The sequence below is a fragment of the Labeo rohita genome, chromosome 20 (assembly GCF_022985175.1).
Source record: "Labeo rohita strain BAU-BD-2019 chromosome 20, IGBB_LRoh.1.0, whole genome shotgun sequence".
Classification (NCBI taxonomy): Eukaryota; Metazoa; Chordata; class Actinopteri; order Cypriniformes; family Cyprinidae; genus Labeo; species Labeo rohita.
In genome coordinates, this window is record NC_066888.1 from 12,903,791 (window position 1) to 12,972,037 (window position 68,247).

The 68,247-nt window shown below is 36.4% G+C and overlaps 2 protein-coding genes across 2 annotated transcripts; one reads left to right on the top strand and one right to left on the bottom strand.

Annotated features, from left to right (window-relative positions):
- Positions 1 to 535: 535 nt before the first annotated feature.
- six1b (SIX homeobox 1b) lies at positions 536 to 2,598 on the top strand. Its single transcript, XM_051138465.1, has 2 exons — positions 536 to 1,370; positions 1,975 to 2,598. The coding sequence occupies exons 1-2, from the start codon at positions 811 to 813 to the stop codon at positions 2,267 to 2,269; spliced, it is 855 nt and encodes a 284-aa protein (XP_050994422.1). The 5' UTR covers positions 536 to 810; the 3' UTR covers positions 2,270 to 2,598.
- A 19,583-nt stretch (positions 2,599 to 22,181) lies between these two features.
- Positions 22,182 to 25,223, bottom strand: six6b (SIX homeobox 6b). Its single transcript, XM_051139085.1, has 2 exons — positions 23,774 to 25,223; positions 22,182 to 22,442 (listed from the first exon to the last, which is right to left on the bottom strand). The coding sequence occupies exons 1-2, from the start codon at positions 24,343 to 24,345 to the stop codon at positions 22,280 to 22,282; spliced, it is 735 nt and encodes a 244-aa protein (XP_050995042.1). The 5' UTR covers positions 24,346 to 25,223; the 3' UTR covers positions 22,182 to 22,279.
- Positions 25,224 to 68,247: the final 43,024 nt, after the last annotated feature.

The following is a 68,247-nucleotide window of genomic DNA, read 5'->3' on the forward strand; positions in this document are numbered from 1 at the left end:
TCTTGGTGCAGCTAACCAGCGCCATTTCAGAGATTTTGCCGGCCTTGCACGTTCGGTCGAACAGTTTGAAAAGCCGGGGGCGCTACTTATCTAGTGACTACCATAAGGTTATCTTACCAGCTTGAGAGGCTGATTGTTTTTAATGGAACTCCAAATATCTCTGCGCGCATCTAGACCTTGCGCACAGCGTGTGCCCTTGACAATGGCACAAGCTAAACAGAGTGAAAATAACTGCGTATGAGAATTGTCTACCTAATAATTAATTTGCAATTGAGGAAAGCCTTTTTAATAAATGAAGACAATGCAGTTCATTTGACATGTTTCACTTAGAAAACACCGTGCATTAAAATTATGTTAGAATAAAAAAAGAAGTGCCGCAGAAGCATGCAATGGCTTTGGGTGCAATAAGAGTGAACGCTGCCTTCAGACAGTTGCTATAATTGATTAGTATCGAGGTGCCCGGCTCCCTCAGGTAGAACTGGAGACGGGGGATCCAGTTTCAGACCACCGAGTCCCCGTGGGAGGAAATGGAAGCAGAGTTCTCTCCGCACTGCTGCTGGGGATAGGGCAGCCGGAGAGCCAATCAGCAGTCGCGCAGTGCTCTTTTAGCGCGACATGAGTCGATAGTGAGCAAACTGTCTCCAACAAACACCCAAAACTTCACGGCGCGCACAGAGGACATCTCCAAGCCCAAAAATCTTGCCGAGCGACCTAATCGCTCTCATTAAACGAAGGCAAACGGGGTGTCTCCCATTCCGCTGCCTTCACAGCATCTAGAGGAGAGCGGTTTGGTAGCGGGAGTCAGACGTCATGTCAATGTTGCCGTCTTTCGGGTTTACTCAGGAGCAAGTCGCGTGTGTGTGTGAGGTGCTGCAACAAGGGGGGAACCTTGAGCGTCTCGGCCGTTTTCTGTGGTCTCTTCCGGCTTGCGACCATCTGCACAAGAACGAGAGCGTCCTCAAAGCTAAGGCTGTCGTCGCCTTTCACCGTGGAAACTTCAGGGAACTTTATAAGATACTAGAGAGTCACCAGTTCTCTCCGCACAACCATCCGAAGCTGCAGCAGCTGTGGCTTAAGGCCCATTATATTGAGGCTGAGAAGCTGAGGGGGCGACCGCTGGGAGCGGTGGGGAAATATCGAGTGCGGAGGAAATTTCCTCTGCCACGCACAATATGGGACGGCGAGGAGACCAGCTACTGTTTTAAGGAGAAATCCCGCGGGGTGCTGCGGGAGTGGTACACGCACAACCCTTATCCATCTCCTCGGGAAAAGAGGGAGCTGGCCGAGGCCACAGGGCTGACCACCACACAAGTGAGCAACTGGTTTAAAAACAGACGGCAGAGGGATCGCGCAGCAGAGGCAAAAGAAAGGTAACCTCAGTCACCTGAAAACAAAATAGGCCTAAATAATGCGTTTCATAACAGTTAGTTCACAGCTGACGGCTGTTGCAGTGCTGATGATGCTGTTGTTGACACATTTATTTGGATTTCAAGTGCGCTGCTTTATTTTAGAAAAACCAAAATAGAGATCAACATCGTTTCACTGTAAAAACATGCAGTTGTTACCTTAAGGATTTTTTGTTTGTTTGTTTTATCTAAATTTTACAAACTATATTTTTTGGTGTAACCAATAAAATCAAATTGATTCCAGTATTTTTTATTATATTTGTTACCAGGTGAAGCACCTGATTTTTTTTACTTTATTATATTTACATTTTGTTTTTACATTTTTAATTAGTCAACAGTCAGAATGAAGGGAATTCAAGTGAAACCAGATTAAAAATGAAACACCAATATTTTCAGATCATTCAAATGAAAATTATTAGGCTACTTTTATTTCGATGGCCAATTTTTGAATCTGAATGTGTGAAAATCACGACCGTAATTAGAGTTACGAAAACTACGGTTTTATATTTTGCACAGCATATTTTATCCACAATGTAACGTTAACCCTGATCTCGTTATCTTTTGACAGAGAGAACAGCGAGAACAGCAACACAGGCGCTAACAAACAGAACCAGCTGTCACCGCTGGACGGCGGGAAGTCCCTCATGTCAAGCTCGGAGGACGAATTCTCGCCCCCGCAGAGTCCTGACCAGAACTCCGTGCTCCTGCTCCAGGGTAATATGAGCCACCCCGGCGCGTCCGCGTACTCCATGACCGGCCTCGGCGCCGCACAGTCGGTACACGGCATGCAAGGACACCCACATCAGCTTCAGGATTCATTACTGGGACCTTTAACTTCAAGCCTAGTGGACCTCGGTTCTTAAGTGATTACGACTGAGCTTTTATTTATTTTTGTTTATTTTGTACCAAATATAGACTGAGATCTGCCACTTTTACTGTATATATATATATAAGGGAAAATGAACAGTATAAATCTAAGTAAAAATCCTTAATTCTTCTCTGGTTTTCAGAGAAATACTCAGTGGTACGCTTTACCGTGGTAGACTATTACGGACTGACATTTGCCAAGTCGTTAAACTGGTCAGAAGACAAACCAAAAGCAGTTAATAAAACGATTCTTTTCTTCAAACTAATAAGACGTTCGTCTAGCATTTCATCATTCTGTTTTGCACCAATAAAATCCTAAACTGGATTAGTGGAAAACTCATATTTCTATTTATATATAATTTCGGGGTGGTAATTTTCGTCATAAATCTGTTTGACAAAGGTATGGTGAAAATATTTATGATGAAGCGTCAGGTCTTTGCATTATAATATAACCTGTAAATAATTCAAAATATAATAGGTTACACCATCACATTTAAATAAGAAAAACAGTTTTAATTAAAGGTGAAAATTCACTTCATGTATCAGTCGAAAATATCCTCGCTCATCATCTTAGACAACTGAAAATTATACACTCTTCAAAAGTACATACATTTCTTTAAAAACAACAACAACAACTAAATCCTATTGGCAATCATTGTATAATAAAACTACGTTTTTTTCCTCTCCTTTGTTCATCCCAGATCAAACCTAAATATTAAATCGAATATCAAACAATTCGTTTTTTAATTTGTTAGTTTGCGTAAAAATGACAAAGGACACAAACCAATAGAAATGATTAAATAACTAATAAAAAACGATTTAATAAAAGTATTCTACCAAAAATTACCTATTTCACGATGCTATTAATTTTAATTTTCTTATAACAGGGCGGCTAATTCATCCAGCTCATCTAATGCACCCATGTCACAAACGTCCTCTTAATAATGTGGGTCAACAAAAAGCGGGGAGTTGTTGATTTTCCTTTAGCCTCAGGAGGCGCGTGTTGCTTTTGTGGTCGCAGTGCATCGTTAGGTTTGTAGTGGGGTGTTTACTTTGCGCTCTCCCAATGTTTGTTCTGGTGGTTCTGGGCCAAAGAGAAGACGTACCAGCTGCGGGAGGCAAACTCACGTGGCTTCATTCATAACTTTCTTTTGAGCAAAAACGCAAACATGGGTTTTGCGGTCAGCAGACTGCATGTTGTTATCTCATAATGGTATTCAGACAACAACAGCATTAATAATAATAATAATAAAAAACAACAACAAAAGCAACATGTCCTCCACTGATTTTAACCCTTGCAGATTAACTACATAAGCCTAATTGACATTTAAAATGTGGTCAGATCATAGCAAAGACTTTACAAGGACCCCTGATCGTTAGGCCAGCTAAATGTTGAGTAACCCAGGCAGCCTCCCACCCATCTTCCACGCACGCATGTCAGGGTAATTGTTTTTAACAGAGAGTACCGAGGATTTCCGGTCGCTAATCGGAACCAGTTGCTTGCGCTAGGTTCGCATTGTAGAGCACTGGAGGCCCAGAACCGCCCATAGAGGGGAAACTTCAATTCTGCCCCTAGGGTACCAAAACGTGCAATTTTGACACTGAATGCAACATTTGTTGACAGCCGTGCGGGTAGCTTTTTTTTCGTTTATAATCTATATAATCTACATTGCCTTTAGCCTATTTTGTTTTAATGATTAGATAATCATATTAACGAATTACTCAGACTTTCTAAAATTAATATATTATTTCGTATATATATATATATATAGATAGATAGATAGATAGATAGATAGATAGATAGACAGATAAAGGTATTTCTAAAATTAATTAGTTATTGGTTTAGAGAAAATGGAATAATCGTATAAATACTTACAATCCAACCTTTTTTAATGTCAATTACGAGTGTATGCACAGTAAAGTAAGCTAGGATTACTTCGGTCAACACAAGGTCGAAAATGTATTTTACTGAAACGCTATTTGGAGAAATTTAAACATGGTTTATATGAGAACTCATATTTTTAAATATTTAAAAATGTGAAAATACTACACAACATTATTAGAGACCTTGTGCTCTTAACAAATACAACCTAATTCACATTTCTAAAAATGCTAGTGATAATATTTCACCCAACAAATAAAATTCTGTCATTCTTTACTCACCCTCATGTTGTTCCAAAACTACTCCTTTATGTGAAACACAAAAGAAGATATTTTTTTATCCATACAGTGAAAACCATTTGGTCCAATGTCATTTATGACCTCAACAGTCTTAAGAATATCTTCTTTTGTGTTCCACAGAAGAAAGAAAGTCATGCAGGTTTTGTAGGTCTTGAGAGAGTCAGTAATGACAGAATTGTCAATTCTGGGTGAACTATCCCTTTAATAAATGTTAAGTACTGAATACAGAACTCAAACAGAACTAAATTTACCTTGGTGCACTGTACAGCTTTATTCAATATGCCACCATTTAGAGTCGAGCACAAAAAGTGAAATATTAATAATTTTGAACTTTTAAAACTAGGTTTGCTGTTATTTTGTCGCCAGGTTGGGAAAGAGTGTTTTTGGAGCTCTAGTGAGCCGAGGCTGCTTTTTAAAGGGTTCAGGTTTCCAGTCCCTCATTCCCTGTCGGAGCGCGAGCTCTACAGCACTGTAAACCAAGGTGAGCACACAAAGCAGAGGCCTGTGCTGAATGTGAATGAGACAAATAGAGTGTTTCTCATGTGGGAAGAAAAGGGTTCGGCGGTAATGTGAGCAGCCTTTGTGGGGTTTAGGAGGGGGAATGACTGAGTGCCATTTTCTTCACAGATAATAGTTGAGACTTTTGGGAGTTGTTAAGGGGGGTAAAGGGAGAACAGGTGGGCTTCAGGGCTCCCTGCCCTTCCCTGTATTACCTTTTGTCACCTGAGCCCAGGTCATCCCTCGCCTCGAGGTTCGGCTCAGTGAGGCATCATGGGATTACAGGATGGGACAAACAAACAACATACACACTAGACAAAACGTTTGGAACCGGGACAGACTGAAACGTTTTTGAAATATCTGTGTGGCTACAGCACATATAAATGACAAATGAACATACAGATGGTTGAGAAAAGGTAGACATAAACTGTTTAAATGAACCATAGAATTTAGAAGATTAAGACGGTTCTGTGTCGGAGGCAAATGTTAGTTTGTGTTAACAGCTTATAATAAATCACTGGAGTGCTCAGGAACGGTTGAGCATTTGCAATAATATGTGAAAGTAGTTTTCCATATGGTTGTGTCGTCAAAGAATACGGCCTTGGAGAAATGCTGAGAATCTCTGTATAACTGTAGTGAACTCTAAAAACTCAGCAAATCATAAATCAAAGAAGATAGATATTATCTATCAGTATTATTAAATAATATTCTATTTTCAGTTACACTTTATTATAAGGTGTCCTTGTTACAGTGTAACTGAGTATGTGACCCTGGACCACAAAACCAATCATAAGTGTCAATTTTTTTAATAAATAAGCTGTCCACTGATGTATGGTTTATTAGGGAAAGGACAATATTTGGCTGAGATAAAACTATTTGAAAATCTGGAATCTGAGGGTGGAAAAAATCAGTAAAATGGGAAAATCACCTTTAAAGTTGTCCAAATGAAGTAAAAGAAAAATTGATCATTTTGACACACATGTAATGTATTTTTGGCTACTGCTACAAATATACCCGGTTTTGTTGTGCAGGGTCACATATTAGTTAACATACTTACTATTGGGATTAGTTTAGGGTTTAGTTTAGGGTTAGTTGTAATTAGGGTTAGTAATTATGCATAATTGACAGTCCTTACTATAATAAGTACATGTGTTACAATAACACTAAAATAAAGCGTTACCCTATTTTCATATTCCATTTCAAAAAATCAAAAATAAATACAATTTCATCATCATTTATCCACCCTGATGTCCAAACCTGTATGGCCTTCTTTCTTCTGTGGAACAAAAAAAAAAGATATTTTGAAGATTGTTTTTGTTGTGTTTGCCCATACGGTAAAAGTCAATGGGGTCCAAATCAACATTGCATAGACAATCAAATGAAAAAAAAAAAAAAGTGTGCCACAGAAAAAAGAAAATCATACAGGTTTGGAATGACTTGACAGAATTCATAATTCTAAATTAGTGGACAGCTTTTAAAAGATTTTGGTTTTGGTTTTGTTCATTCTTCCCGAAACAAACTAAACAAAGAACGAAGTGAGATGAACGAGCCCAGTGCTGTACGCTGTATCACCTTACAGGAAGTTATGACTAATGGCATCACCACAGTGACTGTGTGTTTGTCTGACTGTCGACTGACCAGCATTGTGTTCGGTTAAAAAACATGACATTAATGTTTATATTAACAATACAATTATAATTGCTGTAATTATCTTATGTAGGAAGGTCTGGAAAAAACATAATCAGAGCTTCAGACAAACGGTACACTTACAGCATGTCACGTGGTACAATACAGGGAACTAATTTTCAAAGTAGGAGGTCAGAAAAAAAGCATCACTTATGAACAAACAAATGCCACGTTCCCTTATGCATTGACAAGCAGTCGAGCAAACACACGTCATAAAAGCCTGTGCCACACACCTGCCCGTGCGTCATCTCTCTGTATACCAGAATTACAGCTGATTTTAGATGAGCTTCCTCTTCTGGTCTTTTATAGATTTGTCAAAATGACAGCAATATTACTCCATCAATTTGGCATTACTTCACGCTTTTATCTGTAAAAAGTCGAGGGTCACACGCTTTCCCAGCACCCTCGATGGTCATGGTCTGTTCTGCGGAGCTGGGTAACGGATTACTTCCAAACGGTCACAGAGGCTCAGGTTTCAAAGCCAAGCCTCACTGATAAACGAGTGGAGGCAGTTGTCACCCAGGCAGGGAGTCCTCCATCAGCAGCGTCTGAAGACTAAGAGGGCAGGGGTTTTTCACAGACTCGCTGTGAGCCTGGCGTCAGTCGCTCCAGGGTTCATAGAGCAGGTATTTAAGGGTGATGACCATGGAGGAGCCGACGCGTAGAATGCACAGCCTCATATAAATGGACGTGTAGATGTAAACAGCCACATTCACACATACAAACTACTGCTCATTGCCTTCCTCAAGTCTTCCAGACTATGAGAGGCCTGTCTTACATTACACAGAGAAAAAGAAAGAAAAAATATTACACAGATGCTAAATATGGATGGTAATATTTGGTTACTTTGGAAATGTAATAACTTATAGATTCCAAGTGTAACTATTTGAATTACTTTATTAGTAATGTTACTTTTCTACATTTCTAACAAATGTTTTCAACTGTTAATCATAATTTTAGACTGGGGATAACCTTACAATAGGACTCGACACTGATTACTGCCAGACTTATAAAATCTTTCATCACTTGAATTAAGATTATAATAATGTCATTTTAAAGCACAGCCACCACTGTACTTAGATTACCAACACTGGGAATAATCTAGAAATGATAATATACACAAACCACTGTTTAAAGGTTTGGGGCCAGCATACTGATTAAAACTGAACATTTACATTTTTACATTTACATTTAGAGACATTATAGACCTTACAGACAAATGTATAACAACAAATAAAAAAAAAATAATAATAACAATCTGTTCTTTTGAACTTTCTATTCATCAAATAAATCCTAAAAAAATGTATAATGGTTTCCACATAAATATTAAGCGGCACAGCTGTTTTCAACCTCAATAATAATAATAAATGTTTTTAAGCACCAAATGAGCATATTAGATTTCTGAAGGATCATGTGACACTGAAAATTTAAGTAATGATGCTGAAAATTCAATTCTGTCATCACAAGAATGAATTACATTTTAAAAAACAGTTTTAAACTAATAATACTTTACAGATGTACTGTTTCTGATGTAAGCTACCAGTCAAACATTTTTGAGCAGTAAGATTTTTAATGTTTTTAAAGAAGTCTCTTCTGCTCACCAAGCCTGAATTTATTTGTTCCAAAGTACAGCAGTAGTATTTGTTACAAAGTACATTTTGGAATATTTTTACTATTTTAAAAAAATGTTTTCTATTTAAATATATTCTAAAATAGAATTTATTCCTGTGATTCAAAGCCAGTCACATGATCATTCAGAAATCATTCTAATATAATGATTTGCTGCTAAAAAACATTATTATTGTGTTGAAAACAGCCGAGTAGAATTTTTCAGGTTTCTTTGATAAATAGAATGTTCAGAAGAACTTATCTGAAATTTATTTAGAATTTATCTGAAATAGAAATCTTTTGTAACATTATAAATGTCTTTATCATCACTTCTGATCAATTTAAAGCGTCCTTGTTAAGTAAAAGTATTAATTTCTATAACCCCCCCTACCCCCCCCAAAATAAAAATAAAAAATCCTGACAAGCTTTTGAGTGGTATATAATGTGACAAAAGCTTTTCCTTTCAGATAAATGCTGATCTACTCAACAGTTTTAAATATTGATAATAATAATAAGAATAAATGTTTCTTGAACAGCAAATCAGCATATTAGAATGATTTCTGATAGATCATGTGACACTGATCACCGACACTGAGACTGAGAGTTATGATGCTGAAAATTTAGCTTTGATGCGGGAATAAAATACATTTTAAAATATATTCAAATAGAAAACAGTTATTTTAAATAGTAAAAATATTTCAAAATTGTACTGTTTTTGCCGTACTTTGGATCAAATAAATGCAGACTTGGTGAGCAGAAGATACTTGTTTAAAAACAAAAATCTTACTGTTTGGCGCCGACAGCCTTGTGTGCACTCCAGGCGTCAAATAAAACACAGCCTTTGTCCATTTCGTTAAAGAGCAAAAACATTTATATTTATAATAAATATTAAATGTTATATACAACACTGTTAAATGTACTTTTTAGCAAATCACAAAATGAATATCAATTTTTTATTCTGTACATTATAATGTTGTGATGCCTAAATTTACTTGTAGAATTTAAAGCGATTGATTTTAGGTTTTACTGTTTTAATCTGAACATATTTAGCTATAGCATATAAGCATAGACTTTTTCATATCAGCCATTTGTTTCTGTTGTCAGCCATATCATGAAAAGAATTCAAGTATTATGCATTCTAGTGGAAATTATAAAAAACTCAGAGATACAGATACTGATCTCAGAAAGTCTCACCAAGACTGAGATCATTCAAGGTGAGGGAGAATAACCTTTGTTTACACACATATTCTGAAGCTCTAAGCTGAACAAACCAAGCTATCTTTTCACACTGGACATTTCCACACTGGGTTTTTGAAGCAGAGTTGACAAACACAGAAAGGAGATCCTTCCTGAGGAGTGCAGAGGTGAAGACACGCACAATTACAGAGGTGAAGAGGGGCACTGTGGGAGGAGACTCACAGGTGACCAGCGCTGACAGATACCCTGTCATAACATCTTGATCTGCATCCAGGAGAGAAGGTCAATCATTTTCAATCTGCACTGAATTTAAAGGGACAGTTCACCAAAAATTACATTTACTCACCCTTGTTTCAAACCTGTATGATGACCCCATTGACTTTCAATGTAATGACAACAATAGTTCTTCGACATTCTTTCAAACATCTTTTTCTGAGTGTGTGTTTCACAAGAAAAAAAAAAAGTCAAACTGGTTTGGAATAACATGACAGTGAGTAATGATGACAAAATCTGCATTTTTAGGTGAACTATCCCATTAAGATATCATGTGGCTTCTTGCTAGTTCATACTGGGTTCACACACAATATTAAACACATTAGTTTTGACCTTGACCTGCTGCTCTGAAATTTCTAACTCAAGCATATATTGTAAATACAGTATGAGCACTATACATTTTGCATGTGTGTGTCCAAGCAAAAATTAATCGTAATGGAGGGGGCCTGTATGAGCCCCCCCCGATCTCAGCCTCAAAGAGAGAGTCGTTTGTTCATTGATGGCTAAGTGACTGGCCAGGTAACTCGAGCTCCTTCCCCCTTCCTCCCCTCCTCTCGCTCAGTGTAACGGGCACTGATAAAACCCTGGATGTTCCCTCAAACATTTCAGGAAATGAAAGTTTGAAACATGATCCGGCTGCGCCAACATCTCCTGCTCCGAGACAAAAGAGGCTCACAAACCTGGCGGATACTGTTCGCCTAACAGATGATAGAGGGAAGAGTGAGATGAAGAAGCAAGAAGAAAAAAAAGAAAAGAGAGAAGGATGCCGGAGAGGTGACTCAGGAAGAAAGGTGACAAAGTGAAGAAGCAAAAGCTATGCATTTAGATGTTTTCATGCAGTAAAACTCAAATGCTTTAGCAGTCACACGTTGCAAAACCAAGTGAGTTCTTTTTCTCTTTCTGTTCTAGTCCCCGCAGCTGTCCCGTTCCCCATTGCTTGGAATGTTTAGTGCTGTCTGTCACTGCTCACTGCAGAGCTGGTCGTGCTTCACTGAAGCTTATCGTGAGAGTTAAATGAGTGACAAAGCATAAACTCATAAGGTGAGACAAACTGGAAACACCTTTGATGTCCTCCGCGTCTCTCTCACCGAGACAAGCCTGGACGGCTCTGTGTGGGAAATAAAATAATTTCTAGTCCTCCATCGTCTCTGCACTGCATGATGCAGAATTTAAAGGATCAACCACTATCCTGAGTTAAAGAGATAGTTCACCCAAAAATAAAAATTAAGTCATTAATTGCTCACCCTCATGTTGTTCCAAACCTGTAAGACCTCCGTTCATCTTCGGAAGACAAATTAAGGTATTTTTGATGAAACCCGAGAGCTTTCTGACCCCGGACAGCAACGCAACTGATACGTTCAAGGCCCAAAAAGGTAGTAAAGACATTGTTACCTTAATGTTACCTTAATAATAAACCTTAATGTAATGAAGCTACGAGAATACTTTTTGTGCTCATATCTTCATAAAATTACAGTTGAACCACTAATGTCACATGGACTATTTTAATGATGTCCTTACTACCTTTCTGGGCCTTGAATGTGTCAGTTGCGTTGCTGTTCTTAAATATCTTAATTTGTGTTCTGAAGATGAACAAAGTTCTTAAAGGTTTGTAATGACATGAGGGTGAGTAATTAATGATAGAATTTTCTTTTTTGGGTGAACTAACCATTTATCCTGTGCTCAAAAGCAAATACCTATGTCACTACAACAGCATGTTATAACTTTTCTAACTCAGAAAAATGTGACCCTGGACCACAAAACCCTGTCCTAAGTGTATTTGAATAAATAAGCTTTCCATTGATGTATGGTTTGTTAAGATAGGGCAATATTTTGGCTTAGAAACAGCTACTTAAAAATCTGGAATCTGAGGGTGCAAAAAAAATCAAAATATTGAGAAAAACCTTTAAAGTTGTCTAAATCAAGTTCTTAGCAATGCATATTACTAATCAAAAATTACGTTTTGATATATTTGTGGTAGGAAATGTACAAAATATCTTCATGAAACATGATCTTTACTTAATATCCGAATGATTTTTGGCATAAAATAAAAATTTACAATTTTGACCCATATAATATATTTGTGGCTATTGCTACAAATATACCCGTGCGACTTAAGACTAGTTTTGTTGTCCAGGGTCACAAATGGTTATGAATTATATGTTGACTATTCAAGATAGCAAAGAGTTTATGTATTCATACTTTCAATGTTTGACGTTTGTAACAAATATTTGGCCTGATGCCCCAGTGTTCCCATAAATAATCTGTGTATAGTAAATAAAATAAGGCAGAAAGAGGGCTATACATCATATACACACTACTGTTAAAATGTTTGGGTTCAGTAAATGTTTTTGAAAAAACTCTTTCATGCTCACCAAGGCTACATTTATTTTTATTCAAAAGCACAGTAAAACCGTAATATTGTGAAATATTATTTCAATTTAAAATGTTTGGTAACACTTTAGTTTAGAGATAAATTCTCACTACACTGTAAAAAATAAAAAACAATTTGTTGAGTCAGCTTAAAATAATTTGTTATCCTGCTGCCTTAAAAATAAGTTTAGTCAACTTGAAATGTTAAGTTGTACTAAGTAACAACTTAGATATTTGTGTTTTCTAAACTTTACAGATGGGTAAGTAACCCAGCTGCCTTAAAATTTTAAGTTGATTCAACTCAAATATTTAAGGTGTCACTTAGTATAATTTAACATTTCAAGTTGAATAAACTTTTTTTGAGTTGACTGAACTTAAAATTATTTTAAGTTGACTCAACGAATTGTTTTTTACAGTGTAGTTGCTCATTAGCAAGCATATTACTATCATATTGGCTGTTTATTACTACTAATAAAGCACATATTAATGCATGACCATATTCTACATCCTAAATCCTACACAATCTAATTAATCTAAACTTAACAACTACCATAATGACTATTGATCAGGAGTAATTCGGAGTTTATTGAGGCAAAAGTCATAGTTTACAGTAAAATAAGTGAGAACTGGACATTAAAATAAAGTGTGACCTAATGTTTATTTCTATTTTAATATACTTTAAAATGTATTTCTGTGGTGACAAAGCTGAATTCGCAGCAGCATTACTCCAGTCTTCAGTGTCACGTGATCCTTCAGAAATCATTCTAATATGCTGATTTGCTGCTCAAGACATTTTTTTAATGATTAAAACAGTTGTGCTGCTTAATATTTTTGTGGAAACTGAATTTTTTTTTTTGCCTATTCTTTGATGAAAAGAAAGTTCAAAGGAACAGTGTTTATTTTTTTATATATTTGAAATAACATCATAAATGTCTTTACTGTGACATTTGATTAATTTTGCAAATGTATTACATATATTCTGTATTTTACATACATATATATGCACACACACACACACACACAATGAATTGCATTGCACAATGCATAACCTATGCTTTTTTTTCCTTGTTAAAAGCACTAACATTTTCCATTCCTTTTGTCCACCCCCTGGCCTGCCATCAATCACACACCTGCGGCCTCTCTATTTCATCTGCCACAACCCGTGTCTATCATACACCACCTGCACCCTTCCTATTGTACATTGTGCTGACTCCAATTTTAATATAAAATTAAAATATCTATTTATCTTATCATTAATATCATATTGATAAAATTAACATTTTTATGCAAATTAGTTTGAATCCATGCCAGCCTGGGAAAGTGAACTTTCTCAACTGCTTCTTAGTTCCTCCTGTAAGCTTTAAAATCTAGGGACTGAATTTATTGAAGCTATTTCACTCCAATGTCAGAAGAATGAGACAAAGCCTTCGTGCCCTAGTGAGTGTTCTTCACTCAGATCCCCACGGAAGAGGCCGCTTTAGCCTCATTAGCACCCGGTCTCATCTAAAGACCCGACGTGTTCAGCGTGTGGGACGGGGATAATAAAGAAGAGGGCAGAGATTCAGCGGCTCAGTCTGCATCCGCTGCTCCTCAACCAGGATTACTGGGTTGCACGAGGGTTTAACACACCTTAACCAGGATCTGTTTCACATTGCAATATAAGCTTCAAATTATGGATACAGAAAGAAATACAAATGAAAAGTAGCCGAGTATCTATCTTTGCAGAGACTGTAAAGAAAAGCTAGTATCAGGTCATTCTACAATGAACCGTAATTTGAATCTACTTTGAATATATTCATAATTTGAAAGCAGGATTGCATAGAAGTGTTCTGTTCAAAGAATAGATTCCATTGATAAGAATCTTTGAATATATTCAAAGATCAAAAATATTAAAGTCAAAACCCACAATAATTGCCCTAATGTACTGTCCATGAGGGACTTTACGCTTCTCAGTGGCCTTTCCTTTATAACAGGATGTTTTCTGGTCGTGATGAATGAATCTACAAGCTATCCAGTACACCAGGACTTGTTAGGGTTCACAGACCGTCCTCAGAGAGATACAAGGAGCAGGAATTAACTATGGTGACAGCTGCAGAAACCAGAGACCAGAGTTATTTTTAAAACCTCTACTGTAACATTTCAAGTCAGCATCCCTCCTCAGACAAGTGCACTTATTAACTGGTGCCACTAATCATGTGAGGAATCTACATATTTTGCTCAGAGAGAAAAAAAAAATCCTAAGCATGCATGAAAACTTGTAAACAAAGTATTTGGCAAAAAGAGAGGGGATGAAAAAAAGGCCATTATTCATTTTAAATAGCAAAATATAGAAAACAAGAAAATAAGCATGCTTATTTCCTCATTTCCCATCAGTGCATCTGTTGTGGGATCAATTTTGTTGCCAGGACAAGTCACTGCATCATTCATGTGCTGCCATACTAGCAAGCAACGCTAAAGCCACATGCCATCTGGACTGCAGGCTTGAAGCAAGTCTCTATGCAAAAAAGGAAGAGTTATTTTACAGCTTTTAATTAAGATCAAAGTGTCAATATGCATTAATATAGCCTAAATGATTATTTACAGGTGTTTTATATGACTAGTGCTGTGCATCACTAGTTTCTCATGAGCCGTTCAGTGACAACCAGCCGTTTTGTATTTCATTTGTCATTTGTTCATTTTCATTCAGGCATTTGTAATTTTCTTATCTGCCTGACTGTTTGAGTAGGTGCTGTGGCTAGTAGGTACAGTCGGTATGTGAAAAACTGTTAAAAAAATGCCTAGTATTTGACAAATACTGTTCATGGATATCATACAGACTGGGAAAATGTAACAAATACAGATGCAAAGTGATTGTAAGCTTTCATTCGCCCACCAAGTCCAGCCAGGACGCAAAATTCTCATAAAAAAATTCAAATCATTGGTAGATCTCCATCTTTTGGTCAACACTGAGCATTACAAGAGAGTCAGAGTCTGGAGTTTCTTATTTTGGACAATTCTAGCTGTATGATCGAAGTGTAAAGTTGTAGTTCGCAATCAAAGCGATGCACACACTGCTGATTATTTAGTTTATATTTTGACAGAGCACTTCATTCACTTAATGTGAAAGTGAAATAATGTAAGCAACAACTAGGTTTGATTCTGAAAAAATTGTGAAAGTGCAGCATTTTGTTATATTTGCCGCTCTCTTGTGGACAGAGTATGTATAACAGCCCACATAATATGTCTAACCGCTTGCAACTGTGGGAAAAGTTTAGTTATAAATCATACAACAACACAAGAAAGATCTGATAAAACAAAATCCAATTATACACAGAAAATAAGAACATCCATTTTATATTCATGAATAACCTCATAAGTAAAAAAATAGAAGTAATATTTTTTTCTTTGTTTGATACAGAGAATATAGCCTGCTGAAAAAAATAGATACCATCACAAAATTTGTAATGGTTTTACTGGATATAATGGGACTGCAATGGACCCTGTTGGTCTCTTCTGGTAATTGGTCACCTTCTATTTGGTGGCTTGTTAAAACCAATAAATCCTAATGGAATATGTCTCAAAACAGCACACAGAAAACCATTTTTAAAATGCTTTTAATGGTTAAAAGTTGATGGTTTGTAATGTTTGTAATGGTATTTGCAGTGGAAACCATTATAATTTCTGTGGTGGTTCTATTGTTTGTTTGTTTTTTCAGCAGGGTACTTATTTAGTAATTGTAGCTTTACTATGTAACTGATAATTGATATTTTCACAGTAGTTAAGGCTCTTTTATAGATAAATGGTGGAGATACTAACTTTTAGTTGCATTGATCCCTCTACTTCTAATGACAAGAATGGTATATTACAAGAACGGTAACTAACAATACAAATCCACCTTATTTTTCCAACTCGGAAGTAAGCCCTTTTCTGTGAATGTGCAAGACTTCCGGTTCATTAGCCGCTGTAGGGAAATAACAAAATGCTGTAGCTAAACTGTAAAACTGTTTGCACTACAAACCAGTGTGTTCATAATATAATACATTAAAATAATATGGTAAGACACACCAGTTTGCAACATCAAGAAGCAAGCTGTTTTGTACAGCTAAAAACAACTGGAAGACAGGGACGCCAGACACATTAAATTTACAAATGGCCGGACCCGCTCAATTGAAAGCACTAAAACAAACACGCCCATACCCCAACGGGACCTCTCCCATATTTAGATATATCTCCACCCCACACGTACCTAGACACCCCTGGCATAAGGACGATCGCGGAAACAGGTGAAGATGACACACAAGCATAATAAAGCAAAAGCCAACACAGATTGTTGTGTGAAACAAAGCAAGATCGAAGTTACTGACCAATCAAGAAGGAACAAGGCAGCCTTGGCGTCCGATTTGGGTCTTTCCCGCTCTCCACCGCTGGAAAGCTGCTCCAGTATTTACGCGGGTCCAACTTCTTGCCTGATCGTAAGGCTTCTTGTTAATGTTTTGTTCCTCCGATATTTTCTTCTTTTTTATCTTCCAGTTCTCTCTATCTAGTCGATCTGCTAATATCCGCCCTGTGCACTCAGATTAAGCGCTCTCTTTTTCTATAATTTACAAGACATGCCCCTTACTGCTGATTAGCTACAGGTGTGTTTTGGGACCCGGTCTGACACTGCGGTCAGAAGCGTTTTACAAAAATTGCTCAGGTACCTTTAAATTAGGTGGATATTATGGTCTACACGAAGGCACAATAATATTCTGTTCAAGTCGTCTGCCACTTTAAATGCTCCAACTTTTTAGAGCAGGATGGATTCTGGTTGGCTGTTGAAGATTTTTAATCGTTTCCAAGCTGGAAAACCGTTTTGAAAGTGATTTCAACGATATCGTTCTTGTGTGCTTTTATAGGTACAGTTGTGGTGCGGACTCTGCTATCTTTTCATTCAGAACGACTTTTAATTATCTTTATCGATGTAGTTATTGTCCATTGTGTGAAAAGGCCTTCAGACAAATGCACATTGTAAAAGCGCTGTAGAAAAAAACTATATGAAGATTACACAGGCACTGACCATGGTGCTGAAATTGTAAATTGTACAGGACTAATGAGCTACAACAATAGGGAGAACAGATTTACAGAAAAGCGACCGTCATTTACAATTATAATGTGATTTTGCCTTGCAGTATAAGGATAATCAATACCCACGTTATATATTTGAAACTTAGGAGTATGTGTTACTTTTTAGTCCTAGCAATAATAGCCTTGTCTTTCTTCTTGCATTACTTAATGACAGAATAGAGCTATTAGCACTAAGAGGACAAGGCCATTAGAGTATGAATTAATAAATTATATTTTGGTTGTAACATAAAACTGAAAATAATATAAAGATTTCCTGTATGGGGCAAATTCAGCCCACATCTGAACAAATTAAGTTCATATGTAATTGTTTCTGTGTTAATTTTGCAACAGAAATTGTTATTAATTTGATCTTTTAAATTAAAAATGTCATTTACAGTCATGTAATAGCCTATATAAAACAAAATCAATTATTATTAAATCACACCTGAAACAACATGCCAGTTTGTCATTTAAAAAAAAATGTTACCCCACAAATCTACACTAGTATCTTTGTCCAATCTAAAAAAATCTAACAATTGATGCGCGGATGAAAAGTCGAAAATAAGAGGAGGGAAGTCATTCACTAATGTGTTTATTGCGATTTAGTGCCATCTATGGGCAAAAGGAAAATTAAATAAGAGGAGGACGCCTTACACCAGGGGGCGTATTGTACAAATATAAATATTCAACGAATGTGCATTTAACCCTTGTATGGTGTTCACATTTTCGTTACTCAGCCAGTGTTCGTCCGCTGCATTTTTGGGTTTTTAATTCAGCATAATTAAAAAAACTTATGTTAAAATACTCAACAGATGTTTACTTCATCACAATTACAAGCAATATAAACAGCATGCATGGCTGATATTTGTCCTTTTCCTTTGTTAGATCAGATTTATGAATGAAAGTGCTACAACCTTGTGCGGGAATGGCAGGGGCAGAAGCACACAACTCACACTTACCCTCACAATTTCACAAAATCTCTCACACACATACACACACATACACATACTAGTAGCAGGCCCAGACAATAGGGGGACAGAGTGAAGTTACACAGGACCTAAAATTTCCACTCTTTTGTTAGCCCTGTATGTAATATAAGTGTGTTGGGGCGGTGTACAGTGAGTGGTCATTAAAATTTGTTCTGATATATGTTCTTCACAGAAAATGAGCCAAGGCCAATGAGTATGAGCTTGAAAAAACAATTTTGCATATAACTTTTCTTTTGACAAAACGACAGACCCAAGGGTTACAAGGGTTAAATAAAAAGACAAATATAAAATACAGAATATAAAAAGTATAAATCACATACCTTGCTCGCTACACTTGGCGCTGTGATAGCCCATAAATATGTAACCATGTCATCCGTAAAAGCGTTAAAAAAATTAATTAATTGTAAAGCCATTGTATACAGTATTCTAGAATATAACATTTAAAGGTCTGTGGAGGTCAGGTCACGTTGCCAGAAGTTAGGCCTACAGGCCATGACTAACCTTGGAATTGATTATATATTCTAAATAATGTTAATATGATACGAAATGAAACTCTGCAACAATATTACAATAATAATCTAACTACTACAATTGTACGTTACTTGATATACAATTATTTGCATATCACTTGATCTCATTGTTTGTTTTTTAATATTATTGTTTTGTTGTTGTTAATTTTGTTGTTGTTTGTACTTAAGGCTAACCAAATCAACAAAAACTAAAACGTGTTTATAATGGTTCTGCTCTAACCGACGGCTGTTTTCGAGCTCAGACAGTTTATTTTCAATAGTTTTATTTATTATTTTATTTTATTTATTTATAGGAATCCGGGCCGTATAGTGTTGCAGATTAATAAACGAGTTTTAACAGCAGATGGCGCTAAACCCCAACAAAGCCAAATTGTATTTCCCTCGGCTGTCTCCGTGTTCGACAGATAACATAATAGGCCTACATTCCCTCACAAAGGACCCTGTGCTTTTAAAAAATAAAAAAAATATATAAATAAAGTACATTGTCATTGGTTATTTTGACAGTGAACAGTGACACTGTACTGTATCTAACCTAAGATCTAACCTAAGATATTACAGCGTCTGTTTCTTGTTTTGTTTTTTGTTTGTTTGTTTTTGTTTTGTTTTGTTTTTATCAGGGCGGAAAATATAAAAACCTGATATTGTAAACTCTGTAATGCAAATCGGGAAGCCATGTGTTATTGCAATGTTGTATTGTTTAATACACTTAATTTAGATTGTGTTCTGTTCCACTCTTCAAAAAAGCAATGAGAATGTTGAAATTAATTAATTCTGTGCAAATGCGCAGCACAGCGGTACATTTTCAACGCCAAATGTTAAACGTAGGGCATATTCGGACAAATAATTGCAAAGAGTGGGTGTAATTATTTTTCCACAAAAACACCCGAGCCACTTTAACTGTGAAAATCATCATAACATCGTCTGTTGTGCTTTAAATCAATGTAAATCGAGTATTACAATAAAGACATTTCTGGGCTGTACATTCTTTCCTTCAAGATCTTACGAACAATTTCATCTCCGTACAAACTACAATGTGGGAAACAGGTTCTCTACATAAAATGACGGCAACAAACACACCACCAGTTATTATTTTCTCTGAATTAGTTCAAAAACCAAGCACATTTTATGTATAACTCCCATTTCCCTTTTTTTCGATTTTATGTGAAAGTGTTGTACCCACTGTACCAGCTCTTGCATATAATCCGCAGATGGAGATCAATGTGGAATACAGCAGTATGTCTTTCAGCCAAGAGAACGATCTTCAACAATCAGATACACCAGTTTTTACTCATCCATGGGACACTAGGGATGCTGACTTTGATGCATCACATCACCCAGCCTCATTTTAGTCATTTTTGGTAGTTGCAATTGCCAGTCCAACACGTAACTGTTCTGTTTATATTTTAAGACGGGATAAGATAGAACTACTACTCATACTCTCATACTAATAATGTGATGCCATTTTTATAAAATATACTTTTGCTGTTCCAAACATTCTTTTAGTGTAGGCTATCAATTGCATGTGCTCTGGCCTTGAGCACGACAAATTTGCATTGTGTCATGTTCACAAAAACCCATGGCAATTGTTAAACACCCAGGAATTCTGAATACACTCCTCATTAGTAGCCTCAAAGACCTCATTTTTAGTGAATGCAAGACCCTGCTTAATTTTAATAGTGATATTTAGAAAATGAAAAATTCATTCGAACCAGCTAGTAGCAAAATGTTTTGTAAAAAATAATTACTGTAAAATGTATTGTAAAATTTTTACGACTTCTGTCGGTAGTCTTTGTGGCTGCTAATGATATGAGGAATACCTATTCCTCATGCTATTCACACACATTATTTACAGTATATTTTTAGATATTGTAATAAATATGCACTGAAAAGCGTTCTTGGAGCACGTAGGGGAGAAAGCACCCCTTAACCCCAACAGAGCTTTGAAGAGCTTACTATTGTCCCGGTTGGGTTTGAGAACCGGTCATTACCGCTGATTAGCGCTGAAGAGTTTGACAACCTTATTGACTGTCAGAAACACTCTTTTCACCTAATCTTTCCGCTTTTGTCCCTTTGCACACTCAATAGCGTGCTCTCCTTTCCCCTACCACATCCATGCCTCTTTTTTTCCTTCAATAACAATTTGTTAGCCAAGCATTATTAACAGACTTTAAACATACAGTTTGTCCTTCTTTCCCGTAACAAAATTGACATTGAAGGAATTTAACCGTGATAGAAACGAAACAAATAATAATAAAAAAAATAATCAAAGCAATAAACACTGTCGAAAAGCACAAGATTAGTAGTTATTAATTAAATAATAATCAAAAAGTGGACATAAAACAAGATGTTTAAATTCATAGGGGTTTGAGGTTCTGATCAGACCTTGAAAATGAAAAAAAAAGTAGCCTAATAAAATCTCAATTCCGCAGTATTTCTGTAAGCAATCAAAGCACAAATAAATAAGCTGATTTGTAAATAAATTATAGCATTCGGTTGTGCATTTTACAAGTTTTGGATGCTTTTACTCTCTAGCTTGCTCGTTTTGAAACCAAGGCACTTCGCCCTCTCGTTGACCTTCTCCTGTCAGAAAGCATTACGGGACGGCAAAGCCAATCACACGGGGCGGTTAACGCGTCTGGACACACAGTAAGCTATCAGGTTAAACACACCACTATAGCCTACATACCGATTACTGGCTGTGCGTGAACCTCACACCATTTATACCAGGAATACAGAGGCAGAAGTTCAAGTGGTTTGTCTGCCTAAATGAAGGGTGAATGCAGACACAATGCATTCACATATGCTAATGCTATTACGGCTAACAAAATAGGATGTCCAGGCAGTCTAAAATATGAGATGAAAAAAATCCAACACACAATTGAGAATAACTAAATAATAATAATAACAATAATAAATTGTAGGGTATCAAAAAAAAAAAAAAAAATGGTTATCGAAAATAAACATGAATTTGGTTTAATACTGGGAATTGATGAGAATAAGTCTTTATGGTGCTTTGAGCATCAAAGTTTTATTAGCGGTAAGTCCTTCATTCACTATCTTCACTATCGGCGCACATGCTCTAAAAGTCGATCGTTTAACACCGAAAATGACCAGACTTGAAATGACCAAACAAATAAAAATCAGATTCTATAAGAGCAACAATTTAATGCGTAAACACCTTAGAAAACCTGGGAGGTAAAATGTTTCACCATGAAGTCCTTTTCAAAATTAACAAAAAGTGTGAATATCATTTCCGTAGGGGCACCTATTTGCTTGAGGCAATTGATTACAAAAGTAGTTTTAATACAGATAGTATCTTTTTTTCGCGTTTGCCCCCACTTTGCTCTCACAAAAAGATAAATACATTTTAAAGATAAAGCATTCCATGAATCCCAAGATTCCGGGCTTGTGTAACAGCCTCCAAACAAAAAAACAAAAAAACCAAACAAAACAAAAACACGGCCTCTGATACGTTAAGGCAGGCACTAATGTGCTTGTTTATCTTGCTGATTGTCTGTCTCGATTTCCTTCGTATGTGTTAATTTTCTCATAGTCTTCCCGTATAGCCCGCGGGCCGGTTCGTGGTGCGATGTTAGATGTCACATTCGCTGTCACTTGAAGTGATGGAGATAGCCGACGCAGCGGCTTTGCTCGACAGGCTCGCTTCAGGGCTCGACGCGTTCCCCAGTCGGTCTGCACCATCCTCTCCAGTTAAGGACCGAACCGAGCCATTAGACAACACCTGCTGTTGTAACCTTTAAAAAGAAAATTTATGGGTTTTAGATGAAGGGTTTTCTGTTAACTAAATAATTTCGGTGATTAACAAATGTAGAATTTTCTGCATATTGTTTTTTATAAAAAAAAAAAAAAAAAAAAAAAAAAAAACGTGCAATGAATGCAAGAACACTTAGGCTACTTTGATTTAACTAAATCAAATTAATGAATGAATTAGGCATTTATATATGAAAAATGAAACGAAAATTGAACACATAAAAACACTAGGAAATCTATGAACGCTTTATGAAATGATGCTCCGCTGATTCCAGGCTCCAGGTTTAGCCTACTAACGGAATGCCCCGGAAGAACACGATGGGAGAGCATCTGTATGCTAAACCAATGCGCGCATAGCCTACATCTGTTAGGCTTTGTTTAATAAAATGAATTGCAATGTAGAAACATTTATCCTTAGCTCATCAAAACACATTTTGACCAAAACCAGGCTGATTTTAAAATATAAATTTTTAACTGTTTGTCCTGTTTCAGCCTAATTTTAACGGTGTCACTAACAGCTTTTGAATTTAAACATAAAATAAAACACAGAACACAATTTGACAGGTAAATTATTTTTTGTGAGAAACAGTCCGCATCGCTCCAGCGAACACCTTGCATAACAAAATAAAAAGCCTATTGACATCACGGTGGAATTTCCTTAGTTCACATCCAAACTGTCGAAACCAAGAAAGACTAGTTATCTAAAATCAAAGGCTAAAATCAAAATAAGAATAATTTAACATATGCTGCAGTTTTTAATCTCTTGTTAATTGTTATTTCGCATATCGAAAAGGACTTTTACCCAGTGATGCAGACTAGGCCCAAACCATAATACACACAAAAGCTATCCATATTTTTTTTGTTGTTGTTGTTGTTGTCAAAAGTGACAAATAACAGTATTTTGTACATGTGATGGCCCTTTTTGCGCTGTTATTCAATTTTATTTTTCTCTATTTTAGTAAAAATGTAATACAGAAAAAATGTTCAGCAAATGTCGGCTTTAATTTTAAAAAACACATTGCTCATGGTAAAAGCTATACAGTTACAAATAATAAACAGTCACATACAGTATGTTGATTAATCGATCTGTATTTCTTTTTCTATTAAATAGGCTACTGCTGGTTTATTTGTTAACCTGACTTGCACAATAACACTGGCAATATGTTATGCTTTAGCCTAGCCTTCCCTTTATTAATTTTTTAGATTTCATTTAGATTTTATCGATATATCTCACGTTCGTTTATATCCGTTTTATAGCTAAAATATGAAATATTTGCTCATTATAAGCCTCATGATTGAAATCGGGAAAACACACCTGTTTTTAGCGGCCGCGGCTCTGTCCCTTTGTCTTCGATTTTTAAACCAATTCCCCACTTGAGTGGGAGTGAGTCCCGTAGCTTGTGCAAGCTCTCTCTTTTTACTTGGATTCGGATAAGGATCCTGGAGGTACCATTCTCGAAGTAAATGCCGGGTCCTTTCTTTAAAGCAGTGCGTCTTTTGTTCTCCATCCCAAATTGTTTTAGGCAGAGGGAACTTCTTCCGTACCCGGTATTTGTCCACTGGCCCTAGCGGGCGGCCTCGGAGCTTCTCCGCCTCCTGGTAGTGCGACTCCAGCCAAAGTGCTTGCAGTTTGGAATGGGACTCTTTGGTGAACTTGTGGTTCTCCAGAATGTGGTAAAGCTCACGGAAATTCCCAGTGTGGAAGGCTACAATAGCCCGAGCCCGCAGCACAGACTCATTTCTGTTCAGCACCTCGCAGGCAGCGGGTGCGACGGGCAGCGACCAAAGGAATCGGCCGAGACGCTCGATGTCTCCGCTCTCTTCCAAAGTCTCGCATACCCCCGCTACCTGCTGGGGACTAAAATTCAAGATTGGCAACTGAAACATGAAGGCTTCTGTTTCCCCCTCGGAGTCCTCTTTACCTCAAGCACAGCTTCGTGCTTTATGTGGATTTTCTCTGTCTCCCCCAGTCGAATCCAGACAAAAAGGCAATTCCAGAGTCAGCTGATGAATGTTAGACGATGCAGAGAAATAGAGACGTCGCTCTGTCGGTCTGAGGCTGCCTCGCTTGGAGACACCAAGAGTTCGAGGGCACGAGATTATAGCACAAGAATGAAGATGTTTTTTGAGGAGGGAAAAGACGTGCTGCCCGCTGCTGAATTTCTATTGGACTTGGCAGATTGGTTGCGTAGTTTCCACCGACGCCTGTCAATCACTGTCAAGCGTGCCAATCACGCGGAACTGAGCTTGAGTAGATTTCAGCACCTCCCAGACCTCGACAGCGCCTTTTACAATGTAAACATCAGCGACCTCTGCTTTTACCGAATCCCCGCGAGTTAATTATGCTCGATTGCGTATTTTACGCACATTTTAAGCGAAGTTTACGCGACAGAAACTACTTTCTGAGAATTTTAAAACCTAATGGAAAGTACAGTGACGTCTTCTCTAGCACGAAATGTTATATCTAAGCTGTCATTCGTAGGCTTTTTTATATTCTTAACACAAGAGAAGACATAATATCGTTCCGACTACGCGAGCACAGACGTTTCCGAAGCGTAATGCGACGCGCGAATGGCTCGGATTGAAATGACAGATGACATTAAATAAGATCATCCGGTGTTGCGTGGATTTTCAGTGAAGAAGTCAGTCGTCAGCCCCGGAGTCTCGCATGTGAAGAATAACGGCCGCTGACACAAAAAGGAAACAAATTAAGAAAGATTCGTTCAGTTACGCATTCAGCGATATGAGCTCGTAGATATCTGACAGCTCAGCGCAACAGTCATTGGCCTGTCAAATTTAATATCGCGCTGTTTAGAATGAAACGAGTCTTAACTGGACAAACCATTCCGCCTTCCAGCTGCACGTGGACACGAGTCCGCTGATCTTGGTTACCAGCAGGATAAAGACTCTATTAAGAGCTTACATAAGTAGTTATAATCAACTATTTAAAATATAATCAGCAAAAACAAATATTTTAGGTGAATATTTTCGTCCTAGGTATTTTAATAGATTTTTTATTTATAATAATAATAATAAATATTTTAATTAAACTCCGGCGTTCTCACAGCACAGCCCTTTGCATCAATGAAATATTTTGAGTTTATTTAGACATTGATCAGCATTTGCCATTGGTATCAATGAACAAACCCGTCACCCATGCGGTTTGTGGAGATACCATATCATTAAAAAAATTGTGGTATAGTATCAACTACATCTCGCAATAAATAAGGAGACGGATGGATAGCGCAGATGGTTTGAAGTGTCGGGTCAGATTATTTCACGGCTGGCTACAGTGGAAAAGTTCATTCTGACGGAAAGCCCCTGATATTATTTTCACAGACCCACACAGTTCATTTGAAGAAAACCCTTCGGGCCCTTTTTGCATGATGTATGAGCTGCCCGTAGCTCCGATTATAGAACTACCGTCTGTGTACAGAAAACTGCTCATTTTCATGCACTGCAGTCATGACACGGAGACTGATCCTTCTTTACACCATCAAAATCTAGGTTTGCACCATTACCTCGGACACAGTTTAACCTGCACACCATTAACAAGCTAGTTTCTAAATAAATATCAGTAAAACTGATAGCTATAATAATAACAGTAGTAGTAATACAATTCAAACAATAATAAAATGCTATTTATAAGCTGCAGTTTACTTGGCTTACTTCTTTGTGTGGGCACTATTTAATAATAAAAGAAGCATAAATAACATAAAAAGCCAAAGAATAATTAAATCGTAGCTATATGGACCTCGGATGCATTTATTAAATACTCAATGGTTCGTTAATATTTAAACTTTTAGAATAAGAGAAACTAGATATAAGAAGCCCGTTCGTTTAACATTTCATTAGCCTATATTTGTCTGGAAAATACTTTCGAGACATTTCATCAGAGACATGCTGGCTACTGTACATAGGGTTTGGATTGCCCCTTACTCCACACTGCGGGCCGTACGAGCATATGAAACAGGAAAAACGTTGTTCTAGTGGCCTGACATGTTTAAGCCTTCAAACATTTAAAGGCTGTTTAATATTTTATATTCTGTCTTGTAAGTTTGAAATAGCCGAACAATTGCCTTCGTGTTGCTCCAAAGAATGAGAAAAGCGACACTGTGGCCTATAGCTGACATTCAACTGTGAAAAGAAATTAAAGACGTTCCTGGAATAATTTCAAATTTAATATTTTCAATTGATATTTTGTCTGATTCAATATTTTTGGTTGAAATATTGATGGCTTAAAAGATTAAACTAGTCAAGCTTGTCATTTGCAATCAAATTCATAACACTTATTTTTACATTTCTAAAAAAACATCATTCTAATCGACAGTGAAAATGTCATTTATTTATATAGACATTTATAATGTATATAAAGACTAGTCCATTTTCATAATATGTAGAGACATGTGACGGTATCATATTTTCATCATGTTGCCATTAATTGCAAATGCTTTTATCACCGTATATGGTATTATCACGAAGTTTGTCAAATGGTGTTGTTTGTATGAAGTAAAAATGTCACACAGATTAAAGTGCAAAAGAATTAAGACCAATATTTAACACTTTACAATAAGATCTCATTAGTTAACCTTCGTTAATCCATTAACAATGAGCAATTTGCTTATTAATCTTTGTTAAAAAAAAATACAACTGTTAGTTCATGTTAGCTCAAGTTCATTAAAAAACACAGTAGCAACTTTTGATTTTAACAATGTGTTATTAAATACTGAAATAAACTAAGATTAATGAATGTTTAGAAGAATTTTTAATTGGCAGTTTATGTTAACTAATGAATTAACTAATAATGGAGCCTTAATGTAAAGTGTGACCGAACAATAAAGAATCAAAACATTTTCAAACAATATCTGGGGGAGATTAAAATGTAATAAAGTTTGAAGGTTTAAGTAGTAGGTATTTGGTGCTGTGATGAACACCATAGCCAATACAAAAATCTGAATGACTGTTTAAATAATATAAACATGTTTCAGGAACTAGAGCAGCTACTTTGTTTACCGGGTTTCCAGGGTAACGGCTGCATTTCTGCCGTTCCATGAGCGCCATCTGCTGTCAGAGAGTGAATGTGCACTTTCATTCAGCTCGTCTCCTTCACGCATTCCGCCATGCGCTATACTCATCCATGCTCATGCGTCTTTGAGGAAGCATAGAGCGGTGCTGTGCATTGTGACCAACTGATGGGAAACTCATTAATAATAGATAACTATTCACAGCATTTTGAAGTGCCCACGATAAAACTAACTTGTATTATTGTGATATACCGCAATACCGCACGTCTATCGTTGATAGCCTGTTTAATTATTGTGATGAGTGTTGCATCAAGACAAAATACAAGCCACAAATATTTACTATTTGATGGGCATTCATAAACTCTTACCTTGGCTTTCAGTAACATATCTTTTAAATGTATTTAATTTAATTTACTATGTTAATGTTTACTAGCATGATTTTGTCATGACCATGATAATAATTAGAAAAAAATTACAATTATGTTGAAATGTTTTACAACTGATCATTATTATTATCATCATGTTACAGTAGCTATTTTTAATTTTTGCTCTACTTTTAAAACACAAAGGTCTAATAAAAAGAGACAAGCTCTTGTTCTATCTGTTCAACCTTTTTCTTCTGAGACAGTTAAAGTCATCCGTTGTGGACCACAGATTCCCACGGTGTGGGGTCACAGCATGGCCCATAGCGAAAAAAAAAAAAAAAAAGAGAGAGAGAAGGAGTGATAGAGCAGGAATAGTGGGTGAGGGGCCATTAGATGCCCCAGATTCCTCTGGATGTGCTGTGCAGACTGTAAGAGAGCAGGCTGCTCTCATTTCTCTCTCTCTCTCTCTGTTGTCTCTACCTCTGTTTCCCTCTATCTACATCCATCCTAAACATCCTTTCACTAACACTTGTTCATATACACCATCCTGCCTTTACTAGCTAGTGTCACAGTATCATGCTTGCGTTGTTCAAATGGCCTAGAGTACCCGTCTGGTTTTGTTTAGCCAAACTAGGATTATCGTTCATCAAACATGTTGGATCAGTGACCATTAGATTGTGAATTTTGAAATATCCATAAGGGAGCAGATTAAGCAAACACAAGCCTAATTTTGTCACGGCACCACCGAATTTTCGGAAAGCGTGGCTATGATTTCAGAGGCTAGATAGCAATTGCTCTGGCTGGATTATATTGTAATTAAGGTATCATGCCAGCAGTCATATTAACAACCCCTCTGGTGGTCTAAATATGCAATGGTTAAGCCGTAAATGGGCATTTAGAGTGACAGGGATCCCAGGATCATTTGGACATTTGAGGATAATGTAGCGGATAAATCTGCTGCTTGGATGGTGCCATACAGAATTAGAAGAGCTGACTTCTGTCTTTTTATAAATCATAATCTAGGATGTACAGTAATAGAGAATATCTAATATCCACAGGACAGCACACACATATTCATATTTAGACAAATACACACACAGGTTGGCCACAATTTATAGCCATCCTGCATGCTCAGTATTCTATAAGGGCTGTGATGCTGTTTTTTATACAAAAATACACTAAAATGCAATTTATTTGACTTTTTTTATATATAAATTATTTTTTTTAAAAATCAGGGTGATGCAATTGTCAAAATCAAAATGAAGAGTTAAAAAAGTTAGCCTTTTTATGACAGAACAAGGTAGTAAAATGTCATTGCGGAACTCCTAAAGAAAGTAAATATTTTTGAATTAATAATTCATAATGTTTGTGGAAAACTTTTTCCTTTAAAACATATGTAGACTATAGTTATTTTATTTATTTTTTTTAATAATAATTAGGGTGTCCTTCACTCACATGTATTCAAGGCATAAAAAAAAACTTTTACTTACTTTACTGTTTTTACACCACATGACATGTTTTGGAGTCATTAAATTAAAACTGTTTTTAAAAATAGTATAAAAATCAATAACAAAAAGTGTTTTAAACTTTATCTATTTATCTATCTATCTATCTATCTATCTATCTATCTATCTATCTATCTATCAGTCTGGCAGCCTGAGGCGGTAGCCTCGTGATTTTGTTTTATAGTTGCCTAATGATTTTTTTTTGTTTTATAGTAGCCTAATTTAATTTAAGTTTGTATATTGTACATGATTAAATAAGAGCCACGTACTAGGTAAATAAACAAGTGTATTCCAAAGACAAAGATAGTATCAGACACTAAATATGTATTTTGAATAGTGTTAAAATAGTTTATTTGTAATACCTTGATGTATTTATCCCTTTCGTTGAATTTACAGAGAGCCCGTCCGCACGCTATTATGATTGGCTGTGATTTGATTCTAATTTAGTATTTTAAGCAAATCCACTCAGTACATTGAAAAACATTTGGTATAGAAACAATTTTTCTCTGAGAAATTGCCAGGAAATTAATGACAAAGAAACAGCAAGTAACACATTTTAATTAAATGTGGACATTTTGACGTAGAAATGTTTTGTTTTTATAATTTTTATTTCAAGGAAGAACTATAGATTTATATATAGAGTGGTTGTGTTGTCATGGTGTAACTGCTACTGCTTAAATTAATGTGAGCTTTGGCATCATGTATTGTATAAATGTTTCCACATGAACACATTGATATAACCTTTGCTGTCATACAAACAGCTCAAGGTGAGAGTGAATGCACTTTCAGTCTGCTGAGTAGCAGGCCTTATTAGAAGGAGTCCAGAGGGTGGAAGGAAGGTGGGTGAGGAAGATGGGAGTCCCCAGCAGTGTGTGCATGATGACTAAACCATGTTTAACATTATGATACAAGACACAAGAGAGCTCAAAGCTTCCTCTGGCTAATCGGCTTATTGGGAACAAATGTAAATCGGCTCAGAAGGCACAGTTGTAAATATGACTTGTTTGGCTGTTTGGCTTGTTTGGCAGCTATCTTTTTGTGCAAGAGTGATTTTGTGTTTCTCTTGTAGAGGTTCTGTGAAGAACAGATGATCAGATTAGTTGGGACCAGGAAGGCCCAGCTATTGCATGAGGCTGACTTATGTATATGATGGTTTGGTGTCATGTGAAATCCTTTTACAATCTGTCCTTTTCTCTGCTTATATATATATATATATATATATATATATATATATATATAAACGTTCACCAATACTCATAGTGCAGTAGAGTGTAGACAACAAAGTGAGGGTGACATCGAGGGCATGGGATCAGGTCTGACTCAAACCTCTGTGCCTGAAGCCAACCACTCTTAGAAGTCCTGAGCAAGAGCACAGTGCCACATTTTGTTTACATTACATTTTGTTTTTATGAATGAATATTAAGTAAAAAGCCCATTATTTAGTATACAGAATTCAGAACACATTGACCTGCCCGGCAACCAATTTTCTTCTACCCCCTGTGAATCCGACCTTACTGTTCATAGATCAGCACTTAATTGATGTTGTAGTTGTAGAAGTCTAATACACTCAAGCTGTACAAAGCTGCCCTCAAGATTAATGACACACATGCTTGACCTTGAGCCCAGGACCTTTACAGACCACTGCTATTCACACCCACGCAGACGGTGCAGTGTCCGCACACAGCCCGCTCATCCAATTGGAGTCTCCAGTGTCCTGAGAGTCTGAAAGGTGTTTACCAAAGTAGATCATGCTCTATTTTAAACTCCTAAGGTGCATGTTCTAAAGACGGCCTTGTTTCTCAATCTGGCATCTATTAAGACGTGACTTCTATTAAATGCTGCAAGCAGACGGGATTAGGGTTATAACCAGCCCATTGGGGATTCCAAGAACCATGATAGGTGCTATAAATAATGTTTGGAAAAGTTTGTTATGCTTGACCTACGAAGATGAACATATTTTAAATATAGAAAGGATTATTAATAGAGCATACACTGTAAAAAAAACACAGTTTGTTGAGTCAACTTAAAATATGCCTTAAAATGTTAGGTACACTCAACTCAAATAAGTTTAGTCAAATTGAAATGTTAAGTTGTACTAAGTGACAACTTAGATATTTGAGTAAAAAAAAAATTGGTTTGTTAAACTATCCAGCTGCCTTAAAATTTTAAGTTGAATCAACTCAAATATCTAAGTTGTCACTTAGTACAACTTAACATTTCAAATTGACTAAACTTTTTTGAGTTGACTGAACTTAAAATTTTAAGGCAGCCAGGTAACAAATTATTTTTAGTTGACTCAACGAATAGCTTTTTACAGTGTAGTAGCTTAAGAGGACTCTCAGGGAAAGTACTTTTAATTTGTATTTTTTTTAAAGATATTTAAATTAATACTTAGAAATAATACTTATATTATACTTTACTTAATACTTATAATACTTATATTTACATTTTATACACAGTAGACACTTTCTGGATTTTTTTTTTTACTAAGATGGTTAAAAAATTTGTTTGATTTTTAGTGCATTATTAAACGAGCTTATTAGATTGGATACATGGATTTTCAAGGAAAATATTTAAAATATTAAATATTTAAAAAAATGATTTTACATTTTACATACAGTACATAATTAGTATTTAGATTTTTAGCAAAAAATTCAATTTTTTTAGTTTGATGTGTTATTAAATGAGCTTTTGTTATTAAACAAGCTTTAGTGGCCTACATAGATTCTCAAGGGGAAAAAAAAATATTTTTTATTATTTTAAAAATATTTAATTTTTAATATTTTATATACAGTGCACACTTGTTTTTTTATTTTATTAAAATTTGATTTCAAACATTCAAAATTAGATTTTTAGCTCATTTAAACAAACTTTTAAATGAACAGAGCAGAACAAATTCCACCTTTTTTACATTAGTGAGGGCAATTTTTATAATTACCTTATAATTATTTTCTTAATTCAGTTGTTCATATGTTGTCTTTAATGTCAAATATGTATATTTACCCAATTACTAAAATCAACATTTTAAACTGTTGTCAATAATTTAAATTTGTATCTAAATTATAGATGTAAAAAACAGGAGCTCATAGTGCTGCAATATCATGGCAAAAATAATTATTGTATATTATTGCTCTTATATTGTAATAATGATTATTAATATGAATAAAGAAAACAACAAAAAAGTTTTTGTTTCATTTTGAGCAAGTCACATTCTGATAAAAAAACATGTCAGTCCATGACGTTAGCAAAGTGTAGCACAAGTTATGCAAAAACTACCGGTCACTGAAGCTATGAAATTATATATTTTTTATTTACATCGTATCTGCACTGTGTGTTTATGATGGAGTTCGCGACCGTGCGCAGTCAACAACAGCTCCAGCGTTTTCAGCGATGACTAATCTAAACCCCTCCGATTGGCCAATGCCTTCCTAAGTTCAACAGAAACGCGTTTGATTGGTTATAAGTCTCAAAGCGGCACAAAACAGCGCGTAAAGGCAATCTGATTTTGTTTGAGCGAATCTAAACGTAATTGACGCTTGAATTGACACTTTTCGTTCATTTTCACATTTCATTTTAATCGCGACAGCCATAATACGTTGCTTAATTGTGCAGGGGCATTTTTTGCCCCTTTGTCTTGAATTTATGGGGCGTTTTTTCTATTCATTTTAGTGGCATTTTTGCCCTCGTCCATTTTTGACCCTGCTATAGAATTATTTACCAGTGTTTGGCATATTGTAAGTGAATAGCATGAATTATAAAGAAAATAGAAAACGGTAGAATAGCACTGCTTCTATAAACAGCCCAATTTCCAAGTATAGGTCAGGATTTAAGAGCCTCAGCTAGTTAAGACATCTATTTTTGCCTGCTACAAATAAGTCATGGGATATTTTTGAACCAGCACATAACATTTGAAAACAACAGAGGATTTCCTCACACTGCATTAACATGGATTTGTGGATTTTGGAATTTTAATAGGCTCAAATAAATCTTCACAATAGATATCAGATGTCCTTTTTCTCAGGATCACTGGAAGCTGCAATTGTCCTGTGATAGTCTCAGTTCTTCTCTTGCAGTGATCTGGTGTGCATGTTTAATACTAGAGAAAGTGCTGTCACCGAGGTGCCGTGTGTGGATATGAAGCTGTTGAATAATGAAGAGGGCCAATGGCACCCATGCAACTTTCATGATGCCTGCTCTCCATGTCCGTGCACAGGGAGCGTCGAGAGCATCTCGCGGGTGTCAGCTTGTCAGACTGAGAGGACAAGTGAACTTTCATTTCCGCCTCGGTGAGCAAAAATCTCTCTCTTTCTGCCCCCACAGAATCTCTTTCTATCCCCCCACACACAAACACATACCACTTGACTACACACTCTACCTGTTTCCACATTATATATGTGCTCGCTTGGCTCTTTTTCTGCTGTGTGTCAGTCTTAATGAGCTCAGACTTATGAATTTAGCTAGTAAGAACATCACTTGGATCTTTTACAGACATATGAAAACACAAGCTTGAGTTGCATTTGCATAGACAGGGGATGCATAAAGATTGATGCTAGAACATCAAATGCACAGTAGACAAAAATTCAAGAAAGATCTATATGTGTGATTTCCTCCAAAATTTCCACCATTTATATTATAAAAGTGAAAGTTGTTATTTTTGTTTTCTTTGCACACAGGTAAGTATTCTCATAGCTTCATAACATTACGGTTCAACCACTGATGTCACATGGACTATTTTAACAATGTCCTTACTATCTTTCTGGGCCTTAAAGGTGTCAGTTGTGTTGCTGTCTATGCAGGGTCAGAAAGCTCTCGGATTTCATCAAAAATATCATAATTTGTGTTTTGAAAATGAACGAAGTTCATGAAGTTTTTACAGATTTGGAACGACATGAGGGTGAGTAATTAATGACAGAATTTTCAATTTTGGGTCAACAGTAAATTTAGTTTATTTACTGTTTAGCTATTGCTAGAATGTATATGGATGATAATTTGTAACGCTGTGAATGTTCATTAAACACCCTCAATTCAGCTATTGGTCTGGGTTCTGTGTCCTGACCGACACCCGGGAGTGATTACCACACAAAATAAGAACCGGCAATAGAACTTACATACAGTCCTTTTAAGTCTCACTAACATATCCCTTTAATTATAATACACATACAGATGACAACACATTAAACAATAGTGACCTTTTCCCAGAAACAACTTGTCAGGTTGTTTTAACTTTGTTTTACTTACATGAGTAATCCTCTGTTGATCTGCGTAATCTGTACTGTATACCCAGGTGTCTTTGGAGTAGATCTAGTCTTAAGTCTCTCAGGGAATAGAAATATAGACTATCTGTGTTTATACAAATAGCCATCACGTGTTTGACCTCTGACTAAACCTGGTGTGTCAGTTTGTGAAAACCTGAGACCCTGAATGCTCTGTCACAAAGATGTTAAATACTTGCAAAACAACTACATTTAGTTACGAACTTATATATTATGCTCTGATTGTATTTAAATTCCTTCTATATACATTTTCAACATTAAAGGAATAGTTCACCCAAAAATAAAAACTCACTGATTACTCACCATCATGTCGTTCCAAACCTTTCCAAAGACCTTTGTTCATCTTCGGAACACAAATTAAGATATTTCTGATGAAATCCGAGAACTTTTCTGACCCTGCATAGACAGCAACACAACTGCCACATTCAAGACCCATAAAGGTAGTAAGGACATTGATAAAATAGTCCATGTCACATCAGTGGTGCAAAGCTACAAGAACATCTTTGTGTGCAAAAGAAAAAAAACAACTGTATTCAACGATTTCCTCTCTTTCCTTTATTCTTTTAAATTTACAGTCTGTGTTCTGAAGGTCTTATGGCTTTGGAACAACATAAGAATGAAAAATTAATGAAAGAATTTTCATTTTTGGGTGAACTATCCCTTTAAATCTACTTTTTACTACTTTTTTTTATTTTTAGAAATGGAATGGACTCTAGAAAAAAAAAAAAATTAAATTAAATTAAATTAAAAAATCAAATAAAATCATCACTACTGTTACAGAGGCTGAGCAAGTATTTAATCAGTTGTTTTGGGTGGCTGGTTGCCCTTCTGTTACCACTGCACAGATTGACCTCATGTGTGACACATGTCCAGGCGGCCTACAGTAATGCCATCTTAGTGCTGCTGAGCCTCTTATAAACTCATAAAGTTCAGGCCAGGGGGAGATGGGAATCAGAAAGGGACCTGTAATCCACACCAGCTAAAATGACCTTTTGAAACTATGGTTAAAACCCTGGATATGGTCATACCCTACTATATATAATTCTGTATTAAATAGAAATAAAATAATAAAATAATATTTGCACAGTAAGAAAAAATATCAGTGTCATTTATGTGACAGCCTTTGATTTTTTCTGCATATGGTTTAAATGGCTAAAATCCACAAACTTAATTCCATTTCTCCAGCTTGAACTGGAAACTATCACTTTACCATGGTGTGTAAATGGGAGCATGGCTTAAGGATGGATCGTAAGCAGGGAGTGTGGACTTTGCTTGCTAATATGATCAGTGGTTCTTAAGCAGATGCGCGAGTGGCTCGGGGCATAAGCCCATAAACGGGGCATTATTGCCTAATCACGTCTGCAGATACCTGGGTAAGGAGGCTAAAAGTAAGACACAACACAACCTCAAGATAAAGGTGCTACATAGTAGTATTAGGGTTTTCGTTTATTTATTTTGGGAGGTCCAAAAAACTTAGTACATACAAAACTAGTACATACTTGTCTGCTGAGACAGCAATATATATGCAAAGGTAGGTTGGCAAGCCATCACAAGTATACAAAAGTATATGGTATGGAACAATTTTCACTCAGAAATTGCTAGTACACTCTAAAAAATGCTGGGTTAAATACAACTCAGCACTGTGTAAAATATGGACAAACTCAGTGACTGAGTTGTTTTGACTCAGCAGTTGGGCAAAATGTTTAACCTAGCCTTCTGTGTAGTTTTATTTAACTCAACTACTTAACTAAATATTTAACCCAACCACTGGGTCAAAATAACCCAGTTGCTGAGTTTGTACATATTTCACCAAGCGCTGGTTTGGTTTTAACCCAGCATTTTTTAGAGTGTATAGCTGAATTAAATAAAACTAGCCAGAAGGTTGGGTTAAACATTTAACCCAAACGTTGGGTCAAAATAACCCAGTCGCTGGGTTTGTCCATATTTCACCAAGCGCTGGGTTGGTTTTAACCCAGCTTTTTTTAGAGTGTAAATTCTACATTTAACTGCAAAGAACTGGAAAGTAATACACTAAATGAAAAATTTTGAGCTGGAAAGACTGATTACTATTTTCTTGTAAAACATACTAGTAATCTTTGGTTTATTTACAACTTTGTCTTGTTTGTTTATTTATTTTTATTAACAGTATTTTTATTTATAAGCCAATAATTATGGAAAATTTTCAATGCTCAAAAGGTTTGTTATAGTGAAAAAAAAGGTTCTTTAGAGTATGAGCAATTCTTTTCAATAAGAAAAAAATGGTTCTTTTAAGAACTGTTCACTGAAAGATACTTTGGGGAACCAAAATGGTTCCTTTGTGACACTACTGCAAAAGCTCCCTTTTGGAACCTTTATTTTTAAGAGTTTATGGTAACAGTTTAACATTTTTTTAATTAATTTAATTCAAATAATTAAATGTATTTAAAAAAGGAAATGCATTTATTTAAAATGTATTTATTTCAAATTTATTATTTTTTTAGTTAATTTATTTTTAATTGTACGTTTGTTCATTTGTTAAGATTATACCAAAATGCTATTATGCAACCTTTTATTTATTTATTTATTTAAATGTATTTATTTATTTATTTGATATATATATATATATATTATGTATGTGTGTTTTTTGTTTTACTTCAACTATTCACTGCATTTTCGTTTTGTCAGAAGTGACAAGGAGATCATGTTGATGAACTGTGTAAGATTTCACAAGCTTAACAGTGGGAAATGCTGAAATATGTGTTAAAACGCCTCTCAGAGTGGGCAGGGATTTTCTGGGCATGGCAAGGACAGATGTCACAGCAGCCTACATCATATCAGGTCACTTATAGGCACTGGTCCAGTCTTGTGTTGCTGGCTGGCACGTCAAGGTTGATTTAGCTGGTCTGATGCTTGCTGTCACCAGACCGGGTGGAGGAGCTTAGAGTCCCTCTGGAACCTGTCTTAACGTGGATCTGTAACAGTAAGTGGAGCCAGTGGCGAACAGTGCTGCCCACATGCAAATATGAAGGCTCGAAGACAGTTATATGCAAGACCTAAGGGGGCAAAGGAATCATCATGACCTTTGTGATCATCAGTAACCATACATAATCCTTCATGTATCCTCAGGATGCTACATCATATTGGATGTTATAGTGTGATTTGTCTGAAAATGATGTCTGATTTATGCATTGGGTGATGCTCTGTATATGACAGTGGTGCTCTGAGACCTCAAACAATGCAAGCCTTAAGATTGTGATATCATGCCATGAGCTCGGCGACGGCTCCACGCCGATGAATGTGATGTCATCCAACGAGCAACAACAGAAGCTGTTTCTTTTCCTTTTTTTCCAAAAAAGACTTATAATCAGATGTCAAAAATCACGTTCAACCAAATATGCTGGAAAACGAGAGCTGGCGATTGCTTGAAGCATATGACCTTTAATCAAAACTCAATGTCACATTTGCAATCAAAGCATGCAAAAGAAAAGCATTCAAAATTAATTGTGCAGAGACAAAAACATGAACCCTTGTTTAATTTGACGGTAATAAACCTTAACTACAATTCTAAAGAATCATCAGATTTGTAAGATCCACACTTCTATGCAAAATCAATTAGATTTCATTTCTATAATACAGCTGAATAACTTTTAAAGCCAATATAATGTAATCATAATAATAATGAGTGAGAAAATAATGAATCATGGTCTAAAAATCTTTTGAGGACGCCAAAATGGTTCTTTTATGGCATCTCGGTGAAAACTCCTTTTTGGAACCTTAGTTTTTAAGGAAAAGTAGCCGGATACAACTAATTTGTGGATCCTGAATGTGTAGCATTTAAAAATAATGAAATAATAATAAAAATGAACATAAAAATTTCCTTTAAAAGAAACAAAAAAAAAAAAAAAAAAAAAAAAAAAAAGAAAGAAAGCAAATAAATTAGGGACAAATCTTACCATTTGTTAAAAAGGGATAACACAATACAGAAAATATTTATATAATAAAATATTTATTTAATATTAATATTGGATATAATAAAAATATATTAATATTGATTTAATAAAATAATGATAAAAATTAACATGAAAATGGCCTCTGAATCATGTGTTCCAAAAATGAAAGAAAGAAAGAAAGAAAGAAAGAAAGAAAGAAAGAAAGAAAGAAAGAAAAAATGTGGGACAAAAATCTTACAGTTTGTCAAAAAGGGACAACACAAAAATATTTATATAAACAAATATTTATTTAATATTAATATTACATTAATATGTAATATTGTATGATTATATATTATTACATGTTAATATATTACTATATATTAATTTTTATCTAATAAAAAATTGAACATGAAAATGGCCTCTGAATCATGTGGTCCATGATTCAAAAAAATATTTAATTAATATTATTCTTTTATATTAATATTTCATATTTCATATTATAATATTACATGTTAATATATTACAATATATACATTTTATTTAATTTAAAAAAAAAAAAAAAAAAGATTAATTGAACATGAAAATGGCCTCTGAAACATGTGGTCCAAAAATAAAAGACAAAGAAAGAAAGAAGAAAGAAAGAAAGAAAGAAAGAAAGAAAGAAAGAAAGAAAGAAAGAAAGAAAGAAAGAAAGATAAAATTTGGGACAAAAACATCTTACAGTTTGTCAAAAAGGGACAACACAAAAAATATTTATATAAACAAATATTTAATTAATTTTAATATTACATTAATATGTAATATTTTATGATTATATATTATGAAATGTTAATATATTACAATATATTAATTTTTATTTAATAAAACAAAAAGATAAATTGAACATGAAAATGTTCTCTTAATCATGTGGTCCATGATTAAAAAAAATATTTAATTAATATTATTATTTTATATTAATATTTAATATTTCATATTATAATATTAAATGTCAATATATTACAATATATAAATTTTTATTTAATAATAAAAAGATAAATTGAACATGAAAATGCCCTCTGAACCTCTGAACCTTGGACCACGATTCAGATGCAAATTTCTCTCACCTTTTGATCTAGAACGAATGAATGAATGAATGAATAAATAAGTAAATAAATAAATAAATAAATAAATGAATAAATGAATGATTGCATATTATGTAAGAAACCTTAGTAGATATTAACAGACAAAACATTTCAATAAATATTTTTTTAGCAAAACACATATTATATTTTTTTCTTTAAAAAAAAAAAGATTTTACATATAAACAAAAAAGTATATAGTAAACACTGCAAATGTAAACAAAAAAATTTAAAATGTAAAACAGAGATCATAAATTTATAATGAGTATATGGTGTGCAAAAAGTATATGTGATAGAATACAGCGAATTTAAAAATGACAATCTTGGAGAGCATTAAACGCACAGTTACGGCAAGCGTTTGGTGCTCCATTGTGTTGAAATATTGTGTTCTATTAGTTAGCTGTATAGACAGAGGTTTTGTTCAATAGCCTTCTGAGAATCACTCTATAGTGCACAAATAGCGCAAGACAATTTTTTCCCTCTCTGGGAACTCTTTATTTCGGAGTAAGTGGACAGGATACGGCGAGGAAGAGAGAAAAAAAAGCAATGTGACTATCTGGGAGCAGAACGGAGAATTGAACAGCGCATAAAGGAGAAGAAAAAGACGGACACGCAGCGGTTGTTAGTCACCTAGCAACAAGTCTTCCATCAACACCCCCCTCGTTCCCTCAGCCTCTCGTCCAAAGTCTTCCCACTGTGCTCCTTAATTCAGCAAATGTGCTACGGATGTACTCCACCTCCTCCCCTCGCCCCCTGCTTCCCCTTACCCCGACAAAGCACGTTCCGAGGTGCGCTGAAGGACGCGAGCCTCCACCTCACACACAACCACTCAGCCACCCCATTGACCGCTGAGGCCTTTCTCCCGGAGCACAAAGGGGCAAGGCACAAAGCCCTGAAAAGAGGGGCAGGCCCAACAGGGAAAACATTTGCTTCTAATTGTGATTGACTGCATAATTAAAATGATGTTCTTTTTTTGTGGGGGGGCTCTAAATGCCGAGGAGGGGCAGAAGGATGCTTGTTAAAGCCAGCACTTTGTCACCAAGTAATGAGGAGAAAGCATTCCTGCTGGGTAGAGTGGGCAAATATTGAGATTGCGCCTGGAACAACTCAGAGCGCCTCTTCAAGTGTCTGCACAATGAGAACAGAAAAGCGCTGGGGTCTCACACATGTGCGCACTATTAGACCCGCATTTAAGTAGCCAGTGGCACAGACATATGAACGCAGGCATAGAAAACTCACCGATAAACAATACATTAGCTCTGCTCTCGTAAAAATATCTATAATCTATGGGTCCATGAAGAACCTTTAACCTGCACGGAGCCTTTCCATTGCACAAAAGGCTCTTTAAAGTGGAAAAATATTCTTTAGATTATGTAAAACGTTCTTCACACTACAAAAACATGGTTCTTCTAAGAACTGTTTAACAAAAGGTTCTTCCACAAACCCAAAATGGCTCTTCTATGGCATCACACTCTTTAAAAAAGGCTTCTTTATCGTCATTTATGGTTCCATGAAGAACCTTTAAACTCCATGTGAACTTTCAGTTGCAACATGGTTCTTTTAAGAACTGTTGAACAAAAGGTTCTCTGATTTTAAGATATTTTAAGTATGCGTGAATGTGAGTTGGAAGAGAAGAAATTGAATGAAGTAATTATTTTAGTTTTCTTTGTGCACAAAAAGTATTTTTGTAGCTTCATAACATCATGGTTGAACCACTGATGTCACATGGACTATTTTAATAATGTCCTTACTACCTTTCTGGGCCTTGAACGTGGTAGTTGTGTTGCTCTCGGATTTCATCAAAAATGTCTTAATTTGTGCTCCATAGATGAACGAAGGTCTTATGGGTTTAGAACGATGTGAGGGTGAGTAATTAATGACAGAATTTTCATTTTTGGGTGAACTATCCCTTTAAAAATAAGGGACCTTTTTTCATTTATAGTTCATTTATTGGCAAAAATGGACATAGCATTAAAAACATTTATTTATTTATTTATTTCATTCATTCATTCATTCATTCATTTTTTTTTTTACATCATATTTAACGAATTGACATCATAAACCAATTATTTTTGACCATGATTCATACGTAAGTTTCTCTTACGCTGTTGATCAATAACTGAATAAGTGAAAAAATAAATGAATAAATGCTTATTGTGTAAGACAAATTTGTAAATAGACAAAAACACTTTTTAAAATAAATATTACATACCGTAAAACACGTTATATATAATTTCAATAAATTACAGAATTGATTGTACAGAAAAAAAAATAAGATATATAGTATTGTGAAGCAATTCATTTCACTGTGAAACTATATAGTAAATGTTTCAAATGTAAACAAAAAATATTGTAAAATTTAAACCAAAGATTATAAATTTATGTGGTCCAAAAGAACATAAGTGATAGAATACAGCGAATATAAAAATGTAAAGAGGTTATCTGAGGAAACAAAAATGTCACATGGACTATTTTAACAATGTCCTTTAACAATGTCCTTGTCCTTTTAACAATCTTTCTGGGCCTTGAATTTGTTAGTTGCGTTGCTGTCTATGCATGGTCAGAAAGCTTTCTGATTTCATCAAAAATACCTTAATTCGTGTCTTACAGGTTTGTAATGACACAAATTAATTAATGAATAACAGAATTTTCACTTTTTGGGTGAACTGTCCCTCTAAATGTAAGGGATCTTTAATGTAATTTATGGTTCCATAAAGAAAATTTAACCTCCATGGAAACTTTCCATTGCGCAAAAGGTTATTTATAGTGGAAATAAGCTTCTTTAGGTTATAAAAAATGTTCTTCACACTACAAAAAAAAAAAACATGATTCTTTTAAGAACTGTTCAACAAAAGTTTTTTTTAAAGAACCCGAAATGGTTTTTCTATGGCATCACCATGAAAACTCATTTTTAGAAACGTTATTTGCAAGAAAAAGTAGCTGAAAACATAACTAATTAGTGGATCCTGAAAGTGTAGCATTTAGCATGTTATTAAAGGCATAAAGAACCTTTTTCCACTTCCAGCTTCCATGGAGGTTAAAATTTCTTCATGGAACCATAAATGACCTCATTTTAAAGAAACAGTTTATCTAAAAAATTAAAATTCTGTCATTAATTACTCACCCTCATGTCATTATAAACCCGTAAGACCTTTATATATTCAAAACACAAATTGAGATATTTTTGATGAAATCCGAGAGCTTTCTGACCCTGCATAGACAGCAACACAACTGACACTTTCAAGGGCCAAAAAGGTAGTAAGGACACTGTTAAAATAGTCCATGTGACATCAGTGGTTCAACCGTAATTTTATGAAGCTACAATTTCTTCTCTTCCATGTCAGACTTCATCATGGTACTCCTGATCGTGCAGTAAAGACTGACACGGAAGAAAAAAGTTGTTATTTTTGTTTTCTTTGTAAACGTATTCTTATAGCTTCGTAACATTACGATTCATTAATGTAGTAAAATACAAGATATTCTTCAACTTTACAAAAACACACTAAAATGTCCTTCAAACTACAAAAAAACATGGTTTGCTTAAGAACGGTTCAATGAAAGGTTCTTTAAGGAACCCAGAATTGTTCTTATATGGCATCACTGTGAAAACCTCTTTTTGGGAGAAGAAGTAGCATCACTAATTTGTGGTTCCTGAATGTGAATCATGTAGTATGTTGTTAACGCATCGAATACAAGATGGTTTCTGTCATCAAAAAAGCCACATTGCAATTCAGACTTCTACACAGGCAAATTGCAGGGCATTTGCCATCAGAGGTCCCACCCGGGGTGCCACAATAGACACATTCAAACACCCCCCCAAAGGTCAACTTGTTTTCATTGCTTTTGAATTTCAGAATCACCTTGGTGACCATTCTCCCCTCACCTCCATCAGTGGCTTGCCTGCGCTGTCTCTTCCCTTTGTCTCCTGTCTCAGCGGGTACAGGCTGGGTCATGCGCTGTAAAAAGAAACAGACAGAAGAGTGGCAAACATGTGGGAGTCCAATAGGGAATCGTACGGAAAATTCACAATAAAGCGAAAAGGTACAGTATGTATTGGGTTCCTATAAGTTTTCCTATATAATCATTTTAATATCTATCTTTTGTATGTTTGTACAAAGAGATGATATATTTAACAAGGTTGCAAATCTCTCTAGATTAGACAGCTCTAGCTGTAATTAGGCAAATGTGCACCAAGGATCATAATTCCGAAAGCTTTACGAGTTAGAAAAAGGAAGACCTCAGTGAACAAAGAGAAAATTGAGAAATGTATTATCAGTCTGGTTTTTCTCAAACCCTGTATGTCCCTGTCACGAATCTGGTCGGTGCTCTGTGGTCCGCTCACCACCAGAGGTCGCTCTCACCCCATCATTACATTCAGACTGTTGCTTTGCACCCCGGACTACTATTCCCATCACCCATCGCACCCATTACGTTGCCTCCGGTAGCCAATCAGGCTCACTATAAAAACCCTGGACTTTCCCCATGAAAATCACGGTTTGTTAGATTATTGTTTGTATTCCATAGTTAGCGTTTCTTAGTTCCTGGTTTTTGTTCTCCTGCCTGGTTTTCTCGTTTTTGACTGTCTAGCCGCCTGCCTTTGGATTTTCGCCTGTCTGACTATTCTCTCGGATCTCCCTTCACGGACGTTGTTCGCTCCCGATTGGACTTACGCCTGATTCACGGATTCCGATTGTGCTTAGCCTACGATATCCCTATCTGCTATGGTGTTTGACCCTGCCCGCTCGACCATGTATCTGTCTCGTCCCTTCAATAAAAGCTTGCATGTGGATCCGCTCGTCTCTCGTCAATCACTCCGTGTTACAGAACAAACCGTCACAACAGGATCCAGCAGCTTCACCCCGGACATTCAGATACAGACACTGACAGGATTCTATGCCGGATAAAGCAAGGACAACGTTCACTCGAGCAGTACACCCGTGAGTTCTTAGTTTTTGCAAATTATTCCACCCAACCGGACTGTATTATAATTGAGATTTTTTGCGACGGTGCAAACGAGCACTTAAGGGCTAGACTCAGACGCGAGGGTCCGCGCTCATCTCTGGCTGCCTTCTTGAACTTTGCTTTATTGTGTGTGGGCTCGCCGTGTACTGTGAGGGTCGCGAGGAAGGAACGCGACAACGCAGACAAAGCAGCCGCGCACCCCTCTCGCAGATTGGCGGTAACGCCGGATCACGACGCCGCAAACAGGTTTTCCGCCTGGATCGCTCGTGAAATGGCGGCCGTGACGGAGCGTGCTCAAGCTATGGCGGCGTCAGCAGAGCCTGCGCACAAGATGGCGGCCGCGCCGGAACACGTTACCGCTGTCGTCCCTGAGCCAAGTCACGTTACCGCTGTCGTCCCTGAGCCAAGTCACGTTACAGCTGTTGTTCCTGAAGCAAGCCAGGCCTCAGCAGATCCTTGTGAGTCAAGCATAGTTGTCAGGTCCTGTCATAATGCAGTTTCAGCGTCCAGTCAAGCTTCAGCGTCCAGTCAAGCTTCCAAGTCCAGCAACGTCAAGGCGGTCGTACCTGCGTCAAGCAATGTCAGGGCTGATCTCCAAGAGTCAGAGTCCAGTCACGTCCCGCCTGACGGCCCAGAGTCCAGTCACGTCCCGCCTGACGGCCCAGAGTCCAGTCACGTCCCGCCTGACGGCCCAGAGTCCAGTCACGTCCCGCCTGACGGCCCAGAGTCCAGTCACGTCCCGCCTGACGGCCCAGAGTCCAGTCACGTCCCGCCTGACGGCCCAGAGTCCAGTCACGTCCCGCCTGACGGCCCAGAGTCCAGTCACGTCCCGCCTGACGGCCCAGAGTCCAGTCACGTCCCGCCTGACGGCCCAGAGTCCAGTCACGTCCCGCCTGACGGCCCAGAGTCCAGTCACGTCCCGCCTGACGGCCCAGAGTCCAGTCACGTCCCGCCTGACGGCCCAGAGTCCAGTCACGTCCCGCCTGACGGCCCAGACTCAAGCCACGTCCCGCCTGACGGCCCAGACTCAAGCCACGTCTCGTCTGACCGCCCAGACTCAAGCCACGTCTCGTCTGACCGCCCAGACTCAAGCCACGTCTCGTCTGACCGCCCAGACTCAAGCCACGTCTCGTCTGACCGCCCAGACTCAAGCCACGTCTCGTCTGACCGCCCAGACTCAAGCCACGTCTCGTCTGACCGCCCAGACTCAAGCCACGTCTCGTCTGACCGCCCAGACTCAAGCCACGTCTCGTCTGACCGCCCAGACTCAAGCCACGTCTCGTCTGACCGCCCAGACTCAAGCCACGTCTCGTCTGACCGCCCAGACTCAAGCCACGTCTCGTCTGACCGCCCAGACTCAAGCCACGTCTCGTCTGACCGCCCAGAGCTTTACCATGCCCCGTCTGATGGCCCAGAGCCAGGTCATGCCCAGTCCAACGACCCCAAGTCAAGTCACATCTCGTCTGACATCCCAAGACCATGGCCTATCGGGATAGCCAGCGCACTGGACCCACCACAACCTCCCGCTGCTGCTCTTCCTTTAATGGCGGTTGCCATCTGGTGTGTGTGGGCTGCACACTGTGCTCCAGAGGTCCCGTCTGACCACGAGACAGACCCAGAGGCCTCACCGGTGGGAGAAGCCGCGCCTATGCCTCCTGAGGTGTCAGCTTCGGCTGTGGATCCTCCCATGGAGGCGGCGTCCCTCTACAGACTCTCTGCTTCTCCCCAAATTCTTTCTACCTCTTCTGTCTCTGCCGTTTCCAGATCCCAGGCCATAACGCAGTTTCCTGCTCCGCCCCAGCTTCCGCCTGGTCACAAGCCTGCTCCAGAGCGCCCGCCTAGTCACAAGCCAGCTCCAGAGTTTTCGCCTGGTCACAAGCCTGTTCCAGAGTGCCACTTGGTCGGAGAAACTGCGCCAATACCTCCAGAGGTGTCAGCCATGGCTGTGGATCCTCCCTTGGAGGTGGCGTCCCCCTACAAGCTCTCTGCTTCTCTCCCTTCTCTGTTTGTCTCCTCTGTCTCTGCTTTCCCCAGGTCCCAGATCGTAAAGCGGGGTCCTGTTCCGCCCGGAGGGTCGCTCCGCCTCCTGTTCCGCCCGGAGGGCCGCTCCGCCTCCTGTTCCGCCCCGGAGGGCCGCTCCGCTTTTTCCCCCTATTCTGTCTGCCTCCTCTGTCCCTGCTTTCCCCAGGTCCCAGACCGTGACGCGGATTCCTGTTTCGCCCCAGAGGGCTGCTCCGCTTCCTGTTCCGCCTCGGAGGGCTCATGCTCTGCCTCCGGCCCTGCCCTGGAGGGCTTCTACTCCGCCTCCGCACTGGAGGGCCCTTGCGCCTCCTGCTCCGCCTCCGGCCCCGCCTTGGAGGGCTCCTGCGTCTCCTGCTCCGCCTCCGGCCCCGCCCTGGAGGGTATCTGCTCTGTCGGTCCTGCCTCAATCACCGGGCCCTCCACATGGACCTGGCCCTCCAACCCTCGCCCTGTCTCCCTCCCTCCCCACCGCTCCCCTGGACCGTTGTTTCCTTCGAGCGTCTGGAAGCCGCTCCTTGGGGGGGGGCTATGTCACGAATCTGGTCGGTGCTCTGTGGTCCGCTCACCACCAGAGGTCGCTCTCACCCCATCATTACATTCAGACTGTTGCTTTGCACCCCGGACTACTATTCCCATCACCCATCGCACCCATTACGTTGCCTCCGGTAGCCAATCAGGCTCACTATAAAAACCCTGGACTTTCCCCATGAAAATCACGGTTTGTTAGATTATTGTTTGTATTCCATAGTTAGCGTTTCTTAGTTCCTGGTTTTTGTTCTCCTGCCTGGTTTTCTCGTTTTTGACTGTCTAGCCGCCTGCCTTTGGATTTTCGCCTGTCTGACTATTCTCTCGGATCTCCCTTCACGGACGTTGTTCGCTCCCGATTGGACTTACGCCTGATTCACGGATTCCGATTGTGCTTAGCCTACGATATCCCTATCTGCTATGGTGTTTGACCCTGCCCGCTCGACCATGTATCTGTCTCGTCCCTTCAATAAAAGCTTGCATGTGGATCCGCTCGTCTCTCGTCAATCACTCCGTGTTACAGTCCCTGATCATATTGAGATTGAAATAATTGCTTCTTTTGGCAGTGCATTTCGAGTACACGGGGACGCAACCACATGTGACCCACTGGTTATAACTTCAAGTCTTACAATACTGAATATACATGTTTATATTTGACATATTTTAATGGTTTTATAAAAACGGTTTCATTTAGTAGCGTAATAGTAATTGCCATGGCAGGTAGGTTTCAGGAGTCAAGGACAAGAAGGTGTCAATATTTAGGTCATTCTCAGTAGTTGGTGCCATTTGTGCCTGAATAGTTTAATTGAAAAAGATTACTGCTGAACTTTAAATCATTTCCTTACTGGAAAAAAAAAACACTCATTTACATTAGAAATTATTGTATTATTTGCCAAGGACATTTTAAAAAATCACTTAGTGTTTTCCTCTTTCAAAACAGCTGAATTCAACAAGAGAAATATTAGTGTACTCATTAGAAATATGAATAAAAACTATTAAAAATAAATAAAACTTTGTTCGTAAATAAAATATTGTGATGTCCCTGACTTAAATCCAATTGAACATAATTTTAAAGGGATTTTAACAGCAGGAGGTTGATCAGAAAATAGGGTACAAACAACATTTCGACAAAAAAAGGGAAAAAAGAACAAAAAAGCATTAAATTGGTATTTCTATAAAAGCAAAAACTGAACATTTACAATTAAAAAAACATTATTATCCATTAAAAATCATTAAAGTATAATTTATTAATTATAATTTTGTATATAACCCATTAAAATGCAGTGATGATCAATATCAATAAACATTTAAAATACACAATATGTTTTATTTATTTTTCTTTATATATATATATATATATATATACAGAATGCATTATGACTGATTCAGAGAATAAGAAATACTTTTATCTGATCTCACCTTGATATATTTCTTGTTGAAACAAGTTGATTTGTTGTCTTTTCCCTTTTTTATCACTCTTGTTGAAAAGAATCTATAAAAAGTAAACTAAATGAATAATTATGAATTACATTCTTTTACCCTTTAGCACTAGAGGTAAATCTCTCAAATAAAGTCAATAAACTGCAGTGTCCTGTTAATACAACTGTAAGTCATGGAAATAAACATGGCATACAAATGGCATTGTTTCCTCAGAATGACCATGCTACTGCAAAAATCAGACTTTGCACTGGCAAAAATCAGACAAAACAATCTGTTCTACAGTTCATCATATTATATTACACCAAACAGAATGAGTTGTTTTTGTAAACCATTGCACAGAGAATAAGCCTTCATGGGTGTATTTTGGAATTGCAGCCCACTTTAAAGATCTGTCTTGAAATAATAAGCTTGAGTTTGAGTATGACTGTGTTTTCCAACACAGCATGGAGGTGAGTTCCCAGGCAACAATCTAGTTTGAGGCCCTCACGTCACCTTTAATTCTCAAATGTTCTGACAAGACCAGGGACTCATCATCTAAGGCAAATTCAAGAAAGTATAAGGCCCAGTCACGGATGCCCTCTTTGCATAGCAAAAGCGGTTTGAAAAAAGGTCAGGAAGACTGGCTGTCCTCCCAGAGCTCCTCGATGTGTCTCTCGGCTGCAGAGACTCTAAGCTGACACCAATTAAAGAGATTACATCTCAGTTTACAAGGAAAGCTGAAGTCCTCCATGCTGGTGATCTTATCTGACAAGGTTACCAGATGCCAGGCAGGGAGGGCATGACCTCCAAGGCTTTCAAGTGGCCTCTTAAGAGTGTTTTCACCACTCAAAACGTCAGTACCCACAGGCCAGTGTCTGAATTACATTTGAGACACAGAAAATTTTGCATGTGTGAATGTCGCTTGTGGTGATATACGTTTATTTTCCGTCACATGAAACCAGCATCACAATAAGTTTCAGATTTGTGTTGATGGTATATGCTCTTACCACCAACACAAATCTGAAACTATCTAAAACAATTACTAGAAATCTAGAAAAAGTTGTAGGCAAATACAATGCTTTGAAAAAGTATTCACACCCTTAATCAATCCTTTCAATGGGAAATCTGATCTCTGTAATGTTTTATTTGAATAACATTTCAACACACTAAAACACACAAGTCATTTTCTGTGCATACAGAGTTTTCAATAAGAAAATAACAGAAATATACTGTTTACATTGGCACTTTGTGAATGTGACCCTCTCATACAAGAGCTCTTGATTGGTTCACCTTTATTCTCAGCCAGTGAACTCTGAGCTCCTTCAGAGTGATTCTTCACCTCACTGTGGCCTCACTCAGGCCACTTAAGAGAGTTTTAAGGAACTGCCTTCAGTGTTCGGAGGGTTACTTTGGAAATGTAATAGGTTACAGATTAGCTACCCTATTTGTAGTATAGGGTAGTAACCCTATTTGGTTTTATTTGTAGTAAAACCATGGTTAATTTTCCAATTTTTTTAGTCCACAAGAGATAATGATTGTTAAATGTAAAAAAATCACCCAGTTCAAAAGTTTACATACACTTGATTCTTAATACTGTGTTGTTACCTGAATGTTTTTAATTTATTTTTGTTTTGCTTCGTTTTGTTTAGTGATAGTTGTTCACGAGTCCCTTGTTTATCCTGAACAGTTAAACTGTCTGCTGTTCTTCAGAAAAATCCTTCAAGTCCCACATTGTTTTTGGTTTTTCAGCATTTTTGTGTATTTGAACCCTTTCCAACAGTGACTGTGTGATTTTAAGATCCATCTTTTCACACTGAAGACAACTTATGGACTCATAAGCAACTATTACGGAAGGTTCAAGCGCTCACTCACCGGGGGGTGAAAACTTTTAGAATTTGAAGATAAATTTGAAGATCAATTTAACTTATTTTGTCTTCTGGGAAACATGCAAGTATCTGTAGCTTTTGAAGGGAGGTACTAAATGAAAAAAAAAGAAGATATTTAGACAAAATAAGAAGAATATACATATCTACACATTCTCTTCAAAAGTTTTCACCCCCTGGCTCTTAATGCATAATATACACAAAAATGCTGAAAAACGAAAGATTTTGTGGGACCTGAAGATTTTTTGAAGATCAGCAGACAGTTTAACTGTTCAGGACAAACAAGGGACTCATGAACAACTATCACTAAACAAAAAAAAACAGCTGTGGATCATTCAGGTAACAACACAGTATTAAGAATCAAGTGTATATGTACATTTTTGAACAGGGTAATTTTTTCTAAATGTAACTATTGTTTTCTTGTGGACTATATGTAAACATCTTTTATGTGAAATATTTTGTTCAGGTCAGTACTAAAAAAAAATTGTATTTTTTATGATCCCACTTATTTTGATATAATAATTAACATTTTGCAGATTCTGCAAGATGTATGTAAACGTTTGACCTCAACAGTATTTTCTAATTAAACTAAACTCCGTTCTATGTAACTAGTTACTCCCCAACACTGGTTGTAAGTTTTATATTTCAGCTCTGTGAGGGGTCAACTGCAGCTTAGTTCCCTATTTTTAGATAGATAATTTCATTATCTTTTAAATGTTTCTTTCTTTCTTTCTTTATTCATTTTTAATACTCCTTAGCTCTGTCAGATTCAGTCACACTGATGTCATTTTGACAAACTGAAGCCACAAAAGACACTAATAACTGTTTTTATGGCAAGGGTTTTGTCAGAGGAATGTGCTTTTTCATGATTGAAAAAAGGAGGTCAGGAAGTTCCTTAAATCAGGAACCAGGGTGAATAAAATGGTCAGTGAAAACGTGATGCTTTAGAAAAGCATGAAGACTTCCAGTCTGTATTGTTTTACATGAGAATTCAGAGGATGCTGTTGATTTGTTTGGCTGTTTGAGGCAGCTCAGCTCTTTGTCTATCTTCCTGCCCTTCACTGAAGAGTAACTGACCAGCTGCAGAAGTCAAGCCCACCCACCGACCCCTTTTCCCCAATCACAGAGTGAAGAGTTATTCTGCTTTACCACCGGAATCATCACGATGCCCAGATCACACAAGAAGCAGGTGCAGAGTAGGTTTGTTTGTGAACGTGTGAGGAACAGGTGCAGAGGAACTCGTATGGGGGGGAGGCTTTGCTTTCACAGTAGCCTACTGACTTGATGTCTCTATATGAAAAAGGTTGAAGGTTACCTATTCTATAAAAGCTGAATTTGTGCAGGCTTTGTTTGTGTGAAAATTATTAGGTCTAATTTTTTTCCAAGAAAATTGCATTGCAAAACTAGCTCAAACGAAATTGGTGGAAGCATGTGTGGGTATTCAATAGCCCATCATTTCTTTTCCCATTACAGTTTGAAGTAGGCCTTTTTCCAATCTCGGCAGTGCTCGAAAAATAAGGAACTGACAGTCATTGCTTTAAACAGACTCAGAGACTTCATTGCAGGGGCTGAAATTGAAATCAAAGTCAAAATGAAAACATTTTGCTTTCAAGTAGTGACATGGCCAATGTTAATCAACATAATGTTAGGCCGGTTAATGTCACTGAACTTTGTGTTATATGGTGAATTACCACACTAATTGCTCTCATCATAGTGCAATTATGTATTAATGAAACTGAAATTACTAGGAAGATATTGAATATTATTGATACTTGCGGATATGGAAATGTCCAGTTTATTATTGAATGAAAGGATTGACTAAATTGATTTTAAGCTAATAAATTTAATAATTTTTTTTTCAAGGCATACTGTAGTCAATGTGAGGAAAATACAAGATAAGCTGTAGTATATTTGGAGGTTTTTACATTCAACCTAGCAAGAATCAGTTTCTATTAAATAAGATCATGGTAATTTTGTTCATGTGTACATCCAAGGTCACAGAATGTGTTAGAATCACAGCTGAGGCAAATATCTGAGTCTCTCCAGCATATGGTGCAGAAAAGATAGGAATCATTACTGACCTTGTTGTACCAACATGAAAGGAATCGCATCACATTAATTTGGTTACTTTTTAATCACCCGCAAAAAGGGATTTGAAAAATGTTAATGTTCATATTTTATTTTTTGAAGTCATCTCATTAATGCTTTTAGTGACCTTTGCCAAAATAGCATAAAAACGGCAAGAGTCTGTCCAATCAGCCAGTCACTTTAACTCCCATTGTGGATTTAAATGGAACATTCACCATGGCTTTGCTTCCAAACACTATGGTTTTTCAGAATAACGCTGAATGGGAACACACTCTTGCACAGCTGTGCCCTGGTCTGTCGGTGTATGCGTGTGTGTCGTGGGTTGGTGTGTGTCTTTATAAAGGGTCTCATCTAGTTCATTCAACCCTAAATAAGACTCATTTTAATGTTAACAACATTTAAAACAAACAGCACCTCACATAAGTGCATCTTTGGCACATGTGTAGGCCATCCTTGAAAATATGGTCATTGACAAAACAGACAGACACAGAAATTCAAATCATTTTGTTCACTTATGTATTCCTTGAAGAGAAATACATCTGAAAATAATAAAATACATCTTTGTTCAGTGATAAGGAGGATTATCGTGTCATCTTTGTGTCTTTCAGAGTTGCTGCTACTCTTTATCATTTCAGGCGTTTAAACGTCAATGTTATTGTCGCACGGCGGTCACACATTCCCTCATATCGAAAGAAAAGAACAAAGCAAAAGCTCTGAAAACAGAGGATGTGTAGACACAGATTAGAGCCTTGAGAGACAAAGTACCTCTGTTGAACCTGAACTCTTAATACAACTACAAAAAAAAGACTTTGTACTTACAGTACAGATATATATATATGAAGGTTAAAGGGGGGGGAAGTCAGCTTTTAAAAAACAAACACCAATGGAATGGCAGGGACAAATCTAATTGTTGAGAAGAATTGATTGCAAAGTAAAAGCCAGATTCCAGAAATCAATAGCGCTGTATGATACATAAAGAAAAAGAGAGCCGGAAATAGACTTGCAGCAAATTTTCCGCTCAGAGACACATTTTGACAAGGACACCATTCAAATGCAACCAAAAGAATCCAGTGACGTGGTCCAATTCAAGGACAACGTACATTTATCATGTATTTGTTGTTGATTGAAACAAAGCAGCAACATTTGTTTGTAATACAATGAACATTTATTGCATGACATGAGATTTATTTTAGGTACTAATGCAGGGATTTATTCTGCGAAAATTATTGGCTTGACTTTTCCTCACCTATTACACAACTAAACACAAATAAATAAGTCAATGTTGAAAACAATTCAATTCAATTCAAATTTATTTGTATAGCGCTTTTCACGATACATATCGTTGCAAAGCAGCTTTACACCAAATTGACATTTTTACTATATATGTAGTAGTAGCTTGATGTACATATGGTAGAGATGTCTGGTAAAGATCAATTAATGACGTAATCAAACAGACAAAGAACACTATAAATTTGTAGCAGAATTTGGTAGTGCTGTATGTTTTCAGGGTTGGCATCAGGGTTGGCATCATCTGAAGTCCTCTGAAGGGTTGGCATCATCTTTTCTTAAGTGTTCTGGATCCACACTGGAGCTTGTGAATTCCTAGTTACCATGGGATGTCAATCCCATGGCAAAAACAGAGAACAAATAGGAACATAATTAGCGTAGCTGCTGTTCAAACTAAGAAAAGGAAGGTTTGTTAAACCAGAGCTAAAAGATTAAAATGAACATTTGATCAGATATAGCTGCAGAAAAAGTTTATGAGATGCATTATTTGAATGCTTGGCTAAAAAGATGTGTCTTTAATCTAGATTTAAATAGAGAGAGTGTGTCTGAACCCCGAACGTTATCAGGAAGGCTGTTCCAGAGTTTGGGTGCCAAATGTGAAAAAGCTCTACCTCCTTTAGTGGACTTTGCTATCCTAGGTACTACCAACAGTCCAGAGTTTTGTGACCTTAGGGAGCGTGATGGATTGTAGCGTGGTAGAAGACTAGTTAGGTACGCAGGAGCTAAACCGTTAAGTGCCTTATAGGTAAGAAGTGCTATTTTGTAGCTGATGCGGAACCTAATAGGCAGCCAGTGCAAATAAGTAAATAAATGTGGCCATAACAAATTTAATTTGGATTGAAAATTTTATCTTAACCCCTTAACCCCTCTGTGGGACCCCTATGTTTACTTCACCATATTACAAATAAATCCTAATTTAATCATGACAAACTATATATTGTTGGGAAGGTCTAAGAATCCTAAATAGATATTTTACCACTCTTTTGTGTTACAAATTATGTAGGAAAAGTAATAGATTAATTTACGACAAGAGTGCAACTTAAAAATCGACATCATAACAGGAGTTCTGACCTTTGTCACAAAAAGATTTTCTTCGTTGCCTTTTCCCTTATCACGCAATAGAAATCTTAAGAAATTATATATCAACTGAAAATTTAAAATCTCAAAATTCATCTTTTGAAAACCATTTTAAAATCAGACATTGCATTACCATGGAAATTGTACATCAAAATCATATTATAAAATGTTTTCGTTCATGAATTTAACTTTGGATAGTGCATTTTCATGTCTATGTTCAAGATTGAGTGACAGTTAAAGAGTTGTAAACAGCAGTTGTGTTTGTTTTAAACAAGAGAGTGATTCTAAAATGTGATACTCAAAAAATTTAAGATGATTTCCAAGTGAGCAGACTGATACATAAATAGCCACGACAATGATGAATATTAGGAAATAAATAACTGATTACATGTAATCTGGATTACGTAATCAGATTCCAAAAATTAAGTGCTTGTAATTAGATTAAATTACATATGTGACCCTGGACCACAAAACCAGTCTAAAGTAGCATATTTGTAATAATAGCTAAAAATACATTGTATGGGTCAAAATTATAAATTTTTCTGTTATGCCAAAAATCATTAGGATATTAAGTAAAGATCATGTTCCATGAATATATATTGTAAATTTCCTACCCTAAATATATCAATACCTAATTTTTGATTAGTAATATGCATTGCTAAAAACTCCATTTGGACAACTTGAAAGGCGATTTTCTAAATATTTACATTTTTTGCACCCTCAGATTGCAGATTTTCAAATTGCTGTGTCTCAGTAATCAAATGCATCACCCTAATTTATTTTTTTCATCTTTTATTTTTTTTTTTCTAAAATAGCCTACTGCTAACTCAGAAAGTCTTCTAGTTTTGTGGATATTTACACAAAGATCCATCATTAGTCCGATGGTGACACAGCATTTGACCACTGGATTTACAAAAATCATTTTAGGTTCTATCAACTACTGATAAACATGTTTTTATTTTAATTATCACTCTGTAGGTTATTAAACCATGCATAGTATTACTATGTCATCTGATCCTCTTTCACCTTATATATTTACTTTAAGTACCTCAGGGATTTTAAAATAAATATTTTAATAATGAAGTATCACATTTGCATGTTCTGATTCTGTAACACTGGTCACATGACATCCAGGTAAACAAATAAAATATTTCATTTTTTTAGTAAGTGTTTCATTTTTATTAATTTTAAAATATTTCTAATAATTTAATATTTTTATGATTTTTTAAAATAGCTTTTCATTAAACTCATAAATGCCCTGCTGTTTCTTCACAAACCCCAGTTTGGGAAACCTTACGTAATGTAATGTTTAACACACTTCATGTTGCTAATAACAACAAATGGAATATATTTTTTACTATTTGTATTTTTTACCAATATGGTGCAAGGTTATCCTATTTAAATCATATGTGATAAACGAGATAGTAATCTAAAAGTAACCTAAAAGTAGCTACTAAATACATTTTTTGTCATTCAAGTTTGAATCAGTAACAGATTACAATTTGTAAGTAGGCTACCCAGCTCTGGCTGTGTAGATTGACCAATCACAATGAAGTATTCCAGAGAACAGAGTAATAATTAAAAAGTAAACATTTGTGTAGCAATTGCGAGTGGATATGTTATTTATTTTCCTAAATCATTCATTCAGAACCCACTTGGAATCATTAAAACATTGATTTGAGTGTGCTTAAGTACTTTGAGTGGGTGAAGGAGGGTTTCAAACATTATAGTAAAAAGTATATAATTTTTGTATAATCTGAGGAACACCAATGGTCAATCACCAACTCAATAAATCAAGCTAGGGCTCTCTGCACTTTCAAAATGAGTTTGTATTTTTTAACAACTAAATTTTTTTTTCTATCTCAACTTTACAAAAGCATCTCTGCAGAAGTTATCTTCAGTCAAACAATTCTTCCGCAGATGAGAGCTGCAAGAGTTCAGTGTACCTTACCTGTATTACAACATTAGAATTACTTTGCAAATATCAAGGCCACTATTCATTATTGTGAAGGGTTTTTTTTAATCTTCTTGTTCTGCCTAGGATATGCAACAACAACAAAAAAAAGTGAGAGAGAAAAAAATATTTTATTTTATTTTATTTTTTTTTTTCCTTTTTTCAGTTGCAAGTGGTTAGCTTTTACAAACATGGGTATAAATTGTCTTTTGTGTGGTGTGAGGACCATTCAGACTGTGCATTTAACTGGAACCAATCAGTATTGAGTCCATGCCTGAATGGTGGAAAGCAAAAGCAGGAAACACACCAGAGCAATGCTTAATGCAGCATTGCTGTAACACTGGGGGTCAATAACTTGCCCTCTGCAGAAGAGGAGCGTGAACAAATCATTTGCACCTGTAATATTAATATTGTAATAGTGAGGCATGAATTCTTAAATATATAAAAAGATGGTGAAAGACAAGGTAGTGATTTCAGTGTGATACTGCAACCAGTGAAGCAGTATGGCAACTCACATATTCTGTTGAGATTCATTTCTTTATGTGTAAAATACATGCAATATATATAATAACAATTTCAAAATTAACCAATTATTTTACCTTTAATTTTTTAAAATTTTGCATTTAATGTGTGGTGTAACATTTTTAGTTGCACTTTACACTCTAAAAATTAAAAAATGTAAAAACACTTTAAAAATTACCATATGGCTGGTTTAAAAAAAAAAAAACCCAAAATAGGTTGTAAATTTAAAATTTACAGAGACACATAATTATTAGAGGCATCAGCAATAGGTGATCAAAAGGTGAACATTTATAAGCAATATATTACTTAATTATTATTTATTAAACTTAATAAATGTTCATTTATTGAACATATTAATAAATGTCAATTTACAACCTATTCTGGGTTCATTTTAAGCAAAAATACAGTAATTTTAAGCAATAGTTGAAGTAATTAATACCCAGAAGGCTGAACATTTAAACATTTAACGCAACTGCTGGGTCAAAACAACCCAATTGCTGGGTTTATCCATATTTCACCCAGTGCTGGGTTGTTATATCCAAGTGCGCACATCTTAATAATAATAATTATTATTATTATTATTATTTTCAAAACTTTTTTAAATATATTTTTCTCTTTAAGCATTTTTAAAGGAATATATTGACTTAATAAAAGTCATTCATTTTGTTTCACAATCAAATTTGCCTTACAATCTGAACTAACTATGCCTTGTCAATAAAAAAAGTCTTATTATCTGATATTTCAAGAGATTTATTGACCACACAGTCATTAGGGTCTACATAGGTTGTAAATATTTTTTAAATATGAATATTTTAACAAAACGTCTTCACTGCTTGTCGTTTTTTCTAAGGAATAAAAGATAATGCCAATCTATTTAACAAGGTTTTTATTTTTAAAATTTTAATCCTTTCAATTAGACCACTTTCTTTTTAATGATATCAACACAAATTACCTTTATTTTACTTTAAGCCTCCAATATCAAAATGAATTTTAATTAAGAAATCCAGAATATGCTTATCATAGAAAAGATGTATTTAAGTCATTGACTTGCATTTTTATTGACTTGTTAAAAAATAAACTGAGCCCAAAAAGAATAAGTCATAAACCTCAATTTAAAAAGGACCACTCAAAAAAACGTGAACATGTTATATGCCCCATATATGTTACTCAGCAGGACCTGCAGCTAACAGCAATATTTGTTGCTCATCTCCAGCTCGTCAACGTGCTCAATAAGGCGGCCTTTAACCCTTCGGTGGCCTGTCAGTCAGAGCCCGGCTCAAGTGGGCCCATGCGGGCAGAGCAGACAATGCCAGTCCAGCTCCAGATGGACCGCAGCTGTGGTTCAGTGGAGCGTGGACAAACTGCCCTCGTCAGCTGCCTGCATTGCAGCTCTGCCGCATGTTACGCAAGCCGCTCGTTCGCTCTCTCTCCCTCTATCTCAAGCGTGAGGAGGGCTCTTAATGGCACCCCGTTGACTCGGGGGAAACACAGAGCAAGCTCTTTTACCCAGCAAGCACTGTAGCAGACGCCTCCGTTATCATCAGTTATCGAGAGCACGGCGAGAGGCTCGAAAGCAAGTTGTTTTTCCAACGACACAATGAGCAAAAGTCACAGATTATTTAATCCCATTCGTTCACAGGAAAACTATAAAGGACAAAAAACTGAAGTCAAAGTGGAAACAATGTGCTTGACTTCATTCAGCCACGTATAACACGGGCCATCATCCGGAACAATAGCTGTTGCTAGCCTACAGTCAAATATTAAATAGAAAAATCATGAGCGGAGGAAGCCAAAGTGAATGCAAACAATCAGAGAAATGCAGCCTAAGCAAAATGAGGTCAACTGACATTAAATATGAACTGGGCAATTTAAACAATCTGGGTGAAGCTGCAGGCTGGATGTGGCAGTTGCATAAAAATGGCTGTAAAAGAAAAACATATTCGGGTGCAATTATAACATTATCATTGTTGACCTTACATTTGACATTGAAAATGTTTGGCTTGGAGGCAGGGTGCCAGTTGTCAATCAATAGGTACACATATACATATGCAAAAGACACAAACAACGCACACACATACGCATTCATCCCATCCTCCATTAAAATGATATAATGTATCCCAAGACTGGAAGTAAACTGCAGGAGAGAGGACTGACATCAGATCCCTGGGCCTCGGGGTGGTGCAGGCTAACTGCTGCACGGCCGCGTTAGTCACACTTAATGGCCTCAGTGAGATAAACAGAGCATGATGACATGGGCTAAATAACACATGCAGCCCCAGCAAGGGCCAACGCTCTGCTGATACGGCTGGTTTTAAAGAGTGCAGTGCAGGAGAGGATCAGCCCACCAAACTTTGCCTTTTTCCCAAGCAGAAGTGTTGCCATGGCACAAGGGTTTGTTGATGTGTAATTGAAAAGAAAATGTACTTAGATTTCATCTAATGGAATGAAATGAATGCAGAGATTCGAACAAGTCAGTGCCTGATAATTTCTGCATTAGAAAATAACTGTTATGGAGCTCCTTTGATATGTAAAGAAGCTATATATTTGTAAGTGCAGTGCACTTGTGCTTAACCTTTTTGATTCCAATGCCAAAACAATAAACGATATTAAAAGGTCCCACGCTATATGTGACCCTGGACCACAAAACCAGTCTTAAGTAGCATGGATATATATGTAACAATAGCCAACAATACATTGTTATGAGTCAAAATTATAGATTTTTCTTTTATGCCAAAAATCATTGGGATATTAAGTAAATATCATGTTGCAGTAAGATATTTCGTAAATTTCCTACCGTAAATATATCAAAACTTAATTTTTGATTAGTAATACGCATTGCTAAGAACTTCATTTGGACAACTCTGAAGGCGATTTTCTCATTTTTTGCACCCTCAGATTGCAGATTTTCAAATTGCTGTATCTCAATAATCAAATGCATAATCAAATATTGTACTATCCTAACAAACCATACATCAATGGAGGGCGTATTTATTCAGCTTGGATGTTGCATAAAATTTATGCAACCCTTATGACTGGTTTTGTGGCCCATGCAGGGTCACATAGCTAGAAAGTGTCAATAGACTTCATTCATTAAAAACAGCGTTTTTGTTTCAAATGAATCCAAAATTCCTGTTGTTGTTTGTCATTTCACACATTATACCACATTATCTCTGGCTTTACTGTCTGATAAAGTTATTAAGGCTGAGTTCACACATCAATCAACATATTACAGCTGTCAGTTCTGTTTCAGACTGTTTAATGTGATTATGTGCACACACATTTCGGTTATAAACAATAAACCGAACTGGCGCGACAAACTCAAAACAAATTCAAAACTTTAGAATAAGCTACCTTAAATTCACGTTGTGTTTATAACTAATTTAAACAAGTAGATATATTGATCATGTTTAAAAGCATAAAATATGTGGTAAAGTAACCTATGTATCAAGGCAAAACCTTCTCTTACCTGTGGTAGCTCCTGTCAGTCTCGAGGAAACCCATTACTGGTTCAGTCCGGGTAGTTCACAAGCAAGTTTTAGTTTTGAAGTTTTTTCAAGTTTGAAGATTGACGGATGAATACAATCTTCGTTGTTCAGTCAAATTTTAGATCTCCATGGCAGCGTACTTTATTGGTAAGACAAATAACAAATGATATAAAATCGTAACTGCGGAGGCAAGCGTAATAAAAATAAATTATAATAATAACCTAGTGGGAAAAAAAAAAACCAAGTAATATTAACATATACAATATAGGATACCAGTTGTGCAAACTGAAATACAATATAAATGAGCTCAAATTAAAATAAAATAGGGTAAACTAAAAATGTATTCAGTTTTAAAATATATATATATGATAGGTATATTCATTGAAAAATTAAGTAGGTTAGCAAAGTAGGATAAACTAGAAAAGATTAAACAATGAGCATGTTTAGTGTTCACACTGAGAGAAGGGGTCCACTATATTTTTAGGGTTAAATATAGCTATACAGTGGTTATACGGGTATTTAAAGGGGTAAAATAACAGATATATAATGGTACAGTGGGTACAGTTATATATCTAGTTATACCTAACAGTGCAAACCATTGCAGTGAATAGAAAAAGCACTCTGCTGGAGAGCATATGTGTTCCAAGTCATGCCACACATCCAGTGGCGAAGATGAGGGAATTCCAGCTTCCATTTTCCCAAAATGCACTGCAGCTAATGAAGGACCTATGTGGCCTGTATATAACAGCAACCGTGTGGAGTAAACATCAATTATAACGCATTAGCCTCTCTCGCCCACTCTCTTAAACAGCAGTTCAGCGTAATGAGAGTGCTAGCCTTAACTAATCTAATTTGTGTCTTTCCCTCTCATTCCCAATGTTACTTTCAGAAAAAAAGCATTAATGTAATATCGTGATATGGTTTTTTTCTATCCATGCTTTATGTGAAAAGTAAATTGGACGTGCTTTTATTGACTTCACCCAGTCTCAGTGTACAGGTTACAGTCAACCATCTGACTCTTGTGAGATATGTGTATAGAAGGCATTGAGCTGTTATTATAGCAGTCTTCAATAGCGTGCTTTTTAGGTTAAACAAGGCTGAACATATCTATACAAGCACATAAAACCCACCTATACTGAATCACACCAAGCCATGAAATTACTTAGAAGAAGGGCCATCTCATTTATGCAGGAAAGAAAACGAAAGAGAGAAGGGAAAGCGTGGTTTTGTTCTCAGTGGTACTCCAGAGGGAAGCGTGCAATAAAACACTTTCACATGTCAAGGAGAAAGTAAAATAAATCGGAGTAGTGGCACAGAAAGAGGCAAATATTCATTTAAAAAGCAGGAGGAGAGGTGGAAAGATAAAGACAGCCCAAGGATGAGAAAAACTCTGGCGCCCTCTAGCCACGGTAGATGATAGTGCTGCTGTCTGACAGTTCCTGACACATAAGTGGGAGGAGAAATGTGTATTTCTGCCTAACATGTGGCTTAAATGTAGGCTATAAGACATTTATAAATGGAAAAATGAATACAATATGCAATACAGCAGAATTTATTCACTTTATTTTATTCCATCCGTATTTTTTGCAACACGGAAGTAAGCTGTTTTCTTTGAAATATTAAGTTTCCCATTAACTAAAAATCTGTCGATATGCAGTAATAAAATCTCAAGGCCTACTCACGTTCTTCAACACCACCAGATGTGTTTGTGTGAGTTTGTTTGCACCGTTACATGCTCTCTCTCTCCCTCTTCGATCGCTCCAGGGGAGTGCCAAGTCGAGCTAACCACCCTCACTAGGCCGCCATATGGCTGCCTAGGAGCTCAGTACTCCAGATATAGCATGGCGTATCATGCATGAGCGACCGGTGAAGCTGTTAATGTTGTAATTAGACAGACAGGGCGAGGTCTGCTGATCCGCACAGTTGAGACTCCTGATGATCTTATCCTCATTAGTGATACTGAAAACAAAGGGGTCCTTAGAGAACAGCCCCACACATATTTTATCCCAGGGGCCCCATTTGCATACTGTAGACAGCAAATTAGGAATAATGTAAGGTCACCAATGTCAATTTAACTAACAGTTAAAGAGTTAGGCTACGTTTTTGTTGGATGTCAAGTTGGCTTTGTGCTGATGAAACATGACAAGAGACAACAGGCAGAAGTGAAAGCAAGGAGCCAAACAATGCATCTCACTGATATTGAACCTTTTCAGTTACAAAAACAGTTGATATTGGGAAAACAATTTGTCTATTGACAAACAAAATATTAAATTAATAACACTTTAGCACTAAAAATAAAAAGTGAGATGTTGTAAAGCTGATTAAATATACAGTTTATTGCATTTTTAAAATTGTCGATTTCATTCAAAATATTTAGTGGTTGAAGATTGGTGCAAAAATGGCTAATAATGGCCTAAACTAACAATTATCTATGTGCATTGTGACAAGAACAGTAATTCAGTTAAAAATCAATCACTATTTAACATAACAGAGATTGACTGAGCTTTATGAATTCAGCACACACTACTATTCAAAAGTTCGGAGTCTGGAGTTTTTTGTTTAGTTTTTTTTTTTTTACCATTTTAAAGTCTCTTATGCTGACTAAGGCTGCATTAAAAAATACAATTAAAACAGTAATATTGCAAGCTGTTACTACAATTTAAAATAACACTTTTCTATTTTAATACATTTAAAAAATATATTTTATTTAAAATGTATACATTATTTATTTATAACTTTTTTAAATAATTTATTCCTATGCGATTTTCAGCAGCAGTTACTCCAATCAAATTTTTATTATCAGTGTAAACAACTGTTTACTATTTTTGTTTTGTTTTTTTAGATTCTTTGATGAATAGAGTGTCTGTATTGTTACTTTTGATCAATTGAATGCATGCTTGGAAAAAAAAAAATACAGACCCCAATCTTTTCAACAATGTGTACATGTTATCATGCACTACTAAAACGTTTTTTTTTTTTTTTTTTGAAGAAGTCTCTTTAAAAATTGTGTTTATAGTAACAGTAACATTTTGAAATATTTTTTACTAAAAATAACAGCTTTCAATTTTAATATATTTTAAAATCTGATTTATTCCTGTGATTTCATAGCTGAATTTTTAACATCATTACTTCAGTCACATGATCCTTTAGAAATCATTCTAATATTTGATTTGCTGCTCAAAAAACATTTATTATTATTATTATTATTATTATTATTATTATGTTGAGACCAGCTAATTAGAATTTTTTTTTAGGTTTCTTTGATGAATTTAAAGTAAAAAAAAAAACAAAAAAACAGCAGTTCTCTGAAAAAAAAAAAATTATCATCACTTTTGATCAATTTAAAACATCCTTGCTAAATAAAAGTATTAATTTCTATAATTTCTTTCCCCAAAAAAACAGTACTCAACTGTTTTAAATATTGATAATAATAATAAAAATGTTTCTTGAACTGATTTTTGTAAGATCATGTGACACTGAAGACTGGAGTAATGATGCTGAAAATGTGGCTTTGATCACAGGAATAAATTACATTTTAAAATATATTCAAATAGACAGCAGTTATTTTAAATAATAAAAATATTTCACAATATAACTGCTTTTGCTGGACTTTGCATCAAATAAATGCAGGTTTGGTGAACAGAAGAGACTTAAAAAACATTAAAAATCATACTGTTCCAGCAGTTAAAGAAAATGACTGATATATGCGTGCTCACATTTAAGATGTTTAGTATTACACATCACCTTGAAAATATTAATTTGAAACAAGCCTATATATATATATATATATATATATATAAAATGAACATGAATAAATGAACAGGAAAGCATCCAATCAATATGATTCACTCATAATCCTCCAAATTAATTTGTTGGTTGTTTTTTCAGCAGTGTGATCCTTCTTTCTTTTGTAAAATATATAAAATATATAAATACAGGCATTAACATGAAACATCCTATGATCAAACCATTTTCAACAAAGTCAATGAACAAATATGGCCAAGACAAAAGCAGATATGCAATACATGATATATATGAAACGTGGCAGTGCATGCAATGCTGAAAATGTTCTAGTCCGATAAACTATTTTGTTCAAGGACACAGCTGACTGACTGATACTTGCTCCCCAGTGTCAGACTCTAAACCAGAGCTTTGCTGTGTATCTGCGTGCTCTTCAGATAGATCCAAACACAAAATAAGTCCCTATACAGACAGCCAAATGAGGGATAGAGCATGCCAAAACAATCTTTAGTCTGCAGTTCAACAGGCAATGCCAAATACTGATGATGTTAGACAGTGCACCTGCAGGGAATTAATGTTGCATACAAATACACACAACTTTTTTGCTAATTATTTTAATATTTATTTGCACAAGCTAATTTCTTAATAAAGAATGACTTTAACACAGTTTTGGACCTTTTTCCTGTATAATGTTTCTTAGAAATGTATAATATTACTTATACAGTTAAAAATCATTTTAACCAAAAGATGTATACAGTATTAAGCCTCAAACAGACCTCTCCAGCACACATTCAAAGCAAAGCTGTTTCTATTTTATGCTCTCTGTACCAGGGACCCTTCCTTTGATCCTCAAAGCAAAAGGGTCAGCAAACAGATGCAGGATGATTCCTATGATGCTCTGAACTGACCAGCACTCAATAAATCTGAGGAGGCAGCCAGCAGTTACAGTTATCAATGGGAGATGCTATAATATAATATAATATAATATAATATATAAAAAATGGCAAGTCCACTAGTGACCTCTTGAAAAGTTCCCATTATATGTAAAAACAACAAAAGCATTACTATACACAAGGAGCGGGTTCAACCTCACCAGAAACATCTCAAAGTAAAACATTCAAACACTGGTTTTCACACTGAGACCTTCATGGGAATGAATACATGTGAAGTCGAAATGAATACGTTTGTCTCGGTTTAACGTTTCTTATCTTAACATTCACACAGGACACAAAAATTCTTTTCAGGTGCAAAATACTATATAGGGACGTCAGGAAGACTGAGACAGGCAAGGCTCTAAGGATGTTGTGGCTATAGATTAATATCATAATGTTTAAATAAGAAGGTCAAAGTTTAAATGATTCAGCCGGTCACAATGTGCTGCATTATTAACCATAAAATACTGCCGGAGGTTGCAGCATGAATAGACAGGTCTAAAGGTAGTCAGTCAATCATTTATTATTCAGTCTCTGGTTATAAATCACTGCATAATTGGTCTCTGGAAGGTCAAACAACAAGAGCAAGGCCAGGAGTCCGTCTTTGCATTCTTTTCTCTCCCGCTTTTGTCTTTATCGCAACATAAACCAGCACTGAATAGAGATCTTTCACTTTATGTATGAAAGATTTCATTTAAAAATTTTAAATGATCAAAGTTGTAAACACTGGCTTTAGGTTTGAATAGTGAATACAAAATAATCACACAAAAATAAAAAAGCATCTACATTGCATTGCGTGACCGAGTCTCCGTTATACAGTTGTAGCGAATGGCATCTCGGGTTTGCTGGAAATTGTTACTGATGGTATGCAAGCTTGACAGTTTGTTTTAGTTCCCAAGCCTTATGTAACCACTAGCCAGAAATAATGCTTGACCTCATGCGGCAGTGAGCATTAAGCATTGAAGTGCTGTGAAGTGGTTGTAAAGAGATGTTAGGCTCAGTATACAATGGAAGGAAATAGAATGATTTTTAAAATAGAAAGACATTGATAAATGTTTCCCCAATGTTCCTATTACAATGAATATAAAACTCAGCTCACTGTGAAGACTCATTGATCTTGACCTTTTCAGCAAATATTGAGTCATGACTCAGCCAAATGAGCCATCCTCAGTGTTGGTCTTATCAGACAGGGATTCAAAAGTTTAAGATCTGTAAGTATTACTTTATGTTTTTCAAAATAAGTCTCTTACGGTCACCAAGGTTGCAATTATTTAACCAAAAATGTGGTAAAAAGTACAGGAACTTGTTACTGCCAATACAGTGGTGCGAGTATTTAAGACATACTGCTGCTGCACAAATAGCATAACCTGTAGCAGATCTATACAGGTGGAGCTGGGGAGGTGGAGGGTTTTAGACGAACTCTGAAGCTTGCTACAAAATGTTCTAGTGAATGCTAACCAGCCATTTAAATGTAAAGCAGCAAGATCATTGGCTGCATATGCAACATGAACCAATCCACTTGTGCCAAGTAGTTTAGCAATGTAAATACCATCAGTTTGCGTTAACGACCCATCAGAGTTTCATGACAAAACTTTATATTTATTTGAAATAGAAGTCTTTGTAACAATGTAAAAAACTTTATTTGATCAATTTAATGCATGTGTGTTAGAGCCAAAAGTAGGGATGCATGATATTATCAGACCGATATCGGAATTGGCCGATAATGGCTTTAAATGTAAATATTGGCATGGGTCCTATATGAAAAATTATGCCGATTTGTCTTGCAGATAAGAGGAATAATTAATAATTAAAGCAATAATTGAAGTCATGAAATCATGCGAGTATGTTTTGATTTAAAGGTCAGAAGAAAAAAAAAAAAAAAAAAACAAACATGACACTTGTAAATTAAATAATTTTAAAATGCAGTTATCACTGCATTTTTCGGGGGAAATAAAGCAGCGACTGATAGTTTATTTATAGTTACTTTAAAAGCATTGTAAAAGAATGTACATTATTGTGTATTTAATTCTAACAATTAAGTTCTTGTTAAAAAACTAACCAAAATTAAAAATAATTTGCTTCGAATTTTCGCACAGGAGAGACTTGGTGTTTTTTCCAAAACAAAAGGAAATACATCGGTATCGGCATCAGCTATCGGCCGAAATTAGTTGAAAAAAATATCGGCAAAAATCCAATATCATACATCCCTTGCCAAAGGTCTATATTCATTTAACCAGAGCTGATATTTTCATGAGCAACTGACAAGTTCTTGGTTAAAATTCTCCTTAAACAAGCATCTGGTAAAAATGGCAATATGGAAAATGTCAAACAGGACATGAGAGTTTCATATCAATAATTCAGTGGGTCCAGTATTTAGAGAGGAAGAGAGAAGTATGGAGAGGCAATGAGGCAGAAAGAGAAAGAAAAACAGCAATATTATGTCTATTACAAGAAGGAAAAGTCAAATAATAAACACAGCGGAGTTACAGGCCACACACAAAAGACGACCTATGAGTCACCCAAACAGTCCTCCAGCAGAGATTTCTGAGGTTAAGCAGTTTATACATGACTTGCAGTAACGCTGAAGACGTTATTTCAGCACTTATACTGAAGCACATTTAACAAAATCATAAGTAAGCTGCAGAGATACTGAGATGCTGAAGAGCGCAGAAAACAGCAGCAGCCAATATGTGAGT

Bases quoted from the DNA above. Each gene is read 5' to 3' on its own strand.
- six1b (XM_051138465.1), top strand. From the start codon at position 811: ATGTCAATGTTGCCGTCTTTCGGGTTTACTCAGGAGCAAGTCGCGTGT. The intron at 1,371-1,974 runs GTAACCTCAGTC...ATCTTTTGACAG, and splicing joins GCAGCAGAGGCAAAAGAAAG to AGAGAACAGCGAGAACAGCA.
- six6b (XM_051139085.1), bottom strand. From the start codon at position 24,345: ATGTTTCAGTTGCCAATCTTGAATTTTAGTCCCCAGCAGGTAGCGGGG. The intron at 22,443-23,773 runs GTGTGTTTTCCC...TTCTTTTTAAAG, and splicing joins GCCGCGGCCGCTAAAAACAG to GTTACAACAGCAGGTGTTGT.